The 68,377-nt window shown below is 35.7% G+C and overlaps 2 protein-coding genes across 4 annotated transcripts; one reads left to right on the top strand and one right to left on the bottom strand.

Moving 5' to 3' along the window:
• Positions 1-3,310: 3,310 nt before the first annotated feature.
• Positions 3,311-20,038, bottom strand: LOC149834100 (uncharacterized). 2 transcript variants are annotated; one of them, XM_090009965.1, is made up of 9 exons: positions 19,899-19,952; positions 19,744-19,818; positions 16,539-16,844; positions 16,234-16,303; positions 8,317-8,372; positions 5,783-5,858; positions 5,646-5,682; positions 4,094-4,208; positions 3,311-3,874 (listed from the first exon to the last, which is right to left on the bottom strand). In XM_090009965.1, exons 3-9 carry the CDS (start codon positions 16,829-16,831, stop codon positions 3,646-3,648), a joined length of 876 nt encoding a protein of 291 aa, XP_089866091.1. In that variant the 5' UTR covers positions 16,832-16,844; positions 19,744-19,818; positions 19,899-19,952; the 3' UTR covers positions 3,311-3,645. The 2 variants fall into 2 exon arrangements, with proteins under 2 accessions (XP_089866091.1, XP_089866090.1); XM_090009964.1 differs by lacking the exon at positions 19,744-19,818 and having other exon boundaries at positions 19,899-20,038.
• A 4,339-nt stretch (positions 20,039-24,377) lies between these two features.
• Positions 24,378-67,780, top strand: LOC149834099 (Protein phosphatase 2C family protein). Of its 2 annotated transcripts, none has more exons than XM_090011212.1 (10): positions 24,378-24,798; positions 25,751-25,859; positions 32,748-32,784; positions 38,474-38,518; positions 39,647-39,699; positions 56,236-56,400; positions 57,018-57,101; positions 66,436-66,525; positions 66,633-66,680; positions 67,412-67,780. In XM_090011212.1, the coding sequence occupies exons 1-10, from the start codon at positions 24,461-24,463 to the stop codon at positions 67,520-67,522; spliced, it is 1,080 nt and encodes a 359-aa protein (XP_089867338.1). In that variant the 5' UTR covers positions 24,378-24,460; the 3' UTR covers positions 67,523-67,780. The 2 variants fall into 2 exon arrangements, with proteins under 2 accessions (XP_089867338.1, XP_089867339.1); XM_090011213.1 differs by having other exon boundaries at positions 66,623-66,680.
• The last annotated feature ends 597 nt before the right edge of the window (positions 67,781-68,377 follow it).

Below are 68,377 nucleotides of genomic sequence, written 5' to 3'. Positions count from 1 at the left end.
TATCCTAAGAAAACGCATTCAATAGCCTTTGGAGAAAGTTTATCATTTTTGTGAGTAAGAACATAACATTTACAACAAAAAATTCTTAGCCTTTTGAAATACAGAGATATATTATAAGTTTTTCAAAAGAAGAAACATTTTTTAAAGATGACGAATAAGTTCTATTAATAAGATATGTTGAAGTTAAACTGACTTCGACCCAAAATGACTTTGAAATATTTTTAGAAATTAAAAGGGTTCTAGTTGTTTCTATAATATGCCTATATTTTCTTTCCGTAAGATCATTTTGTTGTGGTGTGTTAGGACAAGATCTTTGATGACAATTTTAACTTTGTCATAAATAAGTTTGAAATTCATTTGAAATATATTATCCTCCTAAATCTGATCTTAGAATAGATAAATTGCTTAGAAATTGATTCTTAATCAATGCATAAAAATATTTAAAGATGAAAAACACTTTGGATTTTCGATTTAGAAAGAAGATTCATATGTATCTAGTGAAATCGTCTGCAAAAATTATATAATATGAGAAACCTCCCTTAAACATGATAGGAGAAGAACCCCGAACATCAAAATGAAACAATTCAAACGGTCGTGTAGAGACAAAACTTCTTAAAGGAAACGGAGTGGCTTTTAATTTACTAAAGATGCAATCTTTACAAGTCATAACTTTTTCATTACAAGAATTTTCCAAAAATGAGAAGAAAGACATTTTTGAAAAAATCGGATGGCCAACTCTCTTGTGTCAAACTTCTATACTTTTAACATTTACAAAATTATAAAATAATTTTGATGGTAGAATAAAAAAATCTACAAAATATAGATCGCCCCTCCTATGACTTTGCCCAATCAGCTTCCCTAACTGGAGATCCTGCACGGTGCAATCTTTAGGTGAAAAAGATACTTTTCAACCTTGATCGGTAATTTAAGAGACAAAAAATAAGTTTAAATTGATTTTTGGAACCACCCTTACTTTTGGAACAATAAAATCTTGAGAATGTTTTAAATCAAATGTTCCAATATTTTCAATTTTCAAAGTTCCATTGGTCGTTGAAATATAAGATGTGGGGGTAGAATAGGCATTAGAAAGAATGTGTTTATGTGGTATCACGTGAAAAGAAGCACCGAAATCCAAAATCCACATACCTGGATGAGATGATGAGGTTGCGATGGTAGCACCCGAAGTAGAGGAACACTTAAAAAGATGTTGAAGTGCCTTCAAGATTTGATTTAGAGTGTCTTTAATGTCTCCTTTATTGTTGCTCACTTATTCTTTATTTTAGACATTTTCACCAACCGCGACCACTTTTCCCTTAAGCTTAGGGAAAATCGGTTTAATATGACCCGGTTCATTACAATAGTGACAAATAACACCCTTTCTAAAGTCATTATTCTTGGTAAAGTGGGGAGGCCTATAGGGCTTAACATTGGATCCCGGCTTAGTAACGGCCAAGATCTCATAATTTTTATGAGTCATACCAAGGCGAGTTTCCTCTTGGCATATTTCAGTAAGGGCATCTTCAATAGGTAAGGCCTTGCTTCTATGAAAAAAAGATGCCCTTGTTCAAATTCCGGTCTAAGACCGTAAAGAAATTGAAAGAAATGTTCTTTTTTAATTTGTTCTCTTCTTAATTCAATATCTTTTGAAACCACCCACTTAGGCTCAAGAAGAGCAAGTGCATCCCAAAGGAGACACAAAACACTAAAATAATCTCGGACACTTATGTGTTATTGTTTATTGGATCTAATTTTTTCTTGACAAAAAAATTGTCTACCTAGATCATTTTGGGTATACATATCATTTAGAAAAAACCAAGTTTCATTGGATCTTCTAAACTTAGTAATGTTGGCACAAATCTTTATGTCAACATTGTTCATGAACCATTCTCAATCTTCTTCCTTTGTTTGATGTTCATTGATTGCTTTAATGTAATCTTCACCATCGAGAGCCTTTCCGACACTACCTTCAATCTTGGTGAGCTTTAATGTTGGTTTAAAAGTGGCCCCCTTCACAAAGCCCCATAGTTTCTTTCCACGAAGATGATTTTTCATAGCCGACACCCACATCAAATAATTTGATCCGTTGAACTTAAAGGAGAGTTTTACTCTTGTCGTGCTCAATGATGACGAAAAAAGGTGAGATGAAAAAAAAACTTAAAAGAACACTTTCACGATTACAAATAACCCAATTGGCTCTGATACCATGTAACGAGATATGCGAAAATACAAAAGGTTCAACAATGAACTGAATAACACGAGCACTTAATGTGCAATTTACACAAACCCACTATGGGGTGAATGCCAAAAGGCAAATAAAATATTATTAAAGAGAAAAAAAGTGAGAGAACTCATACATTTTGAGAGGGGGGGGACTCCTTTATATACATGAGGGAACCACTAAAAGAGGGGATCATAAACATGATCGTTGGGGACCCCAATGATCCATTATGTGGGCCACCCAATGGTCCCTTACATGAACAATAAAAAAGAAAAAAAGAAAAAGAATAAAAGTAAAAAATAAGAAAAAGAGAAACCTAAAAATAAAAAAGTACATGTTTTGGTATGAATACACAGAATAATATATATATATATATATATTAACACCTCACTCGCAGTTCCGAAGTGACGTGTGGAGGAGATTGAATATAACTACTGGTTGATTATATAGAATATGACGTGATATGCTGTCATTGCATGTTCATTGGAATGGTATTTGAGGAAAAGCCTATCCCGTTCATAGTCAGATGTGTTACCTGTACAGCCTTGGAGGCGGTGGTACAGGCGTTGACAGAACTAAAATGGTATTATAGGCAGACACTGGAGAATTAGAACACAGATTGCAATTCAATAAGAACTCACATGCACTGACAATTCAAACGCAGACTAAGAGACTGTTCCTGGATTCAGCAATGGGTATTGAGGTAAGTCACCTAATTTACAAATCAAGCACCAACAGGAGAAAAACCTATTAATTTTTCCAGTCACCAACCAAGTCCCTCCCACAATCCACCTTTGTATAGATACGATCATTACCTTGGACAACCTAAAGGTTTTCCCTGATAATGTGCTCGTCAAAAACAAATTCAAAATATCTCAACCCTTCAGAACACGTGAAGTCAAATAACAAATGTAATCAAGCAAAAGTGAAAGTTTTTATCACTTTCATGTGCATGCATCCAATATCAATCAGTAAAGAAATTATCATTAGACCCTAACATGTATTAATGATCCAAATTGCACGGTTGGGAAAGAATGAACAGGAAATAACACATGCTCAGGCAAACATATGGCTACCAATGCACATAAACAAAGATGCACACATTTACATGTCACTTTGAGAATATCTCATTTTCCTGATTCTGCTTGGTGTACACAATTTTAAATTGAAAAGGAGAAAGATGAAGTTATAAAACACGTCTTATTGGTTGTGAAGATGGGAATTGTACTCAAAGGCCACTTGCTTTCAGACTTGAGAGCTAGGCTCTACTCTGTCCAAAATAATTATATCATAATGAGTAGAAGGAGAAATGACAAACAGATTCTTGCATGTATTGCCACTGGACTGTGCGCGTAAACAATGTACAAATTTCCTCTATTGGAGCTTCTCATTCTCGAAAGGATAACAAAGTTTTTCAAGATGACTCTCTAGAGTTCATCATGTGACTGTTTTAATGGAAGTTCCTCCCCTGTTGGCTGTGGACTCAAACAATCATTTGTTCTCGGTGGTGCAATCTCTGAATTTGTTGATTCATGACTTAAACCCTTCATCATAGCGGATGAAAGTTTCCTCTGTAACTTCAGCAGTCCAATGCGCTTCGTGAAAATGTAGAACACAACAGAGGCGAAGAAAAGAAAACCAACAACCAGTATTATCCTGTTCAGAAAAGCTTATCAAGTGAGCACCTCTAGAACTGTTAAAGCAGGTGTTTAAAGACCTGATACATGACAAAACAGCCAGACTGAATCTTGGGCAATTCAGTCTGAGTCACATTTATGAACAGTGTCCCATCATAAGCATAGATGCAATAACCTGAAGTCCTGGTTCGGACATAAACTTTACAGCATGAAGCTCATTGAAACCATTTCAGCTTACCTGTCAATGATATCTTGGCGGTACATCGTGGAAAGGAGGTTTCGAGTTCGCATCAGCAAGGATCGATGACCCTTATACTCAGTTTCTGCCTTACTCAATACACCGGTTGAATTCTCTAGAAAAAAGGACAAAAGAGAAAATTAACTGATAAAACCAACACCATATTACCCTACACTATTTCTAGAAATTGTTTACATATGCATGTATGTACTTGTGAATGCACCTATGTATGTCTATTGTCTCCCTGAATGTTGTTATCCAGAAAATTTACACAAGTAAATCATACATTTTGTCTAACAATATACTTAAACATGCTTTCATCATAAACAAAAAATGTTAGCAGAAGGCTTTTTCTCGCTTTTGCAAAAGAATGGACAAAAGGTTTCTGATATAGAAACATTTAGTTTTCACTCTCTTTTCGTCTTTTGGTGCCTTTTAGCATGTGCATGTTGTTAAAATGTATTATTCAATCATTGTAATCATATATATATATATTATATATATATATATAAAGGATGATAAATATACATATATGGTATATATGTATATGTATCTTCCTAATTATATATATAAAATATATATTTCTCTATTATTAGTCGTAGGGGTAGTTTAGTCATTTCACCTATTTTTACACATATTCCATTTTGGAATATGATTGTATTTTTTCTTTTTATTTTTTCTTTTTTATTTTTTAAACTTAATTTTTTTGTGGTTTGCGCCACATTGGAGGACTCCCCAAAGAGTCGTTGGGGGCTCCCAATGACTCCTTTGGGAGCCCCCTATGTGGCTCCTCAAAGGCTTATAAATAGGGGTTTTCCCCCCTTGTATTGTCTACTTCTTTGAGGAGCTTTTGCTCCATTGTAATGGGTGTTTCACCCTTCTTCTCTTCAATAATATTAACTTATGCCTTATAGGCATTTTTGCCCTTTTCGTGGGTTTATGTGTTAGCACATTATGTGCTTGTGTTTTCCCCTTTAGTGGGTATATCCGCACTTCATGTGCATGTGTATTGGTTCATTATTGAACCTAATGTATTCAAAGCCGTTTCCTTACACATGTCTGCATTTGCATGTTCATGGTTGCGGTATGTGCATGTGCACACAGGCATGCATGTGGTTGGAGAAGGGGGGGGGGGGGGGGGTGTGGTATTGAAAGGGGATATCTTTTTTAGAAACACTGCATGACATGGTAATTCAATGTTACATGGTTTTACAAAGGTTTCCAACAGTAACAGCATCATTTGCATTTTTCTTAAAATTTCGATAACAAAGCTGGAGATTAAGGTCATATGCATAAGCATAGAAGATATCCCAGCCAGGTGTTTTATCTTTCCAATATCCTGCTAAATTGATGTTAGAAACAGATCACTTGCTGTTGCACTAACTAGATAATAACAACCTGACAGGTATATAAAAATATAACAAAACTTTTTAAGAAGGCCCAGATAAAGCAAAAAAAAAAATTGATAGTGTGATGGAATGAGATGTTTCAGGTTTTAACACACAGACCAAAATGAGAGAAAGTTAAATTTTCAGCAATAAATATAACCTACCAAATGTCATTAGTGTGTTTGCACTTCTCTCCACCTCCTGTTGACAATAAAAAAGTTGGCTTGTGATAGGAACAACATAGAGACCACAAAGACAAAATTATGAACCTGCAAAGTATATCAATGATAAACTAAATGACCTGAACCATCAGTTGCCGGGTGCGACGAAGACTTTCAGTTATGCTTTCTGCAGCAGCCGTCATTCCAGCCTTTGTCCTGGCAAATAACATAAATTACCAGTGCCTTCATAAACAAAAACCAAAAAGCTCACATATCCATGATATTTAATCATGTTCCACCAGAGCAGACGGCAAAACATGAAATGTATAAACAATATGAACCTATCAATTTGTCCATGTGATCCTATGCACCAGGTATGTAGGAGGTCAATCTAACCATAAGTTTCAGGCCATGGCTAGAAAACAGTCATTTCTTCTAATCCTGGCAAGATAATTTCCCTTCTTCCAATATGTTTGTCTTTCTATGGTCAAAAGCTGGCATAGGAATACCTTTGTTGTTTGGTACCCCTAAACACAAATAGATGAGTGGTTGCTAACGATGAAAGTTCGGGATGGAGCCATACAATGCGGAAGTCTCACATATGGTTCCCTGAGAAGGGAATTTAAGTGGAGCCTTCGGAACATCAACCTTGCAGGGCCTAATTTGTACTAAACTTGACTGATCAGACCTGATGAGGCAGCACCATCATTGCTGATGATGTCTACCCATGGATTTTCAACCAAGCCGATTCTGAAGAAACACTTGGAGAGCATCTTTAGTATGTGATGTATTCAATTATGCATGCATAAGCACATGTATGTATGCATGATACACACACAAGCACATTGCACTTGGGTCCTTGGATTCCTAGCTATCCATATACCACAATTATGTGAACTGCAACCCATGATTGATGAACTTGATAACCATTCCTTACAGAGTTAAAAGCATAGTCACAAATATCGGTCTTGGCTATATCTCGGCAAGGCAATTTCTCGCTATAATATAGGTTTAGTTGATAAATCTCATGAAAAACGCAGTGCTTAAAATATTTTAAATATATAAAAATAATAGAAACGATACTCCATTTTGACTCCTGTTCCGTATCCCCTTCTGTACAAGTCATATTGGAAACTTCCTAAACATGGTCATATCCCCGTATCTGCAGCCGTATCCATGTGATATAGGAAATGAGTAAGAAAAATTACATGTTTAGATAATAAAATACACATAATAAAAGAAATAAGTAAAAAAAACATAAAAGAAAAGAAAAATGCAGTTAAGACATAGAAAAGAAGTAAAAAGGTAACTCATAATATTGTGATATTATCGTGATATATATAAATTTCTGAGATTTTCAAAATATCGTGATATTTTTTCCTTTAATATCATTTTATGAATTTACAGCTATATTATCGCTATATTTTCAAAATATCGCCTGTATCTGCGACTATGGTTAAAAGGGATGCATTTTAAGTAGTACTGATGCTCCAAGAGAACTGCAGTACAAGAAACTCTAAGGCCCAGTTTGGATGACAAAGGGTAAAACCAAGGTTTTAGAAACCAAAGTTTACCTTATCACTAGGCTTTTGGCAAAGCCAGTCTGCCAAAAACTCAGTTTTCTCTGTTTGGATTTGCCAAAAAAGTCAAAGAGGTAAAATAGAAGAGGGATTGGAAATTTATAATTAATAAACTACTTTATTTTAGTAGTAGTAGATTTTTTTAATATTTTTTCAGTTTAAACCTTACAAATAGTGAGGCTTATGCCTCATTTATATTTTTGGAAAAAAATTTATTATGCGGCATGCCTTTGAAAACATTGATAACAATACATATACAGCAAATTAGTAGAAGAGAGTTACTATGTGAAAGGTTGCACTTTCACAAAGGAGCTGAGGCTTCTTTAGGATGTTGAAGGTTTCAATATTTCATGCTCCTTTTATTAGATACACAAAAACATCCTGATTTACTAGTTCATTACCAAACATAAGTTGCCACTTTTTTGTAAAAGATGACATGCAGGGTCAATTATTTCCAAAAAGAATTATAACCTTTCTGGAGTTAATCAGCAGTCACACTATAATCTACACTTATCAAAAAAGAAATAATTGTCTCAGAATTTTAAAGTTCAAAATTATTACTCTAAATGAGTAGCAGGAGATTTTACATCAACATTATAGATACATATTTTCTTTTAATACAAACTTAAGGTTTGATGAGGACCTCTATTAGATCCCTGACTTTTCAATTTACAAAAATCGTAGAGATGTCATCTTTTGGGGGAAATGATTATGGTTTTTGCCTTAAACTTTTGTACAGTATGGTAGTTGAAGTGAACCCTTTTATTCAAGACAGTTTCAAAATTCACTACCAGGCTGTAAAATCCTTTACAAACCAGTGAAAACAATACTTAGAGCATTACAGCTATCAGGACAGTTGGAATCACTTTTTCAGTAACGAGAATCCTCAAAAAGGAAAAAAATAAGTCAAAAGTTCTCAGAAAAATCAAAACAGTAGATTAACTGGTAGCAAAAAAGCAACAGAAATCATTTCATGTGATGGAGTCTATATTACTTAATAGAAAGTATTTCACATGATGCACAAGGCATGATAATCAATGTCAATGAATTAGTAAAGAAAATTTCTCATTGATAAGACTAAGCATGATGTGTACTGCAAATTGCGCCTGCGAATGGTAGATTCCTCTCCGCCTCCCAATAAAAGTTCCCTCTGTAGCCAAGAAATGACCCTTCAGCAGAACGAAAATAGAATAAAACTGTAAAAAGCACTGCAAGACTAGAAGTTACTAAGTGATCAAGTTCCAAGTATAACCATGCATTTTCTATTCTTTTTTAATCACCAGGCATCAAGCATGAATTCAAATTGCAAAGAAATGTCATTTTCCATCACTGACACAATACTTGTAACTAAGGAGTATGGTGTGCTTGTTGTTGGCAGAAAAGATTCCTATAGAAAATAAGAAATTTAAGGAACTGAGCGCCCCACTATTTCCCATGAAATTTATCTACTGCTTTTGCAGGTGGTAATGCTGTGTACTGCTGAAAAGCCTATATCTGTTCAGCTTTTGAGAACTCTGACAACATTCACAATATTTTCAATTTCGATCCAAACAATTAAAATGTTTTCATTCAAAAGAATTCCCGCATCGGGTATCCAAATGCATCTTAAATTACACATTAAACATATTAGAAGAAACATAGGTTAGAAAATGATGCCAACAAAGAAAACCTCTAGTATTTCCTTCAAAAAACAAAAAGAAAACCCATTAGTTATGAGCTTGAAACTTTAAGGCCCTGTTTGGATGAGTCTGAAAACCAGGTTAAAAACATGATTTTCAACATTAACCAGATTTTGAACAAAAACTGGGTTGGGGCATGGTTTGGATGATGCCCCAAACCTCCCCAAAACCTGGTTCTAAAATTCTGATGAAAGTAGTGTTTATATATATATATATATATATAGAGAGAGAGAGAGAGAGATTGGTAGCTGCTCAGGCATTAGGTGCTAAATGATACATGCTAAATGGGTTTTTCTGCCCTTCTGGTGTTTTTTTCGCAGTTTCAACCCCATAAATGTGTTGGACATGGTCGATTTACGAGAAATCCACACCCAAGGTTGCCAAACTAGGAAACGGAAGCGTGAAATGACACAGGAAGCGAAAGCGAGAAGCGAGGCATTTTAAAATTTATGAGAAGTGGGAAGCGAAATATCAATTTGAAAGTGAAATATGAATAAAAAATGAAGCAATATGGTATCTGAATAGGAATAGAAAAAGAAACAAATAAAAACTAAAATAAAATTGATCGTTCTTGTATTTTATGATTTTTCAATAAAAGAGTTAATTTTTTGTTAAAATTTAACAATGATGGTTACCAATTTAGAGAAAGTATACGGGAAGTGAGTGGAAGCGTGAGAGGAAATAGATGAAATACATGAGAAAAGCATATAAGAAGCATAGACCATGTGTGTGAGAAGCATAGAAGAAGTATGGGAGAATCGAGCTTCCCACGAAGTTTCAGAAGCGAAGAGTGACGCGCTTCCGAAACGAGTTTCCAGGAAGCGAGCTTCCCACCTACTTAAGAAGCTTCTGGTAACTTTGTCCACACCTGAATCATGTGTTTTCGATGAAAAAATGATATTTGGAGCCTCGAAAATTTATAAAGATTTTGGACCACTGATTTTTCGAACCTTATAAAAACCCACCCTTGTATCAGAATCGAACGCTTCAAGAGTTGATCCCTATAAAATCAAGTACATAGATCACATCTGTATGGTCAGAATTTATAAATAAAATGAAAAAAGACTGAAAACCCCATTTAGCACCTAATGTGTGGGCAGCTACCAATCACTATATATATATATATATATATATATATATATTTTATTGGCTTGTAATAGGTAATGCCCTCTAGGGTTATTTTTGTCAATTTTGTAGTGAGCCGAGACCTAAGCTCAAAATAAATGTGGCCATAGTTGAAGAAAAGTCAGCGAAATCAAGTGAAGAGCCAAAGCAAGGAGATATTAAAGAATCCATTGCTTAATTGATGAAGGTTCTCCAACATTTCTTGAAATCCAACTCCTCCATCACATCCACATCTGGAGCCACAGTTTCATCTTCAACTCCTCCCGATGTCTTATTGGATACTTGACTCTGAAATCTGAATGCTTTGCTTTTATCCGATCAATGCACCAACTCTCATAACTCATTTGTTTCTACAACCGATGGTACATCGTTGAAAGTAAGGGAATCAGAAACTTGAAAAAGGTTTTGAAATCAAATAAATTTTGTGTTACCAAAACTAGAATGATTCCAAAATTAAATTTAAACTAATTTTTCATTTCTCAAATTTTTTACCATGGTTGTAGAGTTTCTTTTTTACCTACAGATTGCTCTGTACAGGATCTCAGGTTCGAGAAGTTGATTGGGCAAGGCCATAGAAGAGAAAACCTCTACTATATGGATTTTTTAACTCTTTCATACAAGTTTTTTTGTAATCATGTTCAAAACAAAGATGTAGCTACTTGGCATAAAAGACTTGGTCATCCTAATGTCTCGAAATTGTATCTTTCTCTTTTTTTAAAGTTTTTTTTAATGGAAAATAATTTGTTTGCAATAATTGCATTATTGAAAAAATACATTTTTCTACATTTCCAAACAGTAATTTTGTCTCTAAAAAACCTTTCGAGTTGGTGCATTTGGATGTATGAGGACTGACGTCGGTCATGTCAAAAGGAAGATATTAATATTATATCACTTTTATTGATGATTTCACTAAATATGCTTAGGTATATTTCTTTTGGTTTAAACCGGGACTTTTCTCCTTCTTTAAAAAATTTCATATGCTTATAAAAAATAAATTCTAAACCAATATTTCTACTTTTTTATTGGATTCAAGTGGAGAGTATATGTCAAATGAATTTCAAAGCTATTTAAAACAAAATGAAATTAGTCACAAAAGATTTTGTCTAAAAAATCTACAACAAAATGATCTTGCGGAGAGGAAGCATAAGCATATAATTGAAATTATTGTCACCGATATCACCGATATTTTGAAAATATCATGATATTATCAGCTATTTCAAGGTAGCCGACAATATCGGGAATATATCGTGATATTTTTAAAAAATCGACAGAAACAAAATATTGCGATAATATCACAATATTTTTGAGATTTTTTTATTTTAAGTTTTTATTTCCTATTTTTTGTTTCTTTTATATTTTAAAACCTTTAAAACATGTTTCTTTATCTTTTTTAAAGAAAAATAATGCAAAACTTATTATTTTTTTAGCTTCTTTGTTGTTATTTATATTTTTTTCAAATTTTTAAACTCCCAAGATTTATCAACTTTTGAAAATCTATTCGAGAAATACCCTTGTCGAGAAATTACCTTTAAAAATATAGGTGACTATGATTGAAACAACTAGAACTCTACTAATTTTCAAGGATGTTCCAAAAAAAAATTGGGTCGAAGCCACGCTTACCGCTATATATTTAATTAATAGGATGCCTTCCCCTTCTCTTAAAAATGTTTTGCCTTTTGAAAAATTATTCAAAATATCCTCAGATTTCAAAAAGATTAAGGGTTTTTTGTTGCAAATGCTTTGTCCTTTTTCAAGGAAAAGACAAGTTATCACCAAAAGCCATAGAATGTGTTTTTATTGGATATGGTAAATAAATAAAAGATATAGGTGTTATAATTTATGATAAGTTATATATTTCAAGAAATGTGACATTTTTAGAAGATCAATATGGATTTAATCAAAGTTTCCCTAAGGAAAATTAGATACACTTTTCTATTTGACTTATTACCTAGGAAAAATACCTAAGCATCTAGTATAAATGGTTGTGATGATATTGAATGTATTGATGAGGAAAATCCTCTTGATATTAATGAGGATAATTCTCTTAATGAAACCTCTAATGAAATCCGTACTTATACTCGATGTAAAAAAGAGAATCAACCATGTGCCTTTGAAAAGTACTCACAAGGTCAATCATTAGAAGAAACTATTGTAGAAACCCCACCTAGAAAGTTTCAAAGGATCTCTAGGCCTCCTAACAAATTTGAGTGCTACGAATCCTTTTCCCCAAGATATAGGGTTTGTCTTATAACCATTTATGTCTATCATGAACCTTCAAACTACAATGAGGCTAAACAAATTCCCCTACTAATAGATGCTATTGGAATTAGAGGCCCTTCATAGAGCCAACACTTGGAAAATTGCAGACCTACCCATAAGAAAAAGGGTTAAAGGATATAGATGGGTTTTTAAAATCAAAATTAAGAGTGATAGTTCCTTAAAAATATATAAAGCTAGGTTGATTGCCAAGGGATACTCACAAGAATATGGGATTGACTAAGAAGAAACTTTTGCCCCGTTGCTACGATGACTAGCGTAGGACCCTACTTGCTTTAGCATCTATTAAACAATGACCTATTTATCAGTTAGATATCAAGAATGTGTTTCTTAATAGTGATCTTTGTGAAGAAGTTTATATGGATTCTCCGCCCGGGTTTAACATTGAAAAGGGTAAAGTTCTCAAACTTAAAAAGGCTTTATATAGTCTTAAACAAGCTCTAAAGGCGTGGTATGTAGGGATGGCAGTGGACCGGGGGAAAGCGGGGCCCCGCCTCGCCCCATTTGGACCGGGGATGAAGGGTATGAAACGGGGATGGAGGCGGGGACGAAGGTTAAAATCCATCCCCGTTCGGGAGTGGAGGCGGGGATGGACGTGCACTTTTCCCCGCCCCGCCCCGTCCCCGCCCCAACCCCGCACCGACCACTTTTCCCCGCAATATCCCCGCCCCGCCCTGCCCCGCCTCATCCCCGTTTGAACCGGGGATGGAGGACATGAAACGGGGATGAAGGCGGGGGTGGAGGATAAAATCTTGAGGTGGGGTGGGGGTGGAGACCTTGTCCCCCGCCCCGCCCCACTGTCATCCCTACCGGTATGATCGATTCAGTAAAGTTATTATTGATGGTGATTTTATCTCATATTATACTGACACTACTCTTTTTGTTAGGGCACGTTTGGAAGAGAGAAAAACTCTCATGGGAAAAAAAAGGTTTGCCTATGAGAAATTTTTCAAAATAAAGTTTTCGCTTGTTTGTGTAGCATGAGAAAAACAGAGTGGAAAAATGTGAAAAATGAGAGAAAGGAAGAGGGTGGTGGTGGTGAGATGGGTGGTGAGGAGTGTAAAAATAAATTTTCTCTAGGTAGGAAACATTCCTCCAAACCCCCTCCCCCCCCCCCTCGCCCATGGAGGAATGTTTCCTATCAAAAAGTGTACTTTTTAGAAAAACTCGCTCAGCGAAAAAGTCTCTCATTTGGAAGGGTAAGAACATTCGTACAATCTTCCATTTTGCATCACTTTTCTTACATTTTTCTCGCTTCCAAACGTGCCCTTAGAAATGCAAGAAACAATATAATTATCTTATTGTTATATGTTGATTATATGATTATCACTAGAAGTGACAAAAAGGGTATTAAAAATATTCTTAAACAAAATTGTGATATGTCTGACCTTGGTTTTCTGAGATATTTTTTAGGTATCAAAGTTGCTTACAGAGAGGAATGAAAAAAATTGCAAAAAATTGTATGTGTTTTTTCAAATGAAACTTGCATCAGATATAATTGCTAGATCCGGCTTGACTGGTGAAAAGGAAGTAGATGCTCCAAAAGTGAACGCAAAGATGAGGGCCAATGATGAGACTCCATTATAAGATCATACTCTTTATCGTTGGTTGATTGGATCTCTTATGTATCTATCTATCACTAGGCATCACATAGCACATGTGGTTCACAGTGCAAGTCAATTCCAACATCCTCCTACTTCAGTTCATATGACAACAGTTATGCAAAGTATCATATACTTGAAGGGCATAGTGACAAAAGGATTTTTCTAATCCTCTTTTTTTTTCTCTTCATTTAATTGCTTATATTGACTCTGATTTGGGAGGCAATCCAATGATTGTATTTTTACTACAGGATATTGTGTATTTTTTGATGATTTGCTTATATCATAGATATGTAAGAAGCAACAAAAAGTGTCATTGTCCTCCACTAAAGCTAAATATAAAGTGATAACAACTACTACTACTAAAATTGTTTGGCTAAGAAGTCTTCTCAAAGATATGGGCATCATCATCTTCACTCCATCGAAGATGCGTTATGACAACAAGAGTGTTATCTATACGCTAGCAATCACACCTTTCATAAAGGAACAAAGCACATAGAGATGGATGGACATTATGTTCGAGAATAATTTCTTAAAGGCACTATTAAACTCCCTTAGTCATATCGGAGTATCAACTTGCAGATTTATTGACCAAAGCCTTGTCGTCACCTCGCTTTTCTCTCTTCCTTAGCAAATTCTCGATGATCTCACCATCAGTTTGAGGGAGGTGTTGAATATTTATTTATTTATTTATATTTTATTGGCTTGTAATAGGTAATGCCTTCTAGGGGCATTTTGGTCTTTTCCTCTCATGTAATAAATCTTGTCCTCTAAGGACAATTTTGACTTCTTTGTTTTTTTATTTTTATTTTATTTATCTTTTTATTATAGCCTAGGGACTCTATGGTCTTTTTGTTGGGAGCTCCCAACGACTCTATTGGGAGCTCCCTTGGCTCCCCTTTGTTGTATATAAAGGGACTTCCTGTCCTTATTCAACCCAATGCTTTTCTTAAGCATTTTATAAATTGCTTTTATTATTCTGTTTGTGTTCTCTCTCTCTCTCTCTTGTGAGTGTTTTGTGTATGCCTCTGTGGCTTCTTGTATTTGCCCATTAGTGGCTTTCCTGATTGTGCACAATTTGTACTCTTGTAGACCTTAAGTGGCATTTCCCTTGTGCACACATTGATTTCATTACAAGTAGATTTTTTCACTAAGGCCATGTTTGGATGATAGGGGGCAAAACCTGGTTTTGCCCCAATATCTGGTTAGGTAAAACTGTTTGGGTGACCAAAAGCTGAAATTTAGATTTTTTTGGTTCTTAAAAACCTAAAAAACAAAAATAATTTTGGCCAGCCACTGGCAAGAAAATGGCTGGGATGTTGTTGCCCTCGATGGGAGGCAGCATCCCGACCATTTCCCAACTGGTGGCTGACCGGAATATTAAAAATAAAATAAAAGTCCAGCCACCCATCTTCCGGGAAATGGTCGGATGGTTCCCCTTCCATGGGTGACACCATCCAGCCATTTTCCAGTCGGTGGGTAGCCGGAAAATGGTGAGATGTCTTAAAACGAAAAAAAGGAAATAAAAACTTGTTGGCCACCTGATGGCTGAAAAACAGCTGGGACGGTATCGTCTGGCCATCCAACTAGTTTCCGACCACTGTCTGGTGGTTGCTTCTGTTAAAGAGCAAGGGAAGGGGTGGTGAGAGGACATACACACCCCTCCCACGCCCCCCACCCTTGATAAACCCAGATAGGTAAATAAAAAACGGGGGGAGGGGTTTTGCACAAGCTGGGTTCTCTTTGAAAACCCAACTTGTTTTTGTGGCATCCTAACTGTCCAAACCATTTGAAAACCTGGTTAACGCTCACAACCAGGTTTTGAGCATCATCTGAACAGTACCTAAGTTGATCCCTCCTCTCCCCACTCCCTTCGACCACTACTGAACCCTTTCACCATTGAAGAAGTCCAGACATTTCCAGCCTGCCACAGGCTGAAAATGGCTGAACTGGTATCATCCATACTAGACAAAAAACAGCCACAATTCTTTATCTTCTTTCTTATTTTTTTGATACGTCCGACCATTTTCTAGCCAGTGGTACCCAGAAAATTATCTATTTCTTTTATTTGTTTTTTCCATCCATTTTTCAATCAATTGGTGGCTAAAAAATAGCAGCTTTTTCCTTTTTTTATTTTTTGAGTTTTTGGCTACCAAAAACTTGATTTCTAGGATTTTGGTCATCTAAACAAGGACAAATCCAGGGTTAATAAAAACCCAGGTTTAGCCCTAGCCATTCAAATGAACCCTAAATGTTTTTTAGCATGGATGTTTCAATCAGTACGAAGAAGAAGAAATGACAAAAACGAGAAGAGGAAAAAGTGTCTCACCTCTTCTTGAGCAGCTTTTCGTAAGTTGGCCTTAGCTTCCAAATTTGCATTCCTTAGGCTCAAATGCAAACTAAAAACAATATAAATGTAAGATGCATTTATCTTTCAAATAAAAATATATGTGTTGCGCACACAAGCATGTGCATGTATTTGTGTGTGTGATTGTTTTTGTGCGTGCATGAGTGCATGCACATGTGAACATATGAAGAGCACCATAACAAGTAGTAAAATAAGACAATCATCAAGATTTTATGCATTTTCTAGGTAATTCTTGTAAAAAAAAGAATAAAATGATAAGAAAAGACCTATTGTACTGATCCTTCCAAGACTTTAACATGATTTTTGCTGAATGTGTTTGTTCTTCAGTTGGAAGTTGCTCAACAAGAAGATCAAGCCTAAACTGCATAGATCTTAGGAGCGCCAACCCATCTTGAGCTGCAGCATTCAAGCGTGGAAGAGTATTCACATTCTCTATTCCTGGTTTTCCGTATCCCTCTATTTCTCTCACATGTTTAAGAGCCTCATTTAGTGTGTCATCCCACCCTTTCTTTAACTTGTCAACTGCCTCAGTGACCTCGTCCACCTTTTCATCCACCATATTTAGCAGCAATCTATTGCAATCAAGTGATCAATTTTAGTGACCATGATACTAAAATCAACCAACTAGAGTAATAAAAATTAAATAACTGGAGCACCAAAACCCCAATGGGGGGGGTTGGCGTAGTGGGGTGGGCCTTGGCTGCTAGACGGGCAGTCAAGGTTCAATTCTCATGGGCATCGCCCCTCTGCGCAAGCCAATGCGTAGCATAGGTCCCAGGGCAGGGGTCCTAGCCTTGGAATTTTACGTTGCCGGCATGATGACCATAGGTATGGCAGGCTGAGCCAGCATAACCAGGTCTTCGTGCCGCGGATGCAGTTTCTTCGGGATATAAATTCAAAAAAAAACTGGAGCAACAAAAGCAGAACAATGTAGTGATTACAAAATAAAAGTAAAACAAATTATGACTGTTGAACAGAGATGCTGAACAAAGCATAGTTGCCAGAACGGGAATTGAAAACAGGAAGCAGTATGGGAATCAGAATTAGGAAGCGGTCAATCCAAATTTTTGGAGGATTCGGGAAGCGGGAAGTGAATAGGAAGCGGTAGGGGGAATCGTTCAAGAAGCAGTATAAGAAATTATGATCAAATGATTGATGTAAGAAGACAACTTTTAAAGAATGAATTTCTTTGAAGAAAAAAGAAGTATGTCAAAATGAATAATTAAGAAATGACGTTTATAATTGACAATTATATCATCTTATTAGAAAAACTACCTAACATCATTTAATAGGATAACTAAATAACAAATACGATCAATAAAAATGCAAAACATTTAAAAACTACAAGTTCATAAGTTTAGTTCAGGGTTTAGATCAGAGTTACCGGAAGCGCCCCTTCAGTAGGGGAAGTGCACTTCCCCGATACACGTTTTGGAAGCGCAAAACGTCGCTCTTCCGAAATGCGTGGGGAAGCGTCTCCTTTTTTTGGGAAGCACACTTCCCCCTCGCTTCCCTCTTTTTCCATTTTATTTTTTATTTTTTATTTTTTTCTTCTTTTTTCGCTTCCCCTCGCTTCCGAGACGGTTCATGATTCGCTTCTAAGTACTCCCACGCTTCCCGCTTCCTAAATTTTTGAAAGTGCCTCACTTCCCGCTCCCGCTTCTTCACTGGCAACCATGGTTTAGATACAAAAGTAACAAAACATTGATATAATAAACAAATTGTGCAGTAATTGATGTGTAATCCATCACACATATTATAATTCCAAGAAACTTCAACTAAGCCTAACAATATAATCAATTGTTATATGATAGCTTTAAACAACAAGAAATGTACAAGAGTGGACGATGATTATATATATATATATATATATAAATATATATATATATATATGTGTGTGTGTGTGTATATGAGTGTGTGTGTGTGTGTCTTAACAAAACAAACATCTAACAGGCGAACAGCATATAGCTAATTATGTATTGCTAATGATTTTATATTAATATCAGTATGAATATAATAATTGTAATATAACAAAGTTTCATATAAGATACATAAAAGCTACTGAGTTGTGCAAAAAGTAATACAAATTAGGCTGATAAGCTATTTATCCTCTGTTCAAAAATTCAGCAATTTGAAGTTTTGAACAAATGTAGCTATATTATGAAACAAAGAACAAAGAGATGCAATTAAGAGAGAGAGAGATAGAACAACAGTCCAACATACATATAGAAAAACATATCAAACTAGATATGGTAATTAAAAATAAATAAAAGGAACTTTTTTTTTGCAATTAAAACAATAGGACTAAAGTCAAAAGTCATGTGCATTTATATTCTATATACTATGTAAATTTGTGCATTTATTTGAGATGAACAAGAGAAAAAGAGGGGATTATGGCTGCACTAGACAAAATCATAATACAAATAGTGAGGAACTAGAATTTAAATATACGAGGAATTGAATTCGTCAACTTGAGAATCATAATTCCAATGAAAAATAACTCAACCATGGGAATCAAGATTCTCTTGTTGGGGAATCACAATTCCCATGCATAGGAAGCGCAATTCCACACCACTTCCAGTTCCTGCTTCCTGGGAATTGTGATTCACACCTTATACTAGCGCTTCCAGTAGCTATGGAACAAAGCAACTAAAAAAATTCATGATTGGTAATGGCAGGACGTTTTCAGTACAGATCGGGATCAGAGTTAGTCTTTGTTAAATATTATGTTATCAAACTAACAGAAATCCATTCCATATAGACTCCGCACCACCATGGAAGAGGGGCTACGAATGATTAGCACAGATCCTCCGGGTGAGTCGGTAGCAATGGCGTGAAATGATGTTGCAGCCATCCAACTTTCTCACTGCATAAAACTATGCAAACTTTTTAAAATGTGCAACCACTCAGTTAAGACAGTTCAACATTACCCACCTAGATTTCTTATTAATGTATCCTCACAACCCAGCATATTTTTTCCAATAGTGCATTGAACACCCCAAAATGCTAGTTGTCTACACGAATTTGGGAGATCGTCTTTTGTGGTAGAAATCCGGTTTTTCATTCTCTGAACTTTATTTTAGGAGGAATGCATGAAAATGTGTTCAAATTAGTCACTATAATTGCTTGAGAAATATGAGACGAGTCTTAAATTAATGAACTATCAACCAGAAATAGCATCTAATCGTTCGATGAACATCAACGATGATCAAAACCCTAAAAATCCAAAACATCAAGTATTTTTTCTTCAATAAGAAGAACATTGTAGACTAGATTGGATGGAATATAAATGCAGCAAAACCCTAGGAATGCAAACAGATAGTAGGACAATCAAAACTTTGAGAACCAATGACAGAACTAATGAAATTAAATTGAAACCCCAAAAACAATTTTCATGGAACAAAATTAAGGTCATGATTTCTTGGAAACTATCAAGATGCAGGAAAAGGATGGGAAAGATGGGGAGCATACTAGGGATGGAACAATAAGAATACAACCAAAATCCGAGAGGGAAACACAACATCGATGACGATTGGAGCCGGAGTGCTGGAGAAGAAGAGTGATGATGGCAATCAAACTCAAAAACAGCCATAGATCACGACGCCATCCGAGGCTGAGAATCTCACCTGAGAAGATCCACTGAGTGAGCTAAAGAGGAGGACGCCGAGTGGTGGAAGATCTACCGGAATTAGGGTTGATGATGATCTGTAGCTTCAAAGGAGAGAGAGACAGAGAGAGAGAGAGAGGGGGGAAAAATAGCAGGAAAGGTAGTGTATCGCGGGTAATGTCGCTCACAGGGACACGTCAAAACCATGTCCATATTGGCACAACTCGCTGTCCATCGGACACTGCATTCGGACTCACTCAAGACACACCAATGTTGTGTCCTAGATGATCCGTATCCATAAGGCAAATAGTATCAGTTACATACATTTGACCATCTCTCTATAGCGAGAGAGAGAGAGAGAGAGAGTATAATGAGACTTTAAACAATACGATCATATGAACTTAATTATAAAAGTGTTCTTATACAATTCCAAAGTGATTTGAAGGAAAACCCTAAAATATGAACTTAATCACATAGTGCTTAAATAATAGGAAAACATGGAAGTGCTTTGATTGAGGAACAATTTTGAACTCATATTAAAAATAATAATTTTATTTTAGACAAAAAACTTTTGTTTGCATGTGTGTACACATGGAAAATATTGACTACCACAAGTATGCAATATTGTCTAGTGTGTGAATACATATGGGTAATGTTTGTTGCCTTGTGGGTAAAAAATACAAAGATGGGCGCACACTCTTGTGTGTACTTTGCATCCATCGAGATTCGTTAAAACCTTGGGTCATGTTCAGGACATGCGCAAGTGACTTAGTTTTTTATGAAAAAACGATTTTACGCAAATACAAGTTCTTTTTAATAGAGACTTCATTTGTCAAGCAAGAATCTTGATTGAATAGCAGCAATGGAATCGCATTGGTGATTGATCTCCATTTGCATGCTCATTTATGCACACTATATGCAATATAAGCAAAAGTGTATGTTTTATAATGCGGCGGCGTAAATGAGTGCATACTTATTGTTCGGTGGGGAAAACTGAACTAAATATCATACATATATATTTGTAAAAAGCAGGAGTCGTAGCATCGTTTGACGCGACAATAATCTTAAATGCACAATTTAAATTATAGAGAGCAGGAGCCTTAACATCGTTCGACGTGACAATAAATTTAAATGCATAATTTAAATTATAGAAAGTAGGAGTCTTGGCATCGTTCGACGCGACGACAATCTTAAATGCGTAATTTAAATTATAGAAAACAGGAGCCTTGGCATCGTTCGACGCGATGACAATCTTAAATGCATAATTCAAATTTCAGAAAACAAGAGTCTTAGCATCGCTTGACGCAACGACAATCTCAAATACATATATACACAAGAACCAATATATAAGGATAGTCACAAGGCATGCGCGTGAACACTGAAGTGTCCTAGAGGGCATAAGAACTAGGGCTAGATACCATTTTTAAGAACACATATACTGTGTATTCAAATATATATATCCGACGATAGTCGTAAGGCATGCGCATGAACACCGAAGTGTCATAAAGAGCATAAATCAAGGACTAGAGTCAGATATTACTTCAGAACATATATATCATATACAACAAAACAAATACTTGAAATAAATGGATCGGTGAAACAAACTTACCCTCTGATCGGTGAAAAACGGCTACGGTACACCATGCCTGCTTTAAACAGGGTTCAAACCTTTCTTTGAGAGGTCAGATGACTTCGACCTACTTGAGAAAGAGCGGGTCAAGCTGCTAAACCCAAGTGATTTGAACCAAGCTGGTTTCAATCCAAGTTAGCTGGGTCAGGCAGGTTCAGACTTAGCATAAGTAGTCTGGGTCTGGGTCAAGTGAATCAAACATGGGTTTGGGGACCAAAAGGGACTTTGACTTTGACTAAACCCAACAGGGTTCAAGCCAAGTCAAATGGGTTTGGACCAGCTCAAGTAGGTTCAGATCAGGTTGGGTAGGCTTAGACTCACTCAGGCAGGCTAGGCTAGGTAGGGAAGGTTTAGGAGACAGAAGGAGAACAAGAGAGAGGGGGTGGGGGGGGGGGGGGGGAGGGAGGATTTTTATGAGAAGAGAGAGAGAGGAGGGGAGGGCTATTTATAGCCCAAAAAAACTTAGTTCTTAAGCTCCCTACTTCTTGATTTGCCCATGACTTTTCGGATAAGGACTCAAGGTTTCTTTTGTGTGGGGCCCATATGAGATATTTTTATGGGTTATTTTGTGGGTCCCACAAGATATTTTCTGAAGAATATTTTCGTGGGTTCAACCAATATTTTCGTGGGTCCCGCAAAAAATGTAGGTTTTCAGTATTTTTTTTTTCGAAAAATTCTAAGTACACCATTCTCTTCGTATTGACGTAACTAAGAAAGTTGGCTTGTACAAATCTCTTCATTTTTCTCAGGTAGAAAGTTATGATTCTCTAACTGTTTGAGCATATATTTACGAAGATACGAATATCCTAAGTATAACTGTTTTGTAGAAATTGATTCGTTTCACATTTTGAGTTTATATGCTATTTTTACATGAAAAATACCTCATATGTTTATTCAGAAGTTTGCTAAAAAATCGTGGGTCTTGCAAAAGTACACTAACTTGATTCTATTTATTGCTCCTAAATATTTAAACGCATCTAAGGACTTTTCGATAGCAGTTGTATTTAGAAAAAACATGATTTCACATTCCACTATCAATGAAGTTTTTTCTAAAAATAATTTGTCACGAGGGTATCAAAGTTTAAGACCTAAGATTATATGATGCCATAAGGGTGCCATAATTTAAGGTATCAGGTTATAGTGCAATCATCATAATGCAATGTAACTTAAGTGCTTAAATTCTTTAATAAGTCATGCGCTATCTCATAATTATTTATAATAAACTTATTATTACACATGATGTGAACATGTATGCCGTATGGCATGAGAGTTTTCTCAAAAAAGAACGATCCTACTGTTCTCCAAAATACTTTTTTTCTGCAAATGATAACAAATATTTCAAAATTTCGTGTGCCCAAAAATCTTTAGTTAATTCTCGACTTATTTAAGACCATGTTACCACTCGTGTAAAGAACTAGATCATAATTTGGAGAGATTCGTGCAACACACAAACTAACCTTTCAAGTCTACAAATTTACTACATGAGATCCGCATGCAGAGAATGTAGACCTACTGACATTCGCAGGACTATCTTGTGTATGTTTGTATGCTCAATGCGGAGATTTGTGTATTGAATGTGCTGATCTCCTGAGGTCCGCAAGTACCCATGAGATTTGCATTTATCAAACGCAGAGTTGCTGAAGCTCGAAAACACACCCATCAAACTTGTGAGAAAATTAAGATCACAAACTAGAAGAGATCCACATTCATACTTTCCTTAGTATGTATTAATTTTTTTTTTTGCGAATATGAGATTAACATGTAGAGAAAGCAGAGTTGCTCACGGGAAGATAAAAATCCAAACTAGAGGCGATTCACATATGCATCTTCCCTGGTTCAGACCTTTTTTAACAAAGCTGCATCACAATCATATGATTTTTTAGTCTTAAGGAAAATATTCCAATATTTTGACTTTAAAACCGTGGCTTATAAAATTGACATGAATCTGACCTTGGTCTCACTCCTAATGTTTATTTTTTTTTCAAAAAATTCCATTTAGGGGCCAACCTTTGCCCCCCAGTTCCAAAATGTGCCTATTGTTTTTTAATCTTCTAATACTGGCCAAATGTTTCTTTGAAATTGTCACTTAGATCTCAAGATAAGGTCATCACCTTGAGAAACATGTTTTTTTTTAAATTTTTAGTTTATCATATTGCCCTCTGGAGTTGAAAAATACAAGGAAACAGAACAACCCTATTGTCGTTTGATTAAATTTTAGCTGATATTTAACCCACAGCCCCACATAATATGTGAGTGTAAGGATAAGTCGCTGTTTGACAGTTTCTAAAGAACCAAAAACTCGTATCAGGAAATTAAAAAAATGTGAAGCCAATTTTTATGAATTAGGGATAAAAGTTGGCTTTTCTATTTTGGGGCGTTTAGTAGACCCTTACTCAACGGAATCTACTTTCCCTTGGAAGGGATGCTTGGGAGGAAAAGTGATTTTTCAGGAGAAAGGACGTGTGAACTAATTTTGATAGGAAAGTCACTTTTTTGCATTTATATTATGTGAGTCCCACTACAAATTTATCAAGATGTTTTATTTCGCTACACCTAACAAGAAGTCCCTCTTTCTATGGAAAAAAGTATTGTTTCATAGGAAAGAGCACGAGAGAAAGTGCTTTCTCAGGAGAAAGGACGTGTCAACAAATCTTGATAGGAAAGTCACTTTTTTGCATTTATTATGCTAATCCCACTACAAATTTATCAAGAAGATGTTTTGGTTCACTACTCTTGATAAGAAGTCGCTCTTTCTCTGGAAAAGAGTAATTTTTCGTAGGAAAGAGCGCGAAACAAACGAAACGGAAAAAATATCCTTATGTTCGCTACAACTTCGGCCGAACCTAAGCTACCCTGGACCTCGCTCGCGATTATATTCTTGAGCCCGTTGGTGGGGAAAGAGGGAAGGGCGTTTTTCAAACGGGAGGCTTCCCTTTCCGTTCTCGCGTTTGATGGTCTCTCTCACGATGAGCTCGGAATCCGCAGCGAGAGACGGCGATGCGAGCGACGCCGCGGAGCCCGGCGCCAAGAAACCCAGAATCCACGGCCAGGCGATCGACTCCGAAGGTGCTGGAGACCCCCACGATCGTCGCCCGGCTGAATCTGAAGATAGGCCGCCGGAGAAGAAGATATCGAGCGGCTCGGAGCTCACGAATGATCATCCAAAGGATGCCCGTAGATTCGTCGTCGAAGCGGATGCTGCTGAAGATAAGGGCTCGCGCCACACGATGGAGGACGCTTGGGTGATCCTTTTGGACGGCGGGGATTCGTCGATTCCTGAGGAATTGAGGTGATTCGTCTTGTGGGTGTTCTGTTTCTTTGTTTGGTCTTTGTTTCTCTGATGGGTTTGGCGCCCCTCATTCAATGCTTTGAAGGAATGCCTTCTCATGGTTGGACTCTTATTGATTTTTCTTGAATACCCTAGTTTCTTTTTTTTCAAGAAATGGATGGAATCCTGAATTTTCTTGAATGCACAGTTTTTTTTTTTCAAGCGTGTGGGCTCTTTTAATACCCAACCCTTCTTCGTCTTTTCTTTTTTGTTGTTTTTCATGATGCTGTTTTAATGTTCTTGTGAAATTGAAGTTCTTTTGATGAATTATTAAGTTCCAAACACTATAGCATAGAAGGTACTGAACTTTGTTGGAGGCTGTTGAGAGGAAGCAAATGTGTATCATCTGTACAAGGTTCTATGCTTGAGAGTCGAGAGAGGATTGAGCCCCAAAGTATAACATGCTTTAAACTAACTGTGTACTTTAAAGCGGATAACTCTGTTTCTGTCAAGAGCAAGACATGATTGGCTTATACGTACAACTTCTTTTGGTAAAAAGCTTTTAGATCCTTTTTCATGCTTAATGTAGTTCTTCTGTGTAAATAGTTTGTCTTGGGTGGGATATTCTTGTCACTGGTTGATTATTTAGTCTTTTCTGTAGCCATTGCTGATGCTTTTTAAGCATAATGTTAATCTGACTATCTAGCGAATGTTAAATTTGCACTTTTCATTAATAATGTTATTTGTGTGCATGTTCACAAGATGTTTCCATACAATCCATATTGATATAATGCCCAAGTATTAACCATTTTTGGACATGCATACTTTCTTGAAAATGTTATTTTTTTTCCGCTACATATAAGGCTGCTTCTTTTTTGATAGTTGGTTGTGATTTGCCCGTGCCTTATTTTTTTACAATGTTATTCATATGTTGCAGTTCATTTACACTCATTCATATTTTCACATGATCTAGGTGTTCTCATTTTGCAATTTACGATGGCCATGGTGGTCGTCTGGCTGCTGATTTTGCAAAGAATCACTTGCATCAAAATGTTCTCTCTGCAGGGCTACCACGTGAGTTGGTGTGTGTGCTTGGTCTAATCACTTGTTTATACATGAGATAGTGTCGTATGGTTTGGAACCTATTGTTTTGTTTTTTCTTTTCCTTGATATACTTGATAGAGTACACTAAGTGTGGTACTTAGGGCATAGTAATGTCCAGTAATTGCAGCTTATGAAATTACTTGGAAAACTTTTTGGTATCATGCTAATATCAATGTTCTGCTTTGAATTCTTGTGTACTACATATTCAAGACGTACCACCTTTTGATATGATTCCTTATAAACACGGCTAATGCTACTCCAGCATCTGAATGTTGAATTGGAAAGTTTATTGTTGTGTGCCACTAAATAAGAATCCAACACATGATAATGTTACAGATTCTGAATCGAAGATCTTTGATTCTTGGAAGGGGGAGGCACTGATGGGGTGAATTATAAAAGACAAAGTGTAATAACACTGAATGCTTTGACAAAGAAGCATTTTTTGTTGTTTATGGTTAAACATGAAAATCTTGATTTCCCTTCTTAGGTCTAAAAAACCAGGTATTGTTTTTCCTAGAAACAAGCTTCTGAGTGAGTTTTTCGGATCCTTTTTATTTTTTGAAAACATGGGATTTAATATCTCTGGGTGGTTTGTTTTGGGTGTAGTTTTATGTGCTAATAGCACCCTACCATTAATTATAAGGAACTGAAAAACAGTTGGTGGCCTTTGGCATACATAATCCTATTCTACCTGCTTCAGAAGTGGTATCCTTGGATATTTTTTACTTGCTATATTGAATATTCTGATTTTTTTTCTCTTTAGGAAAAGCCCACGAGCAATGTTGTGTATAGCATTAAGGCGTAGCAAGGCGCAAGACTTGCTCATGAAGAGAGGCATAAAGCGTAAGCTTCACAAAAAATATTAAAAGGTTTTACCAAATAAATGAGAGAAATAAACAATGCCTATCTATGAATCAATAGTGAATAAATTGGAAATCTATCAATTTAATATGAAACCTCTCAAGAAAATCATGATAACAAGCAAGAATCAGCATTCTACATATGGGAAATGTCATATTTAATAGAAAATTCGCAATTGACAAAGATACTAAATGAATTATAGCCGATAGTTAAATTAAAAAACAAAAGCACTTTTGTGATTCAGATACAACTTCCATGCACATGAAAAACAAAGCTAAGTAATCCTGTATAGAGGGCAGCATGCTATAAAAGACAGCTACAAACATTTACATAATACACACAACACACCATTAACAGGCACACACACTGCACATTCGCATACACACCCATATTATCCATATATATGCATGCAACACACACACACAGTACATAGAGCACACATAGACATACATACTATAGTCAACTACATTCACATATATAATACATACCAATGTTGTGAAAAGCGTTGAGGCGTAGCGAGGCGCTCTACCAAAATCTGAGGCGAGGCGTAAGCCTCAATTTTTTTTTAAACTTAAAAAAACTATAAAAAATATCTAAAATTATAAACAAATAACAACAAAAAATAAAAAATCTCAAATAAATACGAAAAAATATCCAAAATGGTAAAATGGCCACAACCATCTAAAATGGTCTTTGAGGCAGGTGGGGATTTGGGATTTCATTAGCACCTCCTTTTTACTTCACTTTTGGAAAAGAAGAATCTAATTCTCATGAAGATACAATTTCGGAACCGAACTATCCATATCACTCTAGCCAAACATTCCCCATTTGCAGTTATTTGGGACGTTGCAAGTTCGAATCTAAATGAGATGGTTGTTTTAACTGGTAGGGGTCTCCCTAACCCCAGCTTTCTCTGTCGGAAAAAAGTAAGCAGGGTTTATCACCTTGTAAGACGATCACTTCATTAAGAAGCAGTTGACAATCTTGTTTACTCAAATAGAATAGACAAGATCTTATGTCACATGGATACACCCAAAAGGACACGAACATGTCATTATTGTGCAGTTTTCCATATAAGAGGCAGATATGGTTTGTTCTTTTTTTTTTTGAAAGAATGTGTATAGTTCAGTAACTCGTTATATTGAAAAAGAAAATTCAGATAGACAAAAGGAAATTTGAATTATAAGTGATTTATACAACTACTGAGTTTTGTAAACATTGAACCCATAATAACAATGCCCTTAATAACTTTGAAGAAAGGGGTGTCTACTTGGTCCCCAGGAGAAAATACTTAAGGATCTGATTTTATCACTCCATTTAGTTTTATTCAGTTAGCTAAAACCATATCTGATTATAATCAGATGCAATTATACTTTTTGACTTTTGTTACTGAAACTCATTACATGTAAAAAAATCACAGTTGGTACGAGCTTTTCAACATCAGAATCCAAATCCACTTAGCCAGTATCTAATCAGACGTCTTCCAATCCAAATCCCTCAACTCTACAGGAAAGCATTACTTCCTCTGCAACGTCGGCCAACACTGCAACTTTGGGTAGAAGATCGCCGTCAACGTCGTCGCGGCCACCGCCTCCTCACCTCCATCGGCTAAATCCCCCACCTCGCCCGCTCATGCTGCTGCTGTTGGATCTCCTCCTCCAGCTGCATCGCCTCCTCTTCCTTCTGCTGCATCGCCTCCTCTTCCTTTCGTCGGATCTCCTCCTCCTGCTGGATCTCCTCTTCCTTCTGCTGCATCTCCTCCTCTTCCTTCCGCCGGATCTCCTCCTGCTGGATCTCCTCTTCCTTCTGCTGCATCACCTCCTCTTCCTTCCGCCGGATCTCCTTCTCCTTCTGCCGCATCTCCTACTCTTCCTTCTGCTGGATCTCCTCCTGTCCCTTCTGCCAGATCTCCTAGCGGGTTGCCCGGTGCTCCTTCTGCTCCTTCACCCAACCAGCAGAATTTTGTGTCTTCCCTCAGCGGCGGCCTGGGATGGGCTACCCTTTTCGCCGTGGCTACTTGCCTTGCCTTCGTGCTTTTTGTGTGCAACATGAGGCGTGCACGCCTCACTGTGAGGCGCGCCTCGCCTCGAAGCGTACGCCTCAAAGCGTATAAGGCGTATGCCTCGTACGCTTTTACATTTCATGCATGCGCCTCAAGGCACAAAGGCCCTCGCCTTGAGGCGAGGCGCGCTTTTTGCGCCTTGAGGTGCGTTTTTAACAACACTGATACATACACATTCACATACAAATATATACACAATGCATGCTTGCACACACATACACCACACGCTCATCTACACACACATCATATGCACTCATCACATTAGCACACATACAGACAATATTCATAGCACCTTAAAGTTTTTTTTGTCTTCTTGGCACTTTGCTTCGAGGAACAACTTTTGCTCCTCGAAGGACGCCTTCAACAGCATGGCTCACAAGTATTTGAGAACTTGGGCTTCCTTATGTCTTTTTGACTAAATCATTTACAACTTACAACTTGTGGACTTTATAACAAGGTTGTAAGTATTGTGTCGCTACTCGTATAGGTCGGGCCCAAAATAAAATACGTATCGTATCGTAAAAAGTCATAATTTTTAATAAAAAATTTTAAAAAAATTCAAAAAATCATGAAAAATCAGTCAAGACTAGCAAAAATTATAACATATGAAACAATGATGAATTATACAAAATACAACCATAAAATCACATATGAAGCATTTATGTCTGTATGAGTTGCATAAGACATCATCAAACATCAATTATCTCACAAGAACAATGCAAAATATCAAATATCTTGCAATTAAGAACATACCACAAGACTCATACTTTCATATTACATAAACGAAAATATTATGGCAATAGTTGCACTAGATTTTCAACCAGTTTTCACTCATAACTTGAATGCCCCATTGCCGTGCCAGATCATCTGATGCCATCTTTGTTAGAGTGTGGAGTTTGATTTCTACCTTGATATAAATCTCTATTTTTCGTGGATCCAAGGGGGCAGCTAGTGCCCCCCGAGGCAGAATTTTTTTGGGGGTAGCTTTATAATTTTACTCATAATATTTTTTTTTACCTTAACCTACTTTCTTGATTGAAAAATGGTGGAAATACACTTTTACTTTAGAAAACCGCAAAATCCCTCTTTCTTATGCATGGATCGGTTTCCAAATCGCTCTCACAAGTCCTAGGGTGCATGAATACCTATCTAATGGTTTCTACACAAATGAGGGAGTCGACAAGAGGTCTTTAAAACCCAAAATTGAAAAATTACAATTCAGTCTTTTTTTTAAGTGCGTCGACCCTATATCGTACGATACACCCATATTGTATGATGCAAATACATATTGTACAATACATACAATACAGATACGATACACACTCATATCACGATACGAGTGCTTATTGTCTCGATATTCCTTATAGTAACGATATGTATCGTACCATATCGTATGATACAATACGATACATACAACATTGCTTTATATATTATTTGCCATAAAGATGATCATAAATTTGATTTTTCTAAGGGGAATATCACAGTGCATTACATGGATGTCCTTGTTTCTCTCATTTATGTTACTATGTGGAGGCTGAGGATGTGCAAGTTGTGAGTCATCACTCATGGGCCATGGCAGTCCATATAGTTGATGCTTGAAAGCAGAATCACTCCTGTTGAGCGTACGTTTCTCTCGCACCATACTGCTTTTGCATTTTCAAGTTTCTAAGAAATGGTTGGTTGGAAAGAGAAAACGATGATGCCCTATCCATGGAAGCCCTCTGCAGGTATCTGCATTTCTATTTGACAGGACCATACGTTGATCCTTTCTAGCTTGCTGAGTTCTCTCAACAATGGAGGCGTGCTTGTATGCACAATTCTTTTGCCATTAGATGGCAGAGGAAGAGGAGCTTAGTTAAGTAACAAGATGCATGGTTGATTTATGCTATGACAAGTAGGTTGGCAAATTCTTTTGGTACAAGAAGGCTTCCTTCGGTCAAAGAAGATGTTTGGATTGACACAAAATATTCACACTTTTTGAGGAAAACCTTGAGGCCAAAAACTGAGAATGGATATAATAACTTTTGCTGGCAAATATTGGGTTTGAAAAATATGCATGGTTTCTTTTTGTGTTTCTATTGATGGGTCTCATTGCAGATTTCTTTGTTGGTAAACTATATGAAATCATCCATGTGCATGTGTTGGGTGATGTTTAGGAGATTTTAGTATGTCAAGGTGACACAGTGGTGTTATTCTTCTTTGAAGATGGATTACTATCCACTTACAGCAACTATTTAGTCCTTAGTCTTTTTTCCTTTGGTTAGAGGAGAGGGTTAGATTGGAACAAATTATTCACACTTTTTGAGGAAAACCATCTAAGGCTTTGGACAATCAAATATGAGAAATGAGATGTGGAGACATTAGGGCTTGAATGACTTGATATCCCAATATGGGACCAGGTGTTCTATTCCTTTTTTTTATGTTTAGCGTATTGTAAATATTATAAATATGCCATCATTAAGTGGGCAGAGCTGGCCAATGAGGGTTCTGGCTAGGGGTGGCTCGATTTGTCATGAGATGAAAGGACATCTCGAGTTTGAAATCTGGGGTTGCATACCTGCACAAGCCAAAAACGTAAGGGAGAACTTTCCCTTTGTGGTGGGAGGAAGGAGTACTGGTGGAGTTTTACATGAGGGCATCAGAATAGGGCATGGTGAATGCCTCTTGACGATCCAAAAAATAGGTGTTTTTTCTGTGTCATTAAAAAAGGAAAGGTAGAAACAGGTGCAAGAATAACAAAATCACCCCTCATGTTAAAAGAAGTACGAAGCTAAATAAAAATAATGCAAATAACATACATAAATAATAGAAAACAAAACAACAATTCATTCTAACAAATGCTCAGGTCAATAACTGCGAAATGAATACAATAACATTTGATTGCATGATCTTGGGATTCTAAAATATGTGTGGTTTCTTTTTGTGTTCCTATTGGGTGGTCTTGTCGCAGGATCACTATTTGTGGGCTTTATGAAATCTCGTATTGCATGTGTTGGTTGATGTTCAGGAGATTTTAGTATGACAAGGTGGCAAAATGTGGTTATATTCTCTAAAGATGGATTATTTTCCACTTACAAAAACTATTTGTCCTTTGTTTGGGAGCGTCACCTTCTCTGATTTTGATTTTTTGTTGGCATCCTCCTGCTATAGGCACCTGCTTCAACATGGATGCGCTCTCCCAAAATTTTTGTTATCTGTCTCTTTATCTCTCTACTAGTACTATTATGTATGCATGAGTCCATCACATCTGCGATACACTAGGACTTTCTGGTATTCACTAGTGTCAAATTAGAGGGCAACAAGTCTTTTCACTGGCAACCACAGCCAGTGCTACCCTAATGCTGTTCAAAGGAATTGTTTCTTCTCCCCAACCCCCAATCCTAAGTCAAACTGGGTCTAACATTCCATCTATTGGCACCAAGGTATTTGCTTAAATATGCATCTGCTACCAGCTTGTAGCTGTGGCAAGATCAGCTGTTGATAGATGGCAAAATGCCCTTTTAGATGGTATCAGTTTCTGGCACCACCATTGCCAGAAATCATTAGTAGTGTAGGCGGTAGGCCTGTCTTTGCACTCACATGCATCTCTCTCTCTCTCTGTATATACACACACATATACGTATACAAATATATGTATACATATGTATATGTCTGTAATACATATAAACACATGTATATGTTGTTTAAGTTAATATTTTTAGTGCTTCACAGAATTAAGCACAAATTTTTTGGAATTGTTACTAGATTTTGCAGTCAACCTAGAATTTTAAATTGCTTCACTTTTTTGTAGCACCTAGGTTTCTAATATGGATTATTTGGTCATTTCTATTTGTTAAGAAGCCACCTTTCCTTTTTCTGTAATGCAAATATTTGTTTCTGACCTTTTTTCAGTGATCTTTATATGGTTCATGTTATATGTGGTCATTATGTGTGGAATTTGCAGATGGATTTGAAGGCAGCAAAAAAGGCCATTCTTGAAGGTTTGTATGATAAAGCACTTACAGGATTCTTCATACTCTGCAAAAGTTCTGCACTAGCAGTCCAACTTGAGACTCAGGCAGTGCAGCCTGGTCATTCACCTGGACTCCAGTGACTTGGGTGCATCTGTATGGGTGGTTAGGATAAATGGTAGTTACTTAAGTCCATGCCAGTTATATTTTTCTGATTCTTGCTGAGCTTTAGCAATTCTATCTACATTGTCAGGTCAGTGAGCAATCTTCCTGAAAGAAAATTTTAATATGTAATGTAGCACTTTTCTGGTTCTTGCAGCACCTCTTTTCTCAAAAAAGGAAAGAAAAGGAAAAAAAAATTAATGTAGTCAAATTCGGTTCCTTTCAGATTTGTAATGGATTGCGTGTTTCTTAGTTGCCATTTGCATATCCAGACTATGTATGAATCAACTTCAGAGGGACTTCATTCTATTTAAAGTTCAAAGATGAAGTGTATCCGCAAGTGCAGCTTCAGGCTTTACAAAATTTGGTTGGTTGTCCATTGACTAATTACTGATATGTGAGGGTGCAAGTGATGGTTACTGGTGTTAATGATGTTTTCCATCCGTTATTCAATGCTGCTACCTTATCATGAGTGAAAGCATTCTAATGGGTGGAAATACATACTTAGCACTTTTCTAATCTAAGCAGTATGGTGAGTGGCTGATAAGATTTTTTTTTGCAAATGATATGATCTGCTATATATGTGTCTTCAAATAGGAGTGAAGAAAAATATACATAAGTGAATATATCTTCAAATGGGGGTGAAGAAAAATATAATAATGAATCAGAGTGAGAACCCTTAAAAAAACCAAACTTAGTTATCACCTTCCTCTACAACAATTGGAAGCAATTGGTCACAGCCATATGTGTCACTCAATCCAGTATGGAGCTGTTTCTCCCATCTGAAAAAAAGAGATTAAAACAGGCCTTCTGCTTTCTTTTAAATGAGTCCTAAGTGAATTTCTTTGCTAGTTGAGAATGCTCTTGCTTATACTAGAATATGTTCATTGGAAATTGGAGAGACCATCTAACTACCTTTAAATGGATAGAAGTATATGTAACAAAACACTTCAGTGTTCTTACATGAAGTTGGCCCTTTCTTATTCAAAAGACTTGACCCAAGGAAAAAGGATTCATCCATGATTCCCCATAAGAAGGTGGTTGGCTCTCCCAACTCAATCACAGGTAGTGGTGCACACGAGCCGGGCTTAGGCTCAAGAAGCTTGGCTCGTTAAAAAAAAGGCATGTTCAAGCTTGGCTCGAGCTGAGCCGAGCTTGAACAGAATGAGTACAAACTCAGCTCGAGTCTAGCTTGGCAAGGCTCAAGCCGAGTTGATTTTTTTTAAAAAAAAATGTTTTCAGTGAAAGTAGGAAAGGCGGGATTCAAAACACCCATCTCTCACACAAACGTCTAACATGCTAACCACTTGGATGAAACCCTTGCTTTTGTCTTTTGTCCAAAAAAAAATATACATATCCTCAAACTAGCCACTGTATGACTATCAACCGAGCTTACTTGATCAAGCTCGGATCATTTATATTTAAGCGGCTTAAGCTTATGTTCAAGCTCAACTTGTTTTTTTACTCGGACGAATATGAGCCAGGCTTAAACGAGTCGAGCCCGAGCCGAGCTCGAGCTAGCTTGGCTCGTTGTGCAGCCCTAGTCACAGGGACAGTTAGAATATTGGAGGGTATAATGAAAAGCAAGGTGATTACATTTTCAATTATTTGAGCACTGAAAGTGGCAATCTGGAGGATTCAGAGAAGCAGGAAATGGATTGATTATGCAAGCACCTAAAAATGTGCAATATGGAAGATTTGAAGCAAAATACCATGCCTTCATTAATAAGCAACAATTCCATGTATTTTGAATGCTCTTAAGAGGAAAAAGCTTTGGCTTTGATAAATATTCAGTTGAATCTTGTATATACATATATACATATATACATATATACATATCAGTATCGACTATATCTCGGCAAGGCTATTTCTCACGATATTATAGTTTTGGTGATAAATCTTGGAAAAATCTCAGGCTTAAATTTTTAAAAAAAATATAAAAATAACAAAAATAAGTAAGAAAATATCATGTTTAATAATAAAATACATATATAATAAAATAAATAAGTAAAAATGCAAAATAAAGAAAAACACACATTTAAGATATAAGAAATAAATAAAAAACAATATAAATAATTGATAATATCTTGACGTTATCACAAAAATATCACGATATTCTCGTGATAATATCACAATATTATTAAATTGACAATATTTTCAAAATATCAAGGCTTAAAAAATAAAAAATATATAAAAATAACAAAAATAAGTAAGAAAATATCATGTTTAGATAATAAAATAAATATATAATAAAAGAAATAAGTTAAAAATGCAAAATAAAGGAAAAACACATTTAAGATATAAAAATAAATAAAAAATATCAATAATTGATAATATCACGAGTCCACGACATTATCACAAGAATATCACGATATTCTCATGATAATATCACGATATTATCAAATTGGCAATATTTTGAAAATCCTTATAATATCGTTTGTTGAAAATGCAATGATAATATCACAATATTTTGAAAATATCGCCGAAATCTATGACTATGATACATATAGATACATGTGCAGGGGCAGAGCCACATTGTGCCCACCCTGACCCGAAATTCCCTAATAAGGAGGTTCAGATCAGGGTGCACAATGCTCACCCTGACCCGTCTGGGTGGGTTGCTGGTGCCCGCCGTGTCTCTATATAAAGTCAGATTAGGGTGTCACACCTAGACCCGACCCATACCCCTCCCATTCCACATCCCCGACCTTGACTCACCTCTCTCTCTCTCTCTCTGTCTCTCCTCCTGGACTTAGGATGTCTGCCACTCCGACGGCTCATCAGCTGTCCGAAAACACCAACAACAGTGCCCCCCCCCCCCCCCCCCCCCCCCCTCTTTCTCAACTTTCCTAGGATTGGGTCTGGTCGTCCACAGTCTGGAGGCCTTTCTGGTGCATGGCCCTAGCCCTGGTGGCTGAGACACTGAGTCTCCTTCTTTTCAAACTTTTTTTTCAAAAGGCTTGATAAATGATAAGGTTTTAATTTCAGTTTTTTTTTTCAATTAGCGTAATGTATTGTTAGGGCTTAGGTTTTTGATGTAGTTTTTATTGGAAATACTATGAATGTTTAGTTAGGGTTCTAGGTTTTTTTGTATTTTTTTTCCAATTAGCATTAGGCATGAGTAATGAATGCTTGATTTTGGTTAGAATATTAGGAATTTTTTTAATTAGCTTAAATCTATGATTTTTTTTAGGACTTTGGTTGTTAATTTGGTTCTTTCCTATGTCACAGGGATTCGGCTAGCAGGGTGCCGCACCCGCGTCGACGCGACTCGACGCAGGTGCGGCACCCGCGTCGACGCGACTCGACGCGGGTGCGGCACCCGCGTCGACGCGACTCGACGCGGGTGCGGCACCCGCGTCGACTCGACGCGGGTGCGGCACCGGGTGCGGTCAACCCGATCCTGGATGCGTTGACCGCACCCAGGGTCATTTTGGTCCATTTTTGTTTGGATTAAAAAAAAAATTTGCCCTACGAAATGGGCTGCAAAATTTTAAAAAAATTTTCTGGACAGTTGCTCGCTGCTGCTGCTCTTGTTTTATAAAGGGGCACTTGTGTCCACAACATCTGACGAGCTTTGTTGGCATCCCATGCTATTCTTGCCTCCAAACAATTAATTCACAGCGTTGGAAAACATACTGTTAACTTGGAAATGATGATCCGTCTTCCTCAAAAATTAAAACCAAAATTCAAGAGCCTTTTGAAGTCTTTATGCTTCAACCAACCAAATCCTTTTTCGTAAAGGGTTTTCTCTCTCCATAATAAATGATAATGGTGGTGGTAGAGTAGAGCCTTGGTGGCTATTAGTATTCACTTTTCTCTTGACGAGATGGGTGCTCTAGCCGTAGCCTTGTGTAGACCTCTCTTTTCCACATGTCAAATCCAATAAATTTCTTTTAGCTGTCATCTGTGTGCAACTGTATATAAAATGAAATTTGAAGAACCCTAGGCAGTGGTGTGGCAATGGCGCCGTAGGCCTCGTGAAGACTCTCTCTCCAACAAACCACGTCAAACCTTTCGCTTATATTTTTTTTTGTGAAGACGAGGGAGTTTCAGACATGATTGAATCATGACAGTCAGCAGAACGCAGCAGGCTGGGTCGATCAGATTGCCAATCCTTTCGGTTCATCAATTTTGTCCCGTTGAGCTAAAGTACACAACAAGTAGAACGTGGGTAACAAGTCTTCAAACAAACACACCAGCAAAAAAAACTGAACCCCGATCCGCGCCGGGGTAACCCCCGACCCCCTTCTATATATATATACATACATTTTTGCCCCTGCCGCACCCTCGCACCTGGGTTTTTTGGAAGTGCCGAATCCCCGCACCCGCACCTGCTCCCGCACCTGTACCCGCACCCATGTGACATAGGTTCTTTCCAAATGACGTGAATATGTAATTATGTATGTAATTAGGGTTTTAGGGTCTTTTTGTGCTATTTTCTTTTCAATTATCATTAAGCATGATTCCATTAATGAATACTTAGTTTTGGCTATCAAACCCCTAAATCTTTGATTTTTGTTAGAATTTAAGTTTTTTTATTTTGGTTTGTCAAATGACGTAAATATTTAGTTTGAAGTTTTTCTTTTTTTTAATTATCATATTTATGAATGATGCTTGTTAGGATTTAGGGTTTTGATGTGGTGTTTTTAGAATGACTTATCTTCATAGACCAAGAGCTGCAAGATCATGGAGATTGGAAGTATTGAGGAAAATTTAAACTTAGAATTTGTAACTTGAAACAAAGGTAGAATTCATGAAATTCAAAGGACAAGTCTGGGAAAGATTTTATAGTATATGGTAGTTTTGTAATGTCTAGATCTTGGTGATGAGAGTAGAAACATTTTGGATGTGCAAATGCAAAAATATAAAGGTGTGTACTACATTTTTAAAATGATAATTAAAATCGCAACTTTCTTATGTTTTGTCATCGATCTCTGTCTTTTGTGATTTATAGTGTGTTCATACTTCATATTAAACATTGTGAGGTCAAAGGAAAACTTGAAATTGAGGTAAGAAAATAGATACACACACACACACACACCCGCCCGCGTGTGTGTGCCCATAGAACAGGCTCGGGCTGATCAACAAGACCAGCCCATGTCTGGCTAGCCTGGTTAAATATAGACCCAAGATGGGTCAGCCTGATCTGACCTCTGACCCGGTGCTTCTAAAAGGTGGGCAGATAGTGGCTCACTCCATTTTGGCTGCACCTGTGCTGCATGTGGAGCCCACTTGACCGGTTTAATTGGGCTAAGGCCACCCTTATTAATAATGATAGGTAGTGGAAAATGTAAGCGTGCTTTTGTGATCCCTAGTACAAAGATCCATTGAATAACAGCCAAATTACACCCAGCTAATGGTGATTCACATTGTACTTTTGGTTATTATTGTCTCTTGAGTCATTCATTTGATGATGCTGGTCATACATTGCCGATTTTTCATCATGATGGTCTTGGAAACATTGATTCTGGTGTATACGAATTACGAACTTGAAATCTTCCTACTTCTTGAAATGTCTCTTGAGAAGTCCCTGATTCTATTTTGAAATCTCCAGGTTTCCGAAAGACTGATGAGCTATTACTTCAAGAAAGTGCTGCAGGTACACACATAAGTCATTAGCTGGTCATTTATCATGTTCAGTAGCCATTCTGCTAAGGATGCTTGATGATATATTTCTTGTTTTTTTAACTCGAGAGCTTCTTAAAGGAAATTCTTATTTTTCTTCTACTTAAGTTGTATTGTTCTTCCTACATATTGTGGCTTAGTTTCTTATGAATGAAATGCTAAAAGCCAATTGTTTGCCATTTGTAGCTAGCATGTTTGACAGGCTTCCTGGCAGCCAGGATTTGGTTTTGCTCGATGAATTTGATGACAATGCTATCTTAATGATTCTAGCTGCTGTGCAACATGATAGTTTGTAGTGTTCGACTGTCTTTCAGTGTATTGGATTGATAAATAGTCAATTACAACCATCACTGGTTCCCCTACATGTCTCCACCATAACTACCAGTGTGGTTCAGATTTGAATCCCATATAAGACATTGATGAACCACAAACTCTTGTATCATTCTTGGATGGTAATCAAGGACCACCTTCACCGTCTCACCAATGCTGATCATATGCTTCCAACATGTGCTATACCTTGTCAGCCAAATGACACTTATGAATGCATGTTTTTTTGTGGAGATTTCCTGCTCAGAAAAAAAAAAGTAAGATTCAGGGAGGGTTTGGCATCACGTGCAGAAATGCAGTTTTTTATGAATTAAGAATCATAAGATTGATTCCATTGCTTTCAATTAGTAGATCCTTTTCTTTGCATTAATTTGGCAGATCCTTTGGCCTATGTGTTATTCTGAGAGTGGCTCATTAGCTTCTATATTTTGTCTACTACTGTAATCTGATGTCAGTTCTCCCTTTGCAAGATTCTTGTTTTATGTATTTATGTATCATGTGTTTTGGTAGAATTTTTTTGAGCAGTCCTGTTTTAGTTATTGGTGCTCGAAGCATGTTAATCCTCCCCCTATATACATGTTAGCTCCATGTGTGTATGAGTGCATGTAATCTGATTTTTACTTGTGAATTAGGAATGGGTTTGGTAACTATATCATAATACATGTATACATGTATGTAAGGACGAAATTTTGAATTTAGCTCTGTATTATAAAAAAATTGTCTCTATCACAGTTTAATGTTGTGCATTTTTGACATTGAAATGAAAAATATGTAGGCGGATGGCAAGATGGTGCAACAGCTGTTTGTGTTTGGGTACTTAGGAAAACAGTAAGTTGATATTTCTAATACTTTCTATGACATTTAGGGTATGTTTGGTTGCATCTCATGTGATTTGGAATCACGAGATGGAATCAAATGTTATTTGAAGTCATATAATTTCAAACCACATATTCCACCATGTGATTTGGAATCACGAGATTCACTTCAATTGTGATTTCAAATCACATTCTGATTCTCATTTGCATGAGATTCCAAATCACGTTTGGTTACCTGCACAAATGAGATTCATTCTGTCATTTACATGAGACTCCAGATCACATGTTTGGTTAGCTGTGCAAACGAGATTCATTCTCTCATTTGCATGAGATTCCAAATCACATTTGAATGCAACCAAACATACCCTGAGTTACACGTTTCTATCTGTCTGCCATTGCTTTTGGCATTGCCACAATCTATCTTTTTCTGAAGTTCAGTGCTTGTTTCACTGCAATCACAATTTGTGTAGCACTAAAGACTTGTTTTCTAGAAATGACATCTGTCGTTGAACTTGACTTGCAATTTGCAACTTATGGAAGCAAAAAATGCTCGTTTTTTTGTGGGAAGCGTATGATCAGGCATACTGGTTACACTGATCCATCTCCTTTGGGTTTACTGCTGGAGGAGGGGACTGATAAGAGTGGAATTTTTGTTCTCATGGTTTCAAGTTGCACACAACTTGTATTTCATCTAACCAGATGTCCAGTGCCTTAAGTTGCAAGAAGTTTCACTGAGTTACTGATAGTGTATTGCTTTTGGACACTTTTTCATAAATTATATGTACAACTATCTGGAGCATGCTTTATGTAGCTGTGTTTACGGATATAGTGGCTTCAAGTACAATCCTCTGTAAAGAAACATGTGCTTTTCGAACAACCACAATATTTCCATCAAAGAATCAAGTGAACAAGCACAACAAATGTCCACTAAGGGCACACAACCAAAACCCACACAAGGGGTACCCACAGGAGAACTAAAAAATAAATAATCTCTTTATTTATAACAAAGCATGCAAGAAGCATGTATATGTTGAGAGAGGGGATAACCCCTATTTATACACAGACTCTGTTGAGTCGTTGGAGCTAGTCCAACGGCTCTATTTGTAGCCATTGGACTAGATCCAACGGCTCCAAGACTAGTTAACTAAATGCTGACTAGTTGGACTTCTAGTTCAAAATGAACTAGATAAATAAATAAATAAAAATAAAGAAAGAAAAAACAAACAAATAAATTAATGTATATATATATACATATATGTATATATGTATATAACACATTTACATACATTTGTATGTACATATGTAAATACAACAACAACAACAACAACAACTACGCCTTCATCCCAAAACAATTGGGGTCGGCGATATGAACCAACAAAGAAAATCATTCTGGGTCTTCCACATGAATCCTTCTCCTCCATTCATTTCTATCCAATGCCATGTCCTCGGTGAGGTTCAAAGCATTCATATCCTTTCCTATCACCTCCATCCATGTCTTCCTAGGCCTACCCCGACCTCTTTTAACTAATATATTTTCCCATTTCTCCATCCTTCTAACTGGAGCATCATTAGGCCTTCGTCGAATATGTCCAAACCACCATAAACGATTCTCTCTCATCTTATTTTCAATGGGTGCAACGCCTACCTTCTTACGTATCTCCTCGTTCCGAATCTTATCTTTTATTGTATTTCCACACATCCATCTCAGCATACGCATCTCAGCTACACTCATTTTTTGAATATGATGTCTCTTGGCAGCCCAACATTCCGTACCATATAGTAAAGCGGGCCTAATAGTCGTCTTATAAAACTTTCCCTTCAACCGCAATGGCATTCTACGATCGCACAACACTCCAGTTGCACTCTTCCATTTCATCCACCCAACTTTTATCCTATGATTTACATCTCCATCAATTTCTCCATACTTTTGAATGATAGATCCCAAATATTTGAAAGAATCATCCACCGGTATTTCTTGCTCACCAAGCTTCACTACACTCCCATCTCTATTTTGTTGCTTACTAAATCGACATTCCATGTATTCTGTCTTACTCTTACTCAACTTAAAACCTCTTGCTTCCAATGTCTGTCTCCATAATTCTAACTTAGCATTAACCCCAGCTCTAGACTCATCAATTAAAACAATATCATCAGCAAACAACATACACCACAGCACATTTTCTTGAATTGATCTCGTAAGCTCATCCATCACTATAGCAAAAAGGAAAGGGCTTAAAGCAGATCCTTGATGTAACCCAACCGTTATAGGAAAATTGGTTGTCACCCCTCCACAAGTGCGGGCATTGGTTACTACTCCTTCATACATATCTTTAATTATACTAATGTACTTGAGAGAAACACCTTTCTTCATCATTGTCCACCAGAGAACGTCCCTAGGTACTCTATCGTAAGCCTTCTCCAAATCAATAAAAACCATATGCAAATCTTTGTTCCTCTCTCTATTTCTCTCAATAAGTTGTCTAAGAAGATGTATAGCTTCCATAGTAGATCTTCCAGGCATAAAACCAAATTGATTCTCCGATATCATGACAACCTTCCTCAACCTAAACTCAATCACCCTCTCCCAAAGTTTCATAGTATGACTCATGAGTTTTATACCACGATAGTTTGTGCAATCTTGTATATCACCCTTATTCTTATATAGAGGCACCAAAGTACTCTTCCTCCACTCATTAGGCATCTTATTTGTCCGCCAAATCTTGTTAAAAAGATTTGTCAACCATTATAAACCTTTCTCTCCCAAGCATTTCCAAGCCTCGATATGTATACCATCTGGGCCAACTGCCCTTCTTGATTTCATTTTCTTCAAAGCCTCTGCAATTTCTTTCTTTTGAATCTTGCGCATGAAGTCACGATTCATCTCATGAAAAGGAATGGAAAAGTCTCCAAGATCCTGAGCATGACTTTCATTAAATAGCTTATCAAAATAATCTTTCCATCTCTCCTTAATCTCCTCATCTTTGACTAAAACCCTTTGCGTTTCATCTTTGATACATCTAACCATACCCAGATCCCTCGATTTCCTATCTCCCATTTTTACAATCCTATAAATATCCTTTTCACCCTCTTTGGTATCCAACTTGTCATAAACCTCCTTATATACCTCATCCCTCGCGTTCCGAACTACTTTTTTAGCTTCCTTCTTTGCTGTCATATACTTCTCCAAATTCTCATTATCACGACTTTTACTTAGATTTCTATAACACTCTCTTTTAACCTTAATAGCTAATTTGACATCCTCGTTCCACCACGATGTATCCTTACCTAGCGGTGCACCGCCTTTAGACTCACCCAATACCTCCTTAGCCACCTTTCTCATGCCACTCGCTATCTTATTCCACATAGATTCTGAATCCTCCTCGAGACACCAATCAACTTCCTTAACTACCCGCTCTGCAAACATTCCTTGTTTAGCTCCTTTCAGTGCCCACCACTTAATTCTAGGATCTATCCTATGTCTATCCCTTTTGCGGCATTGTCTAATTCTAAGATCTAAAATTAAGACTCTATGTTGTGTAGCTACACTTTCTCCCGGTATAACCTTACAATCGATGCAACAACCCCTATCTCTCTTTCTAAGTAGGAAAAAATCTATCTGACTCGTATTAACCACACTTTTAAATGTTACTAGGTGAGACTCCCTCTTCCTAAACCAAGTGTTTGCTAAGATCATATCATAGGACAAACCAAAATCTAAAAACCTTTCTCCACTATCGTTTCTTTCTCCTATACCATAGCCTCCATGGATACTCTCAAATCCATCCCTATTAATGCCTACATGCCCATTAAGGTCACCGCCGATGAAAAGCCTTTCTCCATAAGATATCCCTTGGACTACTCCATCTAAATCTTCCCAAAATTGACGCTTAGTGGAATCATCTAAACCTACTTGAGGTGCATAAACACTAATAATGTAAATACACATATATAAATATATATTATATATATACATACACCATATATATATATGTACAATTTAACAATCCCCCTCAAACTTACGGTATAATAACCAAAAGTTTGTCTAAAAGAAAGTGATATCTGGCAGCAACGAGAGGTTTGGTGAAGAAATCTGCTAACTGATATTTTGATGTAACATAAGTCCGATCAATAGTCCTATGAATATACTCCTCTTGAACGTGTTAAATTGTATATATATTTATACTTGTATATATGGTATTATATACATGTATATGTACATGTATATATACTTATATATATATATAATATTATATATATTATTTAACAATATAATTATATATATAATAGTGGGAGAGTCAAACTGATTTGACTACTCCCAACAGCTAGAAGTTCTAGCCGTTGGGAGCAAAGCTCCCACTCTTCTAATACTCTCTCTCTCTCTCTCCTTTTAACCTCCACCTCCTCTCTCCTTTTGTATATAAATAGGGGTGTTCTCCCCTTTGTTATGTATGCTTTTTGACACAATTTTTTGATTGAATAAAATATATTTTTTAGCTTGTGGTGTATCCCCTTTGTGGGGCTTGTGAGTGTATTATTTTAGAACACTTTGTGGTCCCCTTTTGTGAGTGTTGTAAGTGTGTTCATTAAGAGAACACTTTTGTTATCCACTCAAGTTGAAGATTAGTGGACTTTTGGTTCGTGATTAAAACCTCTTCGTATCTTTACAGGATATAGTGACAGTCCATTTCAATATGTTTAGCATGTTCATGAAAAGTTCAATTGCTGGCAATGTAAATCGCACTCTTGTTGTCATAACACATGCACGGGGCACCAATTACTTGAACCCCCATATTAGTCAACAATCTTCTGAGTCAGACTACTTCCATCATTGTTGTTGCCATAGCCCGATATTCAGCCTCAATTGATGAAAGTGAGACCTTCTGCTGCTTATTGTATCACCACAAAATCAGACAGTCACCTAGAAAAGCACAAAAACCCATGGTTGAGTGTCTGTTATTTGGATCACCTCTCCAGTTAGCATCAATATAAGCAATTAAACCTAATGAAGATGAAACAAACAAAAAAAGGCCTCGAGAAAAAGAGTTTTTAAGATATCTAATAATACACAAGACTGCTCTCATGTGAATATAAGTAAGAGCGTGCTGGAATTGACTAGCTGTGTGTACAACGTGTGCTATATCAAGTCTAATAATTGAAAGGTTAGAGAGTGCTCTAATAAGTTGCCTGTAAGGAGTAGGATCCTCAAGTGGTTCTCCATCATCAAATAACATCTTGGTGTTGACAATTTCTTGGGTATCAACTCTCTTATCATCTGTGATTTCAGACCTGGAGACAATGTCAAAGGCAAATTTAGACTAAGACGATAAGTACCCTCTATGAGAGTAAGCAATTTCAATTCTTAAAAAATACTTTAATAAACCCAAATCAACCATTTCAAATTTTTTTTTTGAGAATTTTTTAAATATTTTCAACTTCCTGTTTATCTCCTTTGGTGATGATCATATTGTCCACATAGAGAATAATAACAATAATACCTGCATTAGAAGCTTTAACAAACATGACAGTGTTAGTTAAAAAAGTTCTGAAGCCAATATTAAGTATAACTTGACTAAACCCATCATACCAAACTTTTTATGCTTGTTTAAGACCATAAAAAGCTTTGTCCAGACGAAGAACTTTACCCTTAGGGATATTAACATCAGGTGGTGCCTCTATATAAGCCTCTTCAACCAAGGTTTCGTTAAAAAAGACATTTTTACATCCATTTAGAATATAGGCCATCTTCTAACTGAGGTTAAGGCTATTAGGGTCCTAACAATTGTCTGCAGTAAAGGTTTCTTTGTATTCTATGCCATATTCTTGAGAATATCCTTTAGCAACTAACCTAACTTTATACCTTTCAAGAGTTCCATCTCTCTTGATTTTAACCTTATATACCCATCTACAACCTATGGGTTTCTTTCCTTGTTGAACATCCTTCTAAAGCTTCTAACTCTATCCTCATGACTTTTACCTACTCTGGATGTTCTTTAGCTTGAGCATAGGTTGAAGGTATGAATGGACTAAAGCAATGAACACCTTATATTTTGGAGAAAAAGAGTCATAGGATACAAGTTTCATAGGCGGTTTAGAAATCCTAGATGACCTGATTTGTGTTTCAATTGGTTCAGAATACTTTTTTAGTGCACATGGGTGATTGGGATCCCTACGCCTATAATACTGGAAATAGTCTTTGTCCATATGGGATTGCTCTTCATTAATCACATCATCGTGATCATTATCAATTTCACATATATCAAGGCCATTGTCAAGGTTATTCATAATCATATTTATTATAATTTGATATTAAATCAAATAAAAAGGAATACTTAGTTACTTCCTTACCCTTTTCAAAGTCAAAGGAACTTTTCTTTTCTAAGAAGGAAACATTCCTAGAAACATATAATTTTTTATTTTTAAGATCAAAGCATTTGTAGCCTTTTTGGTTATCTGCACAACCTAAAAGGGCACAAGGAATGACATGCGGAGAAAGTTTATCATTTCTATTAGTAAAAACAAAACATTTGCACCCAAAAACTCGTAGTCTATCTGAAACTAATTTAAAGAGTTTTTCAATTGGTGTTATATTTTGCAAAGATGAGGATGCCATTATGTTAATAAGATATATAGCAGTTAAGCCTGCTTCAGCCCAAAATTCTTTTGGTACTTGGTTTGCTATTAGTAAAGTTCTGATTGTTTCCATAATGTGCTTGCGTTTTCGTTTGACCAAACTATTTTGTTGTAGTGTGTGAGGGCAAGATCCTTGATGTGTGATACCATGCAAGTTTAAATAATCTTTAAATTCCTTTGATAACAATTCTCCTCCTGAATCAATATGAAAAATAGAAATGTTCCTTTTAAATTTATTTTTGATTAAGTTATGAAATATTTGAAAAATGTGAGAAGACTTCATATTTATGCTTAAGGAAGTAGATCTAAGTATGCCTAGAAAAATCATCAACAAAAACCACATAGTACGCATATTCACCTTTTGATGTAATTGGTGTTGGCCTCCGTACATCTGAATGTATTAACTCAAGTGGTCTGGAAGAAACAAACGTTCTTTCAATGAATGGTAATCTCTTCATTTTACCAATAATACAATCCGTACACATAATTTTTTTTAGAATTGCAAATTTTTTCCAAACTTGTAAGGTGTTGGATTTTAGATATGCTAGGATGACCAAGTCGTTTGTGCCACAAATCTAAATCCAATTTCTAAACATTACAACAAAAACTATCCTTGGGTATTTTAAAAAAAATCCATGTAGCAAAGGCCTCCTTCTCTATGGCCTTTCCCAATCAGCTTTCCTGACTAGCGATCCTACATCCAATAACCATCAGAAGAGAATGAGACATTACATCCATGGTCATATATTTGTGAAACAAACAAAAGATTTAAGTTTAACTTAGGAATATATCTAACTTTTGGAATAATAAATTTTTTAGAGTTTTGAAATTTTTTGAAATTTCTTACTCATTTTATTTTAATAGATGTACCATCGGCTATAAAAACATTTGACACACTTGAGTTGGTGTGGTATTCAGATGGAATTTTACTATGGGGAGTCATATGAAAAGAAACACTAGAATTAAGAAGCCAAGGAGTTTTACCGGGATCAATGATGAGACTGCAACTCTATTTGAGGCTCCATTTGAAGAATATGCCCCTCTAAGAAGAGGTTATAGAATTTTCATTAGTTGAGACATGGATACGGGTGCATCATGAGGTTTTACGTCATTTGACTCTTGTGGAGAACCGACCGAAGCTACCTTCTTTTCCTCCCTTTTTCTAAACTTTGGACATTGAGGTTTAATGTATCCTGGTTCATGACAATTATAGTAAATAACTTTTTTCTTGTCATACTCATTAGCTTGTTTTCATATTCATTGGCTTGTTTCCAATGAGGTGGTGGTTTGTAAGGGTGCATGTAGTTTCCTGGTCTAGAGATGACTAAGACAGAGTCATCTTCATTTTTCAAAGTGTGCCCTTTTAGCCTATTCTCCTCCGTACTTAACTCTTCAATAGTGTCAACAATAGATAGAATTTTACCTCTACAGAGAAGATTCGATTTGGTACTTTCAAACTCTGGTATTAATCCATTTATGAATTGATAAAAGTGCTTCACATCAAGTTGTTTTTGACGGAACTCTATGTTTTTGGCAGAATGCCATTTAGAAGAGACAACTCTTCTCAAAGTTCGGACAACTCATTAGTATTCTCTAGTACTTTTGTCTTTTTGAGTTATAATCCGAACTTTGTTTTGCAAATTGCACACGTGCAATATCCTTAATAGAATACATATTCTTAAGATATTCTTAAACCTTATTTGCATGCTCAAACTTTGCCAGGTTAAAGCATTTCTTAATATCCACGCTATTGATTAGCCAAGACATGATGTTGGCATGCCCCATTCTCCACTCTTTTCACTTTTTCTCATAAGTGGTTAATGCTTTATCCTTCTCACCATCCGTAAGAGACACTTCTTTTCCATTCACTACCTTTGTGAGGACTAGTTTGGGTTCTGGATCGGAACCATCTATTAGTCCCCACAATCCCTTTATCTAAATATAGTGCTTCATAATTAAAGACCACATTGCAAAGTTAGTATCATTAAGTTTCATGGGTATGATGGTGACTTTCTCATTGTCATCTATTTTTACAAGAGATAAGAGAGAGAGGGATAAATAGATGAGATGATAAAGGAAAGGGGAAGAACTAGCACGAGCTCTGCACCATGAACTTTGAGTGAAATCACATAAGCCAATGAACCACGTTTTTCTTCAAATGCACAATCACACGAACACTTGAACCACCAAAGAACAAAAGATTTCTTCTTGCTTCTATAAGCACGGAAAACGGGACAAGTAATCTTCAAGATTCAAGAGCAACCTTGCTATGATACCATGTAAGGAAACAAGTGCTTTTCAAACAACCACAATATGTCCACCAATGAATCAAGTGAACAAGGACAACGAATGTCCATCAAAGACACAACCAAAACCCATACAAGGGGTATCCACAAAAGAGCTAAAAAACAAATAATCTCTTTATTTATCACAAAGCATGCAAGAAGCATGTATATGTTGAGAGAGGGGATAACCTCTATTTTTACACAAGAGAAGAGGGGGAAGGGAGACTCAATAGAGTCGTTGAAGCTAGTCCAATGGCTTTATTTGTAGCTGTTGGACTAGCTCCAACAACTCCAAGACTAGTCAACTAAATGCTGATGAGTTGGTCCTCTAGTTTAAAATGAACTAGATAAATAAATAAATAAAAATAAAGGAAAATAAATAGATACATATATTAATATATATATATATATATATATATGTATATAACACATTTACATACATTCGTATGTACATATGTAAATTCACATATATAAATATATATTATATATATACATACACCATATATATAAATATATATATGTACGATTTAACATCATCATTAACTTTTTAGGAAAGTTTAAGAAACTCAGGAATTAGATTATTCTTATTTCAGAAATAATCAGCTATGATGCTAAGGTTTCTAGACTTTGTTCATATTCCTAAATATTAGGTGTCGGTCGTCATAAGTATTATCACCAGGGTTGGTTCATGAGTTGCTAGTGTAATGAAATGGTGGTCTTCAACAAATGCACAAATAACTCACAAACAAGTGTCTATTGGAGACACTACAAGCATGACCCTTGAAAGGGTATAAAGGGAAGAACACTTGAAAAATAAATAATACTTTATTCATGAACAAAATGCTTAAGAAGCATGGTTATTTACATTGAAGGGGTTCACCCCTATATATACAAAAAAATGGGAGAGAGAGGAGAGCTCATTTTGAGCTCTCCAAAAAGAGACGTTGGATTCCAACGTCTCTTAATATAGCTGTTGGACTACAGTCCAACAACATTTATTATTATAGTTGTTGGACTATAGTCCAACAGCATTTATTATAGCTGTTGGACTACAGTCCAACAGCTACTTGCACAGTCAAGTTCCAACAGGAACTTGACTGGATCAAAATATCTAGTTTCTATTGAACTAGATGCTAAAAAAGAAAATAAAAAAATAGAAAAAGAAAATAATAAAAGAAAATATAATAATATTAAATAATATATATATATATATATATATATATATATATATATATATATATATATTGCAGTTTACATTTTAACACTCCCCTTCAAACTTACGGTACAATGAGCGAAAGTTTGTCTAAGAGGAAGTGAAATCTGGGAGCAGCGAGAGGCTTGGTGAAGAAGTCTGCTAATTGATATTCTGATGTAACATATGGCAGATCAATGGTTCCATGTAAGTATTCCTCTCTGACATAGTGACAGTCCATCTCAATGTGTTTAGTGCGCTCATGGAATGTCCGGTTGCTTGCAATGTAGATCGCACTTTTGTTGTCACAGCACATCTTTGAAGCTTGCGTTGCTTTAGCTCCCATATCCGCTAGCAATCGTCTGAGCCAAACAACCTCCATAGTGGTGGTTGCCATGGCTCTGTATTCAGCTTCGGTGGAGGAAAGAGAGACTTTCTGCTGCTTCTTGCATCTCCACGAAATTAAGGTTTCACCTAGGAACACACAAAAACCAGTAGTTGAGTGTCTATTATTGGGATCACCTCCCCAGTCAGCATCAGTATATGCAATTAAATTTAATGAAGATGAAGCAGACAAGAAGAGTCCTCGTGAAAGAGAGGATTTTAAGTATCTAATAATACGCAAAATCGCTCCCATGTGCACGGAGGTGGGAGCATGCTGAAACTGACTGACTGTATGAACCGCATGAGTTATATCTGGCCTAGTAATGAAAAGATAAGAAAGAACTCCAACAAGTTGTCTATAAGGAGTAGGATCATCAAGAAGTTCTCCATCATCAATTTTCATTTTAACATTGACAACTTCTGGAGTGTCTACTTTCTTATCATCTGTAATTCCAGACCTGGAAACGATATCAAGAGCAAATTTAGATTGAGATATCAAATTCCCCCGAGGGGAATAAGCAACTTCAATGCCTAAAAAATATCTTAATAAACCTAAGTCAGTCATTTCAAAGTGAGTTTTAAGAAGAGATTTGATATTCGCAACTCCATGTTTGTCGCCTCCGGTGATGATCATATCGTCCACATAGAGAAGAAGAATAATGATGCCTGCATTAGATTTCTTAACAAACAAAGCAGTGTCAGTTAAAAAAGGTTGAAAACCAATATCAAGCATAACATGACTAAATCGGTCATACCAGGCTTTTGGAGCCTGTTTAAGACCATAAAGAGCTTTTTCTAGACGAAAAGCTTTACCCTTAGGGATACTAATACCAGGTGGGGCTTCCATGTATACTTCTTCAACGAGATTCCCATTCAGGAAAGCATTTTTGACATCTAATTGAAAGATAGGCCATGTTCTAATGGAGGCCAAGGCTATTAAAGTTCTAACAGTGGTCATACGGGCCACAGGAGCAAATGTTTCTTCATAATCGATGCCATACTCTTAGGCATATCCTTTTGCTACTAAACGGGCCTTATATCTTTCTAGGGTCCCATCACTTTTGGTTTTGACTTTGTATACCCACCTACAACCTATAGGTTTCTTACCCGGAGGGATATCTTGTATCGTCCAAGTATTGGCCTTTTCTAGTGCATCCAACTCTATTTTCATGGCTTCTATCCATTCTATATGATTTTTTGCTTGAGAATAGGATGATGGTTCAACATATGATTGTATTAATGTAATGGCGACCCTATACGTGGGTGAAAAAGATTCATAAGACACAAATTTTTCTGGAGGTTTAGAGATTCTAGACGTTCTTCTAGGTGAGACTTCAGAGTATTTTTGTAATGCACATGGAAGATTTTGCTCTCTACGTCTTGAATATTGTAGACTAACATCCCTATGGATTTGCTCTTCATTATCATCATTTTCAACAACAATAGGACTTTGATCATTGTCAAGGTCACATCCAACATCACATTCATTGGATTTTGAAGTTGGATCAATTAAAAACGAGTATTCAGTGACATCCTTGGATTTTTCAAATTCAAAGAAGCTTTCTTTTTCCAAAAAAGATACATTTCTTGACACATATAATTTGTCATTTTGAAAATCGAAACACCTGTAGCCTTTTTGATTATCAGCATATCCTAAAAAGGCACATGGGATTGCACGAGGAGAGAGTTTATCATTTCTGTTGGTGAAAACAAAACATTTGCATCCAAAGACTCTTAATCTAGAATAATCTGGAGTTAAATTAACAAGCTTTTCTATTGGAGTTGTATTCTTTAATGAGGAAGATGGCATCCTATTAATGAGGTAGGTGGCAGTTAGGACCGCTTCAGCCCAAAAACTTTTTGGAACTTGATTTGCAATTAGCAATGTCCTAGTAGTTTCCATAATGTGCCGATGTTTGCGTTCGGCTAGGCCATTCTGTTGTGGAGTGTGTGGACATGATCTTTGATGTGTAATACCATGTAAATTGAGATAGTCTTTGAATTCGTTGGACATAAATTCTCCCCCTGAATCAGTGCGAAAAACAGAAATATCATTTTGAAACTTATTTTTAACCATTTTATGAAATATTTGAAAGTTAGCAAAGACATCAAATTTATGTTTAAGAAAATAAATCCAAGTATGTCTAGAAAAGTCATCAACAAAAATGACATAATATGTATAACCACCTTTGGAAATAACTGGTGCGGGGCCCCAAACATCCGAATGTATTAACTCAAGTGGTCGTGAGGAAACAAAAGTTCTACTAAGAAATGGTAACCTTTTCATTTTGCCAAGAATGCAGTCTTTACAAGAAAAATTTTCAGAATTACAAAATTTTTCCAAACTTGGAAAATATTGAATTTTAGACATATGAGGATGACCAAGTCTTTTGTGCCATAAATCCAATTCTAATTTCTGAATATTATAACAAAATGCATTCTTGGGTAATTCCAAAAAGTCCATGTAATAAAGTCCTCCTTCTCTATGGCCTTCCCCAATCAGCTTCCCTGACTGGCGATCCTGTACCCAACAACCATGAGAAGAGAAGGAGATATTACATCCATAATCAGATATTTGCGAGACAGATAAGAGATTCAAATTAAGTTTAGGGATATATCTAACTTCTGGGATAAAAAATCTTTTGGATTTTTGAAGATTTTCAAAACATCCTATTCCTTTTACTTCGAGAGATGTGCCATCGGCTGTAAAAACCTTTGACACACTTGAGTCATTTTTAAGACATTCGGATAGACTATTAACATTTGGGGTCATATGAAAAGAAGCACCAGAATCTAAAAGCCAAGGAAAGTTACCTGGATCGGAGAAAGATGCAACTGCCGCTCCAGTTGAGGCTTCGGTTGAGGAGGATACCCCTTTGAGAAGAGGTTTAAGGATTTCCATCAGTTGAGCCATAGACACAGGTGCATCTTGATCTTTTGACTCAGATTCAACAGATGCAACTCTTTTTTCTTCTCTTCTTTTTAACTTTGGACATTGAGGCCTATAGTGCCCCGGTTCATGACAATGATGACAAATAACTTTTCTTTTATCAAAGTCGCTGTTTTGCCTTCCAAAATGAGGCGGCTTGTAAGTACGAGTATGATTCCCCGGTCTAGATACAGCTAAAACGGAGTCATCATCAACTTTTGGAGTACTTTTTCTAAGTCTATTTTCCTCCATAGTGAGCTCTTCTATAGTATCAACAATAGAAGGAATTTTTCCACGATGTAAAAGGGCCGATTTGGTGGATTCAAACTCCGGCCTTAGACCATTCACAAATTGATAGAAATGTTCCATATCGAGTTGCTTTTGGCGAAGCTCGATGTCTTCGGCACAATGCCATTTGGGCTCAAGAAGAGCCAACTCTTCCCAAAGTTCGGACAACTCATTATAATATTCTCGAATAGTTTTATCTTTTTGAGTCATTGTCCGAACTTTATCTTGTAAATTGCATACATGTGCAATATCTTTAAGGGAATACATGTTTTTGAGGTATTCCCAAGCCTTATCGGCATGCTCAAACTTAGCTAGACTAGAGCATTTTTTAATGTCTATGCTATTGATGAGCCATGACATAATTTTTGCATGCCCTATCCTCCATTCTTTCCATTTCTTTTCATAAGTGGCTAACGCCTTACTCTTCTCTTCTTCCGTTAGAGGAACCTCTTTATCACCCTCTTTCTTGGTAAGAGATAGTTTAGGTTCCAAATCGGAACCATCCACTATACCCCATAAACCTTTTCCCCAAATGTGGTGCTTCATAATCGAAGCCCACATTACATAGTTAGTATCATTTAGCTTCATAGGAATGATGGTGATCTTATCATTGTCATCCATCTTTTACAAGGTTAAGAGAGGAATAAATAGGAGGATAGAGAGAGAAAAATAAAAAGAAAAGAAAAAGAGTAGACAAAGGAATAAGAGAGGATACAAAACCATTTTTTTTTTGTAGCACAAGTTCGCCTTTCTTCAAACAAATCTTCTTGAGCCAAGAACAAGGTGATGAAACACCTTTTGTAAATGTGGCACGGAAATCGAGGCGGAAGCACTTCAAGATCTAAGGATTTCGTAGCTTTGATACCATGTAATGAAATGGTGGTCTTCAACAAATGCACAAATAACTCACAAACAAGTGTCTATTGGAGACACTACAAGCATGACCCTTGAAAGGGTATAAAGGGAAGAACACTTGAAAAATAAATAATACTTTATTCATGAACAAAATGCTTAAGAAGCATGGTTATTTACATTGAAGGGGTTCACCCCTATATATACAAAAAAATGGGAGAGAGAGGAGAGCTCATTTTGAGCTCTCCAAAAAGAGACGTTGGATTCCAACGTCTCTTAATATAGCTGTTGGACTATAGTCCAACAACATTTATTATAGCTGTTGGACTACAGTCCAACAGCTACTTGCACAGTCAAGTTCCAACAGGAACTTGATTGGATCAAAATATCTAGTTTCTATTGAACTAGATGCTAAAAAAGAAAATAAAAAAATAGAAAAAGAAAATAATAAAAGAAAATATAATAATATTAAATAATATATATATATATATATATATATATATATATATATATATATATATATATATATTGCAGTTTACATTTTAACAGCTAGTTGCTCAAGGTCCCTTTAACACTAGCATACATTTTGAATTATGTACATATGTAAATACACATATATATATATATATATATATATATATATATACATACACCATATATATAATTATATATATGTACAATTTAACATTGTCACTAACTTTTTAGGAAAGTTTAAGAAACTCAGGAATTGGATTATTCTTATTTCAGAAATAATCAGCTATGATGCTAAGGTTTCTAGACTTTGTTCATATCCTAAATATCATGTGTTGCTAGTTGCTCAAGGTCCCTTTAACACTAGCATACATTTTGAATTATGTAGACCTTGTCCTGCTAACTTTAGTGGCAATTGTGAGAGTGATATAAGTTTCATTAACTACACTTGTTCATTGTGATACAGCAGTAATCTTGTATCCAGAAAACCTATAAATCCTGCTTTTTCACATGGAGGTGTTCTGTCCTTCCATATCATTGTTCACCCCTTCTTGCAGTACTGATGGTGTTGTTCATATTGGGCCCAACAGCTATTCAGGATATGGATGTGGTAGAGGTGGTCATGGGCACTTGTGTAGCATTCATGTGACAGTTCTAAATCAGCATTATGGATATCCCAGTTTTCTATTGTTTTTTTATTGATTTGATCTTATGAAGACACCAAATGTCAGGACTGTTCTCATCTTCTGCTGATTTTTTGAATGAATTCCTTTCACTTTCTCCTTAAAGAACGTCTCTCACCAAATGGTAACAAGCAGCAAGCTTCGAATCTTAGAATTACATTGGGGTCGTGGGAAACAGTGCCTGGCAAATTAACTTGTATTTCTAGATTAGCTAGGAAGGGGAGAAGTTAGAAATTGTAAGCCATTGGAAAAGTTTGTTCACTCCATTAAAAATGATTTATTATATGATTCTAGGAGGGTAGTTTAAGTCAAGGAATGATCTACTTTTGCAGTTCTATACATGTAATTGAATCATAGATCATCTTATAGGTTAAGGGTCGGTTCCTTAAGGCTCATGCAAGTGTAATACTTTGGTGCTTGTGATAAGGTGAATGTTTAATCTTCATTGTGTTTTTATAATTTCACTTATCATTTGGAACTTTATCCATCAATACTACATTTTGCATGTGTTATGTCTGTTTCCTTGCACAGATTTTGCCTATTTCTTGTTTTCTGTTTTTCTTTTGTGCTTCATGTGATTCAAAAGTTCTTGGTGCATAACCTTTTGCTTATACTTCTACAGTTCTACTATGATGAGAAACATCCAGAATTTCATATGTGAGTTATTGTTAGGTTGAAAATTTAAGCAGGTTTTCGATTTTTGTGTTCTGATTTTATTGTTTCTCTATTGAACCTTTGGCTGGTAATTCAGGGTTTTTTGGGGCAAATTTTGCTGATTTGATGTTTGAGCAAATCTTTTGTGTTAAGTAACTTATGTTGTTTCAAACTATTATAGGTTATAGTTGCTAATATTGGAGATGCAAAAGCAGTCTTAGCTCGCTCCTCTGTTGGGGATGGATCACAAAACGAACAGGCTGGAACAAACTGCCTTTTAAAAGCAATTGTTATTACAAGAGAGCATAAAGCCATTTATCCACAAGAACGCGCCCGGATTCAGAAGGTAAGACCTAGACTTGCCATTTCTTTTGTGGTTTGGTTGATGCACCTCTATGAGCTTCACGATTCTTTGTAGAGGCAAAATAAGCTACACATCTAAAGAGGCATAAGAAAAGGAAAAGAAAATGTGTCACATTTCAATAAAATCTTAAATAGCAGAAAATTCTATAGATACAACAATTGGATGTTTGGAGATATATCTATATATGAAGAAGCTGCAGGATTGGATTGGCTGCCTCACGAGGAAACATTGAGTAGCTGTCTCTTGCTTTCATGGAATTAAGTTAAAACAAATAACATCTTGAACCTGCCCCCTTATATGGTTTCTTTGTTAGGATCTATAACATACCGAGTGTTAGGTGGATGCTTTTCTTTATGGGGCGGGAAAATATTTGTTTATTTAGCTTCTTGCTATAATATAGCTAGCTATGCCAACAATGAATGGACTACTCATTTTTTATTTTGTTGGACTCTATGTTTAGGATATGTGACATGTTTGTAAAAAAAAAAGTTGCCTTATGGCTGCAAGCAAAAATTTGATAAATGTTACTTCAATGTTTGTTTTGGTTTTAGTTTCTTAAGATTTCTCTTGTTATTGATTGTGTGCTTCTTTTCTTACAGGCTGGTGGTTCTGTGGGTCCCAATGGCAGATTGCAAGGCCGTCTTGAGGTGTCTAGAGCATTTGGAGATCGTCAGTTTAAAAAGGTTTTCTTTGAGATTTTCTGATCCTAGCAAATGAAAGCTTCAAGTACTCATTCTATCAGTGCCTTCATTATTGGCATGGCAATATTATATCCTTTTCGATAGAGTAGCTTGTCATGAAATGGTGCGGATTCCAATGCACTCCACGATGATCTCTAAGACTCAATACATTATACATTTAAACAACAAACTTAGGAATTAAAAGACACATATCAAAATATAAATAAATAATTTTATTCATAATGGACATTAAAAGAAATACAAAATAAAATTACATTCAAGCCTTACTACAATACACCTAGAAAAATAATACACAACCCTAATACTACCTATCACTCTCTCACCTTAGACATAAACACACCCCTTTTATTTATAAAGGAGAAAGGGAGGAAGAAGTCCAGGAGAGGAGGAGAGGAAGTCCTCTCAATAACCAACAATGAGAAGCTTCCCAACGGCTAGAATTTTAGCCGTTGGGACTAAGTTAACTTGTTTGACTTAGTTCCCGATATATATATATTATAATAAATATATATATATATATATATACATATTGTATGTATATAAAAATATATATGCATGTACATGTGAATGTATATGTATATACTGTACTATATACGCAAGTAGGTATATATACAAATAACAATATACATATGTACTTATGTGTATATGTATATCTACAAAAGGATACATGTAATCTTAACACTCCCCTCAAACTTTAAGTGACTCACTGAAAGTTTGCAAATACAAATAAGCAACCCATTGCATAAAATATCATTTGTCTTCATCAATTTCTTTCATTCATTGCTTTTTTCAGGAGGTGCTCTATCATATGCTCCGTTACACAGGGATCTTTAATTTATCATCACTTCTTGAGAACCTGTAAATAGAGCTAACAAAACATCTAACTATACAAAAAAAACATATCTTAGAAGATTTCAAATGATAATTATGTTAGCTATATATTATGGAGAGAGGATGACCAAGCACACAATATAAAAACTATTTAATTTAACATAATTTAAAGTGAACAAATCATTAATTTCAAATACAATAATTTTTTATTATTTTAATCATACAAAAACATGCATTATTTAAAGTGAATACACATATATTTATTACATAAAAGACATAATTACTAAAGAAAGACCTCACAAAAGAGTTAAAATTACAAGACAGTTTTACATAGTGAAAAACATAAAAGACAAGAGTGTTAAAGAAACATTAATTTTTCAAAAGATAATACCAAGTGTCAAATACACACAATAGCCACTATAAGCATACACATAAGAAATTTTACTAATAGAATGCTTAGAAAAGCATGTAATAAAATATGCAGAATTTACAAAAAAACAAAGTGCAAAAGCACGTACAAGTTCAAGCATTGACAGTACAAAGATACAAAGGCACAATACAAGCACAAAAGTGCATAAGTACAAGTCTACTATGGACAACACAAAGAGCCAACAAAGGGTAACATAAACAAAAAAGAATATATATTTGTTTATTGAATACATGCTTGGAGAAAAACATAACCTTATGCAAATTATGCAAGACAATTAATTATGGGTAACAATGCAAAATGTATAAAAATATTTCAACAACAATTTCTCATAAAAGAAAAAATGAGTTCAGAAAAATTATGAATAGATTTAAAAAAATCTCATACATTATAATGAATGAATTTTGCAAATTAAAACACTAGTTTAACCATCACAAGCAATCACCTCCTAGGCCTCCAAACCTCACATATCAAGTGTATCAACGATTAGAACAAAAGCATAATCATCATTCCACTAAAGGGCCAAAGACACACACGAAGGTCTGTATAAACATCTCTTGTCTACATATAATGATACTTAAAAATAAGTGTATCAGCGACTGAAACAAGAACATAATGCCAACAAAGGGCAAAAATCACACACGAAAGTGTGAATACACATATCTTGTCTACATATAATGACACTAAAAAATTAAGTGTATCAACGACTAGATCAAGCGTATAGTGCCAACAATGGGCTAAAATCACACACGAAAGTGTGAATAAACATCTCTTGTCTACATATAATGACACTAAAAAATCAAGTTTAGCAGCGACTAGATCAAGAGTATAATCTCAATGCCAACAAAGGGCTAAAAACACACACGAAGGTGTAAATAAACATCTCTTGTATACATATAGTGACACTTAGATAAGAGACATAAAAAAGAAGACACCCGAGGTAAGAAGTCTTGTAATGGAAACACACTAATGTCATTAATAAAAATATCAATTTTAACAATCTTTCGAAACACCATGGTTTAAAAAATAGATAGCCATCACATATAAACAAAGTTATAAGCATCCATAATAATAGTGGCTATACAACAAATGAGTGAAACACCACACTCAGATCTAGAGATCAAACAACTGTCAGTTAAAGCCAAACCATAAGTTCACATTCTAAAACATAAAATGAGGTGCACACAATTCATCCCAACAAGCATCTCTAAATAAAAAAAAGCATATATGGATTCAGAGGCTAATCAACTATCAATCAGATCAAAGTCTGGTGTCAACACGACACACATAAACTTTGATAATTACATATTGATAAGATGATTTGAGGTGCAGGCATAACTCACCTCAACGGCTAACTCAGAATACCAATAGTAATGAGTTCAGAGGCCAATCAATCATCAATCAGACAAAAGACAAGTAACAACACATCACTCATAACCTTTGAAAATCTAGATTGATAAGATGACATGAGATGCACACACAACTCACCTTAACGACTAACCTTGACCCAACAACAAGGCCAAACAAGATGATGTATCATATAAAATTTTGTGATGGACAAATCAAAATGCTATAAAAAGGCAATACTCACATAATTCAATTTCCAAATAGGTGAGTTCATATCAAATATCCGATTTAAAAAGACAAGTTTCAAATCAAATCCAAAAAAAAATTAGGTAAAAACATTAGTATAAAAATCAGTGCAATCATATGCACAAAAATATGTCAATGGATGCAATTATATGCAATACAAGATGTCTCATGACAATTTTCATAATCTTCAATAAGCAAATAATGAGTTATGCCCAATATAAGCACTCTTCATAGAGGTGGTGGAATTATGAAGTTTGAGAATCCTTCAAAAGATCATAAATCCACCAATGAGAACCAAGTGCACTAAGCACATCACATACAAAAGATCAATAAATCTCATTAAAGAGACAAAAACACATATCACTTAGAAGTTAGAGCTAAATCATAAGTCTATTACGAAGCAATTGAAGACAATCAAATGAAAATTCCCAAAGAGCTATATAGATTTACATATATTCACACATATATGATCACACTAAACCAAAGATTTTTCTCATAATGTAACATTTTTTAGTAAACATAATGTAGAATATCAATACACAAGAGATAAATCACAAAAGATAAACATATTTTTTTATACGATAACAAGTCATGCTTATGCCTTTCAATAATTAAGGAATATACCAAAAAAAAAATCTTATTCCAACACGTGTCATTTGAAAATAATCTTTACTTAATAGAGCAATATTGCTCAAATATATATGAAATAACATTAAAAAATGCCTTATTAGAAATAGACCACGATAAAAGATTATACTTGATCACATCATAATATATTAAAAAAATTTAAAGATAGTCCATACATATGTAAGAAATATAAATTTTAGTATTTTGCAAAACACATAATATTATAAGAAGCCACATATTCAACTTCAGTGAATAACTACAAATGTGTTCTCTAAGGAACACACTCACAATACCCACAAAGGGAACAAAAAATAGGTGTTCTAAACGAACACAATCACAAATCCCACAAGAGGATACACAATAAGACACAATATAAAAATAAATATTTTTGATCAAATAAAATGAGTGTGTAAAAGCATATGCAAAATATAGTTTTTATTTTTAACATAACTCCTTTTTAAAACTTACCCTACATATAAAAAACAAGAAGCCAAAGATACATACCAGAATGTGAAATCTTTGAATCCATTTCATTTATTAATACAAATCCTTTCCAAGACCGATGCTTTGCTCTGATACCATGTCACGAAATGGTGCAGATTCCAATGCACTCTATGATGATCTACAAGACTCAAAACATTATACATTTAAACAACAAACTTAAGAATTAAAATACACATATCAAAATGTAAACAAATAATTTTATTCATAATCGACATTAAAAGAAATACAAAATAAAATTACATTCAAGCCTCACTACAATGCACTCTGAAGAATAATACACAACCCTAATACTACCCATCACTCTCTTACCTTACACATATACACACCCCTTTTATTTGTAGAGGAGAAAGGGAGAAAGAAGTCAAGGAGAGGAAGTCCTTTCAATAGCCAACAAGGAGAAGCCTCCCAACGGCTGCATTTTTAGCCATTGGGACTAAGTCAACTTGTTTGACTGTCCCCAATATATATATATATATATTGTATGTATATAAAAATATATATGCATTTACATGTGAAAGTATATGTATATGTACCTATGTCACATGGGTGCGGGTGCGGGTGCGACACGGGTGCGGCGCAATTTCAAAATTTTTGGACACGGGGACTCGGCTATATATATATATAACAATAATTCTAGTAAACAATTAAAATTAAGTAGCCAAAACTATATAAGATAAAAGGATATTATCATTGTACAAATATAATTTAAATTGACTTGTAATAGTAAACTTCAAGTCTGCAGTAAATTAAGTAGCCAAAACTATGACCTTAATTTTTTCGAAAGTTTCAATTTGGCACTCCCATTTCTTTATGGTAGTTCTTAAGCTAGCTTTTCTAATACTTGTGAAACTAGTATTTTTTTAAACTGGAAAAGCATTTATTTAGCTACCTCAAATGGTTGGGTTACCTTTTATCGTGTTTTATACATATTTTTACATAAGTTGTGAAACAGTCACACAGACTGTGCACACAGTCTGTGCAATGCAGTCTGTGACTGTGCAGACTGTGCACAGTCACACAGACTGTGCACAGTCACAGACTGTGTGCAGTGACTGTGCAGTTGCAGTTGCACAGTCTGTGACTGTGCAACTGCATTGCACAGTCTGGTTATATATTAAAAAAAAAGATATATAAAAAATGTTTTTTTTTGTCTTAAAAATGGACATTTTTGGACTCGGTCAAAGTTGACTGAGTCCAAAATGTGGACGGACTCGGCCTTGACTCGTTGACCGAGTCCAACTCGGCGTTGACCGAGTCCGGGCCGAGTCCGAAGCCGCACCCGTGTCCGCACCCGTGTCGGGGCGTGTCGACTCGGGTGCGGCACCTCCCTAGCCGAGTCCGTGTGACATAGATATGTACAAATAACAATATACATATATATGTATGTGTATACATACTACAAAAGGATACATTTAATCTAAACAGCTTTCTGTTTTTTTTTTCTTTAAAACAAAGTTAGATTATGATCATAGCCCAATATAGATTTTGTGTTTTGATTTTAAATGCATTATGCATCTTCCCATGCTTTCGTGGCAAGGAATTGAAGTTGGTTTCAGCAAGACAAAGTTGCATTGCTTCTGGAGCCTCAGTTTGATTTTTGGGATGTACAAGTTTGATTTTAGTTGGTTTGTGATCTGGAAAATAGATACAACGCGTAGCCTGAAACAGTTGTTCCTTGTTTTCCAAATTAACTCCTAGTCTTTCAAGTCCTGTGTGATTAGACTTGGCTATTAGGTACATCAGGTTGAATAGCTTACTTCTGGGGTGCAGCCCCTATATCTTCATACTATGGACGATGATTAAGGTCATTTCCTTGACTTGGATCATGTATGGCCGTATATTTGGAGTTTTACATAGCTATGTCACAGGGATTCGGCTAGCAGGGTGCCGCACCCGCGTCGACGCGACTCAATGCGGGTGCGGTCAACCCGACCTTGGGTGTGTTGACCTCACCCAGGGCCATTTCGGTCCATTTTTTTGGATTTTTAAAAAAAATTTTTTTTTTGCCCTATGAAATGGGCTGTGGAATTTAAAAAAAATTCTTGGAAGTGCCCCCCTTATATATATTTACAATTTTGCCCCTGCCGCACCCCCGCATCTGGGTTTTTTGGAAGTGCCGAATCCCCGCACCCGCACCCACACCCGCACCCGCACCCATGTGACATAGTTACATAGTTTTATGACTTTTTATCTGCTTAGCAGATATTGTTAGGTTTATATCATATTGTAACTGGTTACAACAAATAAGAAAAGCCTTTTGGGAGTCAAACTCGCCAACTCTACCATGAAGACGTAGTGCATCAGCAATCGTGATGTGAAGAAAACTGAAGCATGGTTGGAAGAATAATAACTAGCACAACTGTACAGGATTGCCAAACTAAACATAAATTGATGGATGGTTTCATGTTAAAAGATGTTGCTATTTTAAAGTTCTGGAGAAATGAAAGGCAAAAAAGCCTATAACCTTCATGCCTTTAATATGCCATGAATATGATTAAAACTTTATATAAGCACATTGTTTGCCTTCATGATTTTAATGGCTGTGAATGACAGAGATCCTTGAGTATGAAGTCAGGTCAGAAAAAAGTTACTGTATTTTTGTGCTGCCACCTATAAAGTCTATTATTTTCATTGGTCATCCACATTTTCTGTAGATTCTCTCCCTCACTTCCCCTAGTTTTGCTGACATGGCAGAACTATGATGTTTGCATTTATATTCTATTTTAGTCAGATCACTGTTAATGTAATGACTGTCACTAATAGAACCATCAGATGTCTCTATATATTTTGTTTGGCTGTTTCATCCTCCATATCATCTCATTCATTTCTTCCTGGTTTTATGTTTTTCCATATCTCTCTCAAAAAATTGAATTATTCTTCTGCTATATGATCTACAACACGTTGCATTTGGTTGCAATTTTAATTAAGCCAACTCAATGAACTATTTTTCTAATGTTTTTATATCTTCCTGAAAAGGTGCTTTGTCAATCAAATCAAACTATATCTACCATGCACTTTTTTGGTGTTAGGACGTATGACTTTTTTTCTAACCATATTTCTCAGTAATGGTCCGAACATTATCTTGGAAAGGGTTTATCAGGAGAATTGAAAAGTGGTTTTTGTCTGGAAAAGTGCAGATATTTAAAAAATTGAACAAATAAAAATTTAAAAGTTTAAAAATTAAAAAGTTGAATAATAATTTTCTAATAAAATATCATGATAATGTCACAAAAATATCATGATGACATATAATAGTGATATTTTGCAATATTGCAATATTTATTTTTTTATGTTTTTTAAAAATCCCTTTTCAAAACGATTGTTTCAAAATATTGCTGATATTTGGTGATTATACCATACATACTAGTTCTTCGGGTTTTCACATGAACCATTGCGTGCAGATATTTAAAAAATGACCAAATAAAAAATTTTAAGTTTAAAAATAAAAAAGTTGAATAATGAATTTCTCAGAAAATATCATGACCATATCACAAAAATATAATGATGTCATATAATAGTGATATTTTGCAAATATTGCAATATTTTAAATTTTTATGTTTTTTAAAAATTCCTTTTCAAAATATTGCTGATATTGGTGATTATACCATTCATACTAGGTCATTCTGGTTTTCACCTGAACCATTGCGTGCAGATATTTAAAAAATGAACAAATAAAAATTTGAAAGTTTAAAAAATTAAAAAGTTAAATAGTGATTTTCTTAGAAAATATCATGATAATGTCACAAAAATATAATGATGTCATATAATAGTGATATTTTGCAAATATTGCAATATTTTAAATTTTTAAAAAAATTCCTTTTCGAAATTATTGTTTCAAAATATTGCTGATATTTACCATTCATACTAGGTCATTCTGGTTTTCACCTGAACCATTGCGTGCAGATATTTAAAAATGAACAAATAAAAATTTGGAAGTTTAAAAATTTAAAAGTTGAATAATGAATTTCTCAGAAAATATCATGATAACATCACAGAACTATAATGATGTCATATAATAGTGATATATTACAAATATTGCAATATTTTAATTTATATATATTTTAAAAAATTTCTTTTTAAAATATTGCTGATATTGGTGGTTATACCATTCATACTAGGTCATTCTGGTTTTCACCTGAACCATTGCTTCTTCCAGTACTTTTTGTATACACCTCATTTTCAACCAAAAAGTTTAAGAACATTTATTGAAGATTTTATTTTTGGTACATTAAAAGAACGAACTATATAAGAAAAAATTTCAGGCAATATAACAGAAGAGTGTAAATTGAAAAAATAATGGAGACAGAAATGGGTACATACTCACAAACAAAGACTTGTAATATAGTTCAGATTATTAGAATTATGAAAGTTTCGTTTCTTGAAACCATTCTTTTCTCACATTTATTTTTCATTTATCAATCGAGGTGATCTATAACCCTATATGATTTGATGATTCAAGTTTGTCTATAAACTATAGTCACAAATATCGGTATTGTCTATATCTCGGCGATGTATAATATCTGGATATTATAGGTTTTTCAATAAATCTCAAAATTTAAAAAATAAAACAACAAAAATTAAAAAAAAGAAAAATAGATGTAAAGCAAAGGAGCCATAATATGACAACCGAGAGACCCCCTTCCCTTTCTCTTTCTTTCTTTCTTTTCTTTCTTCCCTTCTCTTCCTTCCGTCCTCCCTTCTTTCTTCCCCTGTTGCAGGGCAGCCACCGAGAGCCCCCCTTCCTCTTTTCTTCTTTCCCTTCCTCTTTCTTTCCTTTTTTTCTTCCTTCCCTTCCTCTTTCTTTCTTTCATTCTTTCCTTCTTTTCTTCCTTTTCTTCCTCTTTCTCTTCCTTCTTTCTTTCCCTGTCGCAGCCATGAGTGCCGAGTATCGGTGGTCAAGGTCAAAAGACCCCTTTACATTAAAAGACTTAAAAGTTAAAACCCTAAAGGATAAAGTTATAAAATTGATACCAAAAGTAACCTGTTAAAAAACCAATAACGACATATGTATCCCTTTTTTTTCTTCAAAAAATCCCCAAATACCCTTCACTAACAGTTTTGAAAATGTAACAGCTGCTGGGGATAGCAATATTATCAGGATAGATATAAATTGCTGATATTTTGAAAATATCATGATATTTTACTTTTAATATCGTTTTTCTATTTTACAGCTTTAATATCACGATATTTATCGGCGATATCTGTGATTATGCTATAAACATATGGAAGTATAGATAGCCAATTATGCCTTTTGAACTTATATGTCATGACTGTGCCCTTCGATGGCTTATCATGCAAGTGAATTGAATTTGTGCACCTCCCACTAACCTCCAGGTTGGAGTTTCCTCCGTTCCAGATGTTCACTCATTTGATATAACAGAAAAAGAGCAGTTCGTAATCCTCGGTTGTGATGGGCTATGGGGGGTATGTTCTCCACATTTAATTGGAGGTTCTGTGATCCTTTATTTTGTGTGATATTGCTCAAGATTTTTGATGTCATCTTCCATTCATCACTGGCTAGTGGACTCCAGGTTTTTGGACCAAGTGATGCTGTTGAATTTGTTGGAAAATTATTGAAGGTAATCATATTTTTACCAGTGCTGTAACTTCGTTTTGTTGTTATTGCAAGCTTGTCTACGTATCTTCCTTGAATTATATACTGTGACTCTTAGAAGATTGAAACTTTGTCCTCTTTTTGCATTAGCATAACCTTGTAGTTCCGACTGAAATAGGCAATGATATAGATGAAAGAATAACGTATGACCCTACCCTGGAGCTAACTTCCTTTTCAACCTTCTCTTGAATTGTTGGTCATATGTCATGGTTCCTGCTAAGGACAACTTGCATTTCAGATAAAAATGTCGATCTCTTGTGAAAAGTATTATGAAGATATTTGCTACTCATTTATCTCATGGATTTGGAGCTGGTGAGGGTCTACCAATCTAGCCCAAATCAATACCTTTTACATCCCTTATAGTCGTTCCAATTCACAGCCACAGTCAAAGCCAACAAGGGCTCACTCATGTTGAATCTTGTTGCGTTTAGGTTTGATCAAATTGGTTCAGAGTAAATTCATTTGGATTTGGGTTAGGACCAGCTCCGTGTGGGTTGGAATTAACCTGCCCGTATAAATTATTGATCAGTGCCTTGGGTCAAATCTAGACACACGCTTGACCTGCACATGCATCTGTTCCTGTTGGCATCGGTTAGGCTAAATTTCCAAGTGATCTATGACTTGGTAGTTGCTTGACATGAAGATGGACTTCTTAGCATAAGAAGAGAACTTAAATATGTTACGTTGCATCTGCAGGAAGGCCTATCTGCAACTTCTGTGAGTAAGCGCCTTGTTCGAGAAGCTGTTCGTGAGCGGCGTTGCAAGGATAATTGTACTGCAATGGTAATAGTTTTCAGGAGAAAATGAGAGACAAGTGTTGTTCCATACATCAGTGTTGGTTGCTGTTTATGAATTTCACAGGATTGTCCATTCCCTTAATGCATACTAGCTAAATCCAAGTTGCCCCAATTGAAAGCTGTGTATGTGCACGTTTTTCACGTGCGGGCAGGTTGGATGGTGAATTTTTTTAAGTACCTTATGATGCAGGAAATGACAGAACACGCTTGTTAACATAGACTGTTTGGAAGCATCAATTTTATTTTTAAATATATTACATTTTCCTAACCAAATGTTAAAAATGTCCCTATATTTTGTGCGTGAAATTAATGTTTTTAATTTCTTCTTTTCTTCTTTGTCCAAAATATATATTTATTTTCAATTGAGAAAAACTTGGAAGCCTAGATAACACTTGTTTTTAGAGGTTTTAGCCTTTTCATGGTCTCTCTCTCTCTCTCTGCCTACTAAAGAGGCTTAGGCCTGTGAGACGGGTAAAACCGCGAGGCACTGCAGATGCACCTCTAAAACCTCATCTGTCACCTTTTAAAAGTCATTGAAATTCTAGTTGAATCTCTATAGGTGCGTTAAATCCTTCGGATATCAGATCCGAAGATCTGCACCCTGGGACCCTCTATTTCTAAACTAAAATTTGAATCTCAAATCCTCATTTTAGAGGGATCTGAGTTTTGGCATTTGATTATCTTGCATCTTATCATGGGCTTATATTGTATGGGTTCTTAAATCTGGGATCCAAGTAGGAATGTGAATGGGCTGGGCTTGGTTTAGATTTATGATTCACGGAGTCTGACCTAATTGGATCTAGCATAATCAGATATGTGTTTGGATTTAGAGTCAGATGGGGATCTGTTAAATCTGAATCCGTAT

The sequence above is a fragment of the Nuphar pumila genome, chromosome 6 (genome assembly GCF_984573655.1).
Source record: "Nuphar pumila chromosome 6, dmNupPumi1.hap1.1, whole genome shotgun sequence".
Taxonomy (NCBI): domain Eukaryota; kingdom Viridiplantae; phylum Streptophyta; class Magnoliopsida; order Nymphaeales; family Nymphaeaceae; genus Nuphar; species Nuphar pumila.
This window is presented reverse-complemented; position numbering and strand designations above follow the sequence as displayed.

Excerpts from the sequence above, each read along its gene's own strand:
- LOC149834100 (XM_090009964.1), bottom strand. The coding sequence starts at position 16,831 with ATGGTGGATGAAAAGGTGGACGAGGTCACTGAGGCAGTTGACAAGTTA. Across the intron at positions 4,209-5,645 it reads AAACACACTAATGACATTTG|AGAATTCAACCGGTGTATTG; the intron begins GTAGGTTATATT and ends CCTTTTTTCTAG. Across the intron at positions 3,875-4,093 it reads CGCCAAGATATCATTGACAG|GATAATACTGGTTGTTGGTT; the intron begins GTAAGCTGAAAT and ends TTTTCTGAACAG.
- LOC149834099 (XM_090011212.1), top strand. The coding sequence starts at position 24,461 with ATGGTCTCTCTCACGATGAGCTCGGAATCCGCAGCGAGAGACGGCGAT. Across the intron at positions 57,102-66,435 it reads GAGATCGTCAGTTTAAAAAG|GTTGGAGTTTCCTCCGTTCC; the intron begins GTTTTCTTTGAG and ends ACTAACCTCCAG. Across the intron at positions 66,526-66,632 it reads GTTGTGATGGGCTATGGGGG|GTTTTTGGACCAAGTGATGC; the intron begins GTATGTTCTCCA and ends AGTGGACTCCAG.